At 47.4% G+C, this 56,500-nt stretch overlaps 2 long non-coding RNA genes across 2 annotated transcripts; one reads left to right on the top strand and one right to left on the bottom strand.

Annotated features, from left to right (window-relative positions):
• The first annotated feature begins 5,992 nt into the window (after nucleotides 1-5,992).
• LOC112643266 (uncharacterized) lies at nucleotides 5,993-38,050 on the top strand. The gene is made up of 3 exons (XR_003125745.3): nucleotides 5,993-6,145; nucleotides 6,402-6,527; nucleotides 37,740-38,050. It is a non-coding gene; the product is annotated as an uncharacterized LOC112643266 (long non-coding RNA).
• A 4,045-nt stretch (nucleotides 38,051-42,095) lies between these two features.
• Nucleotides 42,096-53,106, bottom strand: LOC112643267 (uncharacterized). Its single transcript, XR_003125746.3, has 4 exons — nucleotides 52,681-53,106; nucleotides 50,539-51,549; nucleotides 47,339-47,434; nucleotides 42,096-45,919 (listed from the first exon to the last, which is right to left on the bottom strand). It is a non-coding gene; the product is annotated as an uncharacterized LOC112643267 (long non-coding RNA).
• Nucleotides 53,107-56,500: the final 3,394 nt, after the last annotated feature.

Below are 56,500 nucleotides of genomic sequence, written 5' to 3'. Positions count from 1 at the left end.
CTCCCTCTCCCTCTGGCCCACTCCACTTATGTGCTCCCCATCTCCTTGTCTCTCTAAAATAAATAAATCTTAAGAAAGAAGAAAGAAAAGAAGAAGAAAGAAAGAAAGAAAGAAAGAAAGAAAGAAAGAAAGAAAGAAAGAGAAAGAAAAAGAAAGAAAGAAAGAAAGAAAGAAAGAAAGAAAGAAAGAAAGAAAGAAAGAAGAGAGAAGAAAGAAAGAAAGAAAGAAAGAAAGAAAGAAAGAAAGAAAGAAAGAAAGCCAGCTAGCCAAGGTTTACAGAGGCTAAGTAACTCACCTCAGCCTACATGGCCATTAAGAGACAGGTTGGGGTTTGAACTCAGGTCCCTCTGACTCCAGAGCCCAGGATCTTAACTCCTAGATGCTACCATTTCCTACAAAGGATGTGGAGGGATGCATGACATATAGAAAGCTGGGAGATAAGTAGACTAGTGCATGAAAAGACAGGAGGTAGAAAATCTATTTTAAAACTATAGATGGAGGGGACTTGAATGGTTCAGCAGTTGAGCATCTGCCTTTGGCTCAGGACGTGATCCCAGGGTCCTGGGATGGAGTCCTGCATGGGGCTCCCCGCAGGGAGCCTGCTTCTCCCTCTGCCTATATCCTATATCTCTCTGCCTGTCTGTGTCTCTCATGGATAAATAAATAAAATCTTAAAAAAAACAAAAAACAAAAAAGCAACTATAGATGGCATCTTTGGGGCAAGGTTGAAAATTCCATTGCTGAAAACAGTGACCCTGGGGCACCTGGGTGCTCAGTGGGTTAAGTGCCTGCCTTCAGCTCAGGTCACGATCCCAGGGTCCTGGGATGGAGTCCCACATCAGGTTCCCTGCTCAGTGAGGAGTCTGCTTCTTCCTCTCCCTTGGTTCTGCCCTCTGCTTGGGATTTCTCTATCTCTCTCTTAGATGAGAAAATCTTTAGAAAAAAAGAAAATAGTGTCTCTGTTCCTTTGTTTGGCAAATACAGACATGGAGGCCACAGCTACAAAAAGTTTGTACCTAACAGAAGTGAGAATAAATCTGTTGGAAGGTTTGGAATGCACCAACAACTTCCTCCGAATACAGGTTTCCTCCACTATTGGGAAGTAGACCCTTGCTAGAAAAATGTTTTTGTAAGCAGAAATGGCATAAAGCAAAGAAACGCTTACCATTAATTTACATGGAAAAAATTTTGAGTGTTTCCAGACCCCAAAATAACCTCTCTTAGGCTTTTCTGATACCTCAGGACTCATCTTGCTAACAGATGCACGATACAAATGGAAATAAAGCACAGATGCTTGTAGACACAGTTCAGAGCCTGGCAGCTGGAGGCTGAGGTGCTGAGTATAGTTCCGGGGGAGGAGTTAGGCAGGGGCATGCTGCCTCTGGGAAGGCTCCTGGCAAAACCAACACTGCACCTTATTTCTGCTTGTTACCTTTATTCATAAAAGCGAAGAATCCTCGCATAATTTCACTCAGCAAAAACAGGTACTAATTTAGGTCTTTCACCAAAGTAGCTCACAGGGAACTTTTGAAAAGCGGGAAATGTGTAAAGGCAGAGCGTGCTCCTTCTCCCTGTCCTAGCTCAACTCCAGGCCTTCTGTTGAACCACATTCCCCACCCCATCCAACCCCACCAAACTTCAAGCCTAACTCATTGACTTCCAGGGAAATGGCAGGGTGGGACAGAGGATGACAGCTCCAAAGGAAGCTGCCAAGCCTGCCCTGCCTCCAGAAGCCAATGGAAGGCATGATACAGAGAGGAGGAGGGCCAAGCTATTACTGGGTGGGAAGCTGGATTCTCTGTCCAGACCATCTGTGGGTACCTGTCCAAAGTTTTGTTGCTGGGACCTTCCTGAAGACTCTGAGGGACTGGGGTGGGGGTGTATGTGGGAGGTGGTCAGTAGCTCTTTGAGGGGTAGAAATTTGGGGTGAAAGATTGAGCAAGGTTAACCAGCTGCCTAGGAGACACGCCTGGCTTAAGACGGGGGCTGGATGCTGGGCTTCCAAAGAGTGTTGAGAGACCTGGCAGGAAGCTGCAAGCTTTCTTATTACAAGCTTCGAAAATTCCAGAACAAAAAAAAAAAAAAAAGAAAAGAAAATTCCAGAACATTGCTTCTGCTGTATTCTATTGGTCAAGCAAGCTACTAAGGCCAACCCAGATCTTAAAGGAGGATTAGGCATCTTTAATCTACCACACATCCCCATCTGCCAGAAAGCATAAGTGAGGCCCATAGTGGTACCTGACTGCTTCTAGATCATGCCATTATAGTATCAATTAGATAGTATATTCATTTTGTATTGCTGCTGTATAAATTATCATTAACTTAGTGGCTTATGACAACACATTTCTTCTCATAGTTTGAGAAGTCGGAAGTCTGCAATGGGTCTTATCAGTAAAAATCAAAGTTTCAGTAGACCATGTTTCTTTTGAAGCCTCTGAAGGAGAGAATTAGTTTTCTTGCCTTTGGCAACTTCTAGAGGCTGCCTGCACTCCTTGGCCCGGCCCTTCATCCTCCAACCTCTATTCTACCACCACACCTCCCCTCTGACTTTGACCCTTGTGATTAGACAGCACCCATATGGATAATGCTGAATAGTTACTCCATCTCAAGATCTTTTTCTTTCTATTGCGAAAAAATTTATATTTAGATTTAGTCAGCTGAATTCAGTTTAGATGATCTCTCTCTCTCTCTCTTATTTAGAGAGGGAGAGAGGAAGGGGAAGGGCAGAGGGACAGAAAGAATCTTTTTTTTTTTTAAAGATTTATTTATTTATGATAGACCTAGAGAGAGAGAGAGAGAGAGAGAGAGGCAGAGACACAGGAGGAGGGAGAAGCAGGCTCCATGCTGGGAGCCCGATGCAGGAATCCAGCCTGGGACTCTTGGATCACGCCCTGGGCCAAAGGCAGGCGCTAAACCGCTGAGCCACCCAGGGATTCCGAGAGAAAGAATCTTAAGCAGGCTCCATCCCTAGCACGGAGCCCTAGGTGGGGCTTGATCTGACAACCCTAAGAACATGATCTGGGCTGAAATCAAGAGTCAGATGCTTAACCAACAACAACCAGGTGCCCCAAGATGATCCCGATTTTGTTGGCAACATCCAAAGTGTCATAGTCAAGAGCCAGTCGGACATATGCCTTCTTCTCTCCATCAGGCCTGATCAGGGTGTTGACCTTGGTCGTGTCGATGTCACAGAGCTTCTTCATAGCCTGTTTGATCTGGTGCTTGTTGGTCCATCTCAAGACCCTTAATCCTATCTGTACGGGCCCTTCTACCATGTAAGGTAACATATTCACAGGTTCTGGGAATTAGGATGTGGATATTGAGGGGCTTTTATTCCATCTACTATAGATACCAAGTTTGACCTAGAACAGAGGCTCCTAGCTCATGAGGTGTTTTCCATGACAATAAGAGGATAGTGCTATATGAGTCATGTATTGCTTCAAAAATGCAGCATAACTGATCAACCCCCAAACCTGAGGCCTTAAAGCTAGATATGTTCATTTAGCTCACAAGCCTGTGGGTGATGGGTGGTTCTTCTCATCTTCCCTGCTCACATGTTTCTATGTTGGTGCTCATCAGCTGGGGAAACTGAGGCAAATCGGCTCCTTTCTGCATGTCTCATATCCCCCAGTGGGCCAACCCAGCTTATTTTCCTGCCAAAGGTCAAAGTGTAGGAACCCCAGGAGAAACATGTGAGTGCATTTAAAGGCTGACCCCCATCTGCTAACAGCCTATCAGTCAGGGCAAGTCATATTGTTGGGGCCAGAGTCAGGGTAGGGAAGACATGCTAAGACCTCATGGCAAAGAGGTAGAAAGCTAGAAGGGTGAAGAATTAGGACTCTGAATGTATTTTCCTCTTTATATCAGGCCCCCTGTGATGTCAGTATTTCAGTTTCAGGTGCCAATGGGTGCTGAACTCACCACTGAGCATTTGCTATGGGCTTGCAAGGGCTGGCAATGTTGCAACTCTGTCTTCTTCAAAGGTTGCCAGGCCTGTTTATTTATCCCATCCCTTGAGCTCTTCTTACACTGTGGCTGAACTCCTTCCACTGAGATGTAGGGTTTAATGATCCCCTTGCCTCAGTGGGAGCCTGGGATTGCTCTGACCAATAGAACACAGCAGAAGTGGTATGATGTGACTTCCAAAGGTTAGGTTATAAAACAGGATTCAGCTTCTGCCTATCTCTGTCTCTCTGTTTCAAGATGGTTTTCCTTTGGAGCCCAACAACCATGTTGTAGGGAAGCCCAAGCCACATGGAGGGTTCGTTGGGAAACAACTAAGATCTTCCACCAACAGTCAGCACCTACTTGGCAGCCGCGTAAATAGGTCACCTTTGGAAGTGGATCCTTCAGTCCCAGTCAAACCTTTTGATCAAACTGCTTGAGAACTGAGCCAGAACTTCCCAGCCAAGCCACACCCAGATTCCTGATCCACAGAAACAATGAGAAATAATAAATGATGACTGTCACTAATATTTGAGATGTTTTGTTATGCAGCATTAGCTAACTAGTATGCACCTGTTCTTGAGGCTTAACACAAAATGAAAGTAAATATAGTCTGGGACCTTGAAGAACCTATAATCCCTAGGTAACCAAGTAGACATTAATGGAATCAATAGGAATATATGTGTTATTCTGTTTGGGCTTCGATAACAGAATACCATAGATGAGGTGGCTCATGAAGAACAGAAATGTATTTCTCAAAGTTCTGGAGGCTGGGAAGTCCAACATCAAGTTACCAGAAGTTTTGGTGTCAGGAACCCACTTCCTGACTCATAGACAGCCCTCTTCTCTCTATGTCCTCACATGGCAGGAGGGGCAAGTCTGGTCCCTGGGGTTTCTTTCATAAATCTGTTCATGAGGACAGTATAAAGTGTTGGTTTACCTGTCAGAGGCCCCACATCCAAATAGCATCATGTTGGTGAGGATTTCAACATATGACTTTTAGGGTAACACAAACATTCAATCCATAGCAATAGTGGAAGTATTTAATATAATCAGGGTATATGATGTTTGCTAAGAGGGAGGATGGGTCAGTGATCTGGTGACCATATTTTCCCAGCTCCAAATTGGGACAATTGACTAATGATAGCTCATTGTAGCTTGGGTTGGGAACAGAATATCTATATCAGGACTGATGGAAATAGTTTGGTATGACCACTTTGTCCGGAAATTGTTCTGCCCTGGTGGGACCTGGCATGATTTGGAAGGGCTATCTGTGGTGTCAGCTCCTGTGCAGGGGAATAAATGATCACCGCATGAATGTTTCCAGACCTTGCCTTCTCTCCTGCCTAGGAAAGATGGGCTTTACCCAATCACCTACTTCCCAACCCTCTCTCCAGAGTCTCTGGCTTTGCCAGACTGTGTACTATGGGCTTTTGTGCTGCAGAATCAGGAGGAGAGGAGAGAGAAGAGGGATGAGAAAGGGTGTGTGTGGCTATAGCTGGAAGAGGAGCTTGGGAAGTAGGAATTTGGAAGAGAAGAGGTAGGGGATCTGATTTGGTATGTAGAGAAATAAAAGAGAGAGGTAAAACAGGATTTTAAGAGGGATAGTACTGATCCACTGCATCCTCTTCATAGTATTTGAGAATTTGCACAAACAGCTTGAGTTATTTTGAAACATGTATTGGTTGCCAGACTGAGTTGATTTGATGGCAACTGCCACGAGAATGGGCCATGTGGGTGATGGCTAAGTGTTGCACTGTGATTTCAGAGCGGAGAGGAATGGGGTGTGGTTAGTTCTATGGGTAGGAGGCAGTTGGGTCAGTGGCTGTGAGGGGAAGAGGCTGGAAGCCAAGGAAATGTTTGTTCCAGTGTGACTTATGACCTGGAGAATTTGGGCTGCCCTGGGTCCAGCTGTGTCCAGATGTGTGAGCAGAACTCAGACTCAGGGCTTTTACAGCCTGTTTGTGGCGTCACTGCCCACTCTGGCAGGAGCCACCCCCACCCCTGGGAGGGAGTGGTTTGGCCAGAGCTGCCCAACCTCTCCCAAAGGAGGGAGGGAGGGACCTGGGGCAGGAGGGAGAGGTGAAACTTTGCTGGGCCCCCATGAGGAACTCAGAAGTAAAGACAGGGAGGAAAAAGCCCTCTGGAGGGTGAGGAGGTGTCCATAAAGACCTGCCTCAGGTTTCTGGAATTTCCCAAGGTGTTGTGAATTTTCCAGGGTCAAGGGCCCGTTCCTATTTGTTTGTTCCTCAGAACTAGCATGATGCCTGACAGGTTGTAATTGCTCAGTAAACAGTGTTGGAGGGTTAGAGAGAGAGAAGGAAGGAGGGAGGAGGACAGGAGGGAAGAGGGGGAGGGGGGAAGGGAGGAGGAGGGGGCAGGGAGGGAAGGGGCAAAGCCAGAGATTCTGGTTTCAGTGCTAAGTTTCTTAAGTCCTCTTGTTCTCTCTGATCCAGCCATGCCTCCTCTCTCAGGTGAGCACTCGGCTGTTAGGAACCCACTTGGGATCCAACAGAGCTGGATTCGAATCCACACTCTACCACGTTACCCATGGGACCATAAGCAGATGACTGATGACTTGTGTAAGTTTCAGGCTCCTGTGAAAGAAGTCGGGGCTTTGCAGCAAGGGGGGGCAAAGGAAATAAGGGTATCCAAGCCCCTGGCACCACCCCAGCTCAGGGGTCTCCCTTCCTTCTGGTGAGTAAACACAGCCCTTGTCCACATCTGGCAGCCATCTGACTGTTCCTTACACTCTGACATCTGCAAGCTGCCCTCCCGTTCTCTCCTCCTTATCTCTGGCTCCGAGTCCTCTTGACATCTTCCAGGCTCGGTTACTGCTCCCTGGCCCCTTTTCCTGTAGTGTTTCTCTAGCTCTGCTTTGCTCCCGTGGTAGAACTCTGCCAATGACCCTCCAGGAAGCTCGGGCCTGGGACATGACAGGCCAACAGAGCACCCCAAGATGAGCCCTCAGGATAGGACTGTTCCCTTGGTGCCTTCAGAGGGTTACCTCTCATCTTCTTCTAGCAACTTAGCACAGTTTACTATGGGGGGGGGGATAAAATTAAAATTTAAAAAACAAAACAAAACAAGATGCTCCTACATTCCAGAGCATTCCAGGGCTGTGTCTCAGACCCAGGTCAACTCCATCCTCATCCAGCTTTCCACTGCACCCTTACATCCCCAGGCTCAATGGCCTCTGAGTTGGCATCCCTTCTGACTCTGCCCTCCTGTGCTGCCTAGAGAGACAGTCAGCTGCAGGCAGAAGCCTTGTTTTCACTCCCATCGCCCCCGCCCCAAAGACGGGAGGATTACACAGGGCGCCCCAGCCCCCATGTGGGCTTTTAGATTCAGTAGGTTTCTGTCTCTAAGATGAGCTGGAATACGCCCACCAGCAGAGAGCAGATCTGTGCCTGATTTGAAGGACAACACCAGGTCTGGGGTCCGGTGAAATTCTGACAATCCAGGTAAAAGGTTGGTGGTCATGGTGGAGAGACTTCAGGGGCCATGCCCTAGGCTGACCCCTATGCCAGGGCAGGAACAGCAGCACGCAGTGGGCAGTGGCACACAGGTTTCTGAGCCTTCTCCGTCAGTGGGACACAGAACCTCAGGAGAGAGTGAGATCAGGGCCTGCTTTCTGTCCACCATGGGGCACCAGTGCACCATCAGGAGGGCCCAGGGGCTGCCAGTGTGGCTCTGTCCAGGGTGAGCAGCGAGTGGCTTGGGGAGGAGCCGCTGCAAGATGCCCTGGCAAACCCTTGTCACATTCCAAAACGCAGAGGACCAAGAACCCCCGCTTGGCCTGAGGCATCTCGGGCTGGCATCCCGCCCAGTCACTTCCTGCCCTTAGTCCCTCCTTTCTCTGCTTTCTTTCTGCATCCTGGGGCCAAAGGTTGAACTGGAGCTTCCATCTTTCTTCCTTGCAGAGGAGCTGTGCTGGAGCTGGGGAGACTAGGGAAAGGGGTGGGTGTCAGCTAGAACTTTCCACCTTGTTTAATGGAAAGCCAGACACCTCTAAAATAGGGACTGAGCACTCCCAAGTGCCTATCCCTGAGCCAACCAGCCCCAGAATAAAGACATGAAGAAGCCTGATCTCTGCCTGCAAGAACTGTCAGTCTAGAGGGAGGGCCCTTACGGAAGGGCCCTTAAAAGCCTCGTGGGCTGGGCACCTCAGAAAGATGGACACAGGAGCTGTCATGGAGGCTTCCAACCGCTGTACTCCACAGGCTGCACAACACTGGGAACCAGAGCAGCTTGTTCTTGGCCAGAGCCTAGCACAGAGCCGGGCCCACTGGAGGAGCTTAGTGCACATTGCATCGTGGAATAAATGAATGAATGAAATGAACCAATGAAATGAGGTGGTCTAAGAAGGCTTCCTAGAGGACAGGGAATCTAAATAGTGCCAGTGAGGGTGGGCAGGATCGGACCAGGCCAAGCAGAAGGGAATTTATCCTAGGTAGCCTTGTAAAGAAAGGCAGGAACAGGGACAGTCCACAGAAGGGTGGTTCTGGACAAGGGCAGGAGGAACAGCTGCTCCGTTACCCTCAGGATAAAGTGCAGTGTCCCTCCCAAGCCCCTCTGCTGGCTTTGCTAGCCACTTTGGTACTGTCTCTGACCTCTGTCTCTGGCTGGTGTCTCTGTCTCTCCCTTCCAGCTGCAGTCCATGGAGCAAGCCTCTTGCTCTCTCTCCTCCAGGCCTGAATCTTTCTCATGCCCCCTGGCAGGAAGACTCTCACCCTGCTCCTCCTCCTCCCCGCCAGAGGCCTCCCTTCCCAAGTCAGATCAGCCAGCCCTCCTAGTGTGGCCATGCGCTTGCCCCATGCTCACACTTAACACAGACCCCCGCCCATGATCAAGTTGCCAAATCCCCCTGGAGACCGCCAGCTAAGGTCAGAGACAACTGACTAGGACTTCAGCAACACAGACTTCCCTGTCTGAGGAGCTGGTAGCCAGGGACCCCATGTGCCGCCGTCCTAACAGGCACTGTGTGTCCCAGATACTCCCAACCTTGACTCACGTGGATCTTCCCTTCTCATCTCTAAATGGCAGAGGCTGGGCTGAAGTAGCCTTGGCTTTCAAAGCTTTCCTATAAAGCAATAACGATTTCTGATCACTCCTGGCAAACAGCCTTTGTGGCGGTGGATTTCTCATTAGCCTGTAAGCTCCTCGGACCTGGAGGTCAAGGCTCTCTCTCCCTTTAAGTGTCACTCCAGACACACAGTAGGCTTAATAAATAATTGGCTATTTATTTGGTTAATTAACTGATCGCACCCTCTGAAAGAAGCTATCATCAAAATTTCCAAGCTCGGTTCTCAATTTTGAATGGGCTACAGGCAGGGTACCCATACCTAGAGTGTATGCACAGAATAGAACATACTACCACAAGTGGGAATAAGAAAGCTATTCCTGGGGCACCTGGGTGGTTCAGTCAGTTAAGTGTCTGACTCTTGTTTCAGCTCAGGTCATGATCTCATGGGGCGTGGGAACAAGTCCTGTGTCAGGCTCTGCACTCAGTGGGGAGTCTGCTTGAGGTTCTCCCTCTCCCTCTCCCTCTGTCCCTCCTCCCTCCAAAATAAATAAATAAATCTTAAAAAGAAAAAAAAGGAAAGCTATGGCATTCAATGGGACGCAGGTTCCCAACAGAATAAGCTTAGCTTTGGAGAAGGTTTTAGAGAGCACCTAGGCCAAGCCCTCACCTTATATGACTGGAAACTGAGATTAGAGTATGGAAATTATTTGTCCAAGGTCACAAGGCATCTTGCACCTTTTGCACATCAGATCCGCATGTGAGACCTTGGTCCTTGAGGAGCAGTGGTCTCTTCACTATAGCGGGCTGCCTTCTTCAACTACCACTAAGCCTCCTCCTGCTGCCTTTTCCAAATGTAGCCTGGTAGAAGGATCATGGGCATTGGTGAGCTGCTGTTTGGCCTTGTACGGCTCTCTAACTACTCTCCTGCAGAAGAGAGATCAGGCACCTGTCCAGAGGCCAGCATGTGAATTCTCAGTGAGATGATGTTGGCAGATCCAGTGGCCCTCAGTCAACATCGACTCTGTCTTCTTTCTCCCAGTTATTAGGAATTGTTCTTGCTTCTCTGCCCTTTCCCTGGTCCAAGAAAATCATGGAATACTTAGACGGGCTTCTGGGGATCTTGTGTGCCACTCTCTAAAACAGCCCGTCCACCCCCGAGCTCCTGAGGAAGGCATCTCACCGTGGAACTCATGGCAGCAGATGCAGGCAGGTGGGACTCCCCTGTGCCTGGGATCTAACCCGACACTTCTTGCTGCAGTTTAGGGATGAAGCCATCTTCCTTAGTTTGCACTCCAGAAGGAAGCAAAAAGCTCCTTTTTCCTTCCTCCTTCCTTTTCCTATTCTGTGTGTGTATTCTTCTTTCCGTGTCCTAATTTATCCTCCTTTTCCCCTCCTGTTCCCCCAGGGCTACAGGAGCTACCCCCACCACCTTCTCTGGCCTCCCTAGCCCTGTCCTTTGTCTTTAGATGGCCCCACATGACGTGTCCCATGCACAGCCCCCATCTGCAACATCCCACCCGGACCCAGGCATCTCGGCCACCCTCGGTGCCTGCTTCTGGCAGAGCTTATCTCTGTCCTCACACACAGCTCCTGTGGCAGGCGGTGTGGGCAGAGGGACACAGAACGACTCAGGTGAGTCTGCAGATGGAGTCACCCCAGCCCCCTCACCCAGCTGCCTGCTCCAGGAGAAGTGGAATCAAGGCCACCCTCTCGACGCCTAGGGCCTCTGTGCATTGCACAAGACGGGTGCTACTACCTTGCCTTGCCCAGGCCTTCTCCCTGGGCTGCACTGGCCACTTTGCCAGAAAATTCCAGGGCAGGCCAAGGCAATCTGCCTGGAAAACAAACCCTATGCCGAGCCACCACAGGATGGGCCAAGGCGTTTTGGTTTAATCCCAAAACTCTGACACAGACAAAACCTCATAAATCAGGGGGGAATTTTTGGTTGCTCTTTTAGAGCAGCCCGTCTTCTCTTGTGCTGGATGCCTCCCTGCTCCCTTTATCCTCCCCCTCTCCGCTCCCCTTCCTGGAGGTTGGGAGGGCAGGCGGAAGGGCCAGCAGGGAAGAGATGGGGTGATTTAGCAGGAGCCATGCCCCTGCTGGCTGTACCCCTTGATTTGCAGACTGACTAGAAGGCCTCACTGCTAATTCCAGTACTGACCATTGTGGGGAACAGCACGACCTTGGATTCTGGGAATGCGTTCCACCTTTGCCAAAGCGACTTCATTTCTGTGAGCCTGCACTCTCCCCCTGATAGCCCTGGGTGGTGGTTGGGGGAGGGGGAGTATTAGATCAGAGAGACTGGTGTCAGAGGTCACAGAGGTCAGCTGTGTCCAGGCTTGACTTCTTCCAAGCATGTGGACTCAGGAGGCCTCTGGCATTTGCCCTTTGCACCTGGGACCACCTCCCTGGAAAGCATGCCTTCTGTGGATATATAGGGCATTTCCAGAAGCTTCTACACACTGACCTCATATTGAGGTGCTTGGGAGCATGGGCTCCAGGTTCAAAAATCTGCCTCTGCCCCTTATGACTGGAGCCTTTGGCAAGTTATTTGGCTTCTCTGGGCCTGAGTTTCCTTGTGTGTGAAATAGAGGTAATGCTAGCACCACCTCACAGGGGGATTGATTATCATGTAAAACGTGCTAGGAGTGGCTTGTGGTGGGAAGTAAGTGCCATATCAGTATTTGCTAAACAAGTGGGTCGCAATTCTGAAATACGGGATCATACAAATGACAGTCCTCTCTCAGGTATGAAGCCCTCCAGACCTGGAATGCTTCTTCTCTGAGCCCTTCATCTGCTCAACAAATATTTATTGCACACTCACCATGTGTCTCTGTGTTTGGCCTAGAGTTTGCTGTGTGAATAAAACAAAATGGCCTCATGTTCATGGACTTTACAGTAAATGCACAAATGGATAAATCATCTCAGACCATGCTGTGGACTATGCAGGTAGCTGGGGACAAGAGTGTTGGGCCAGGGAACAGCAGGGCAAACCCACGCAGGAGCTGGCAAGCATGAGTCCCTCTACCAGGACCTGGCATTGACCCCTGCCCTGAAGGAAGAAAGGAGCAGCCACAAGAGTTGGACGGTGGGGAAGAGCGTTCTAGGCAGAGGGAATAGCATGCACAAGGGCCCTGGAGAATTTTGGGACCAGTTAGGGTTGAGGCCGTGCTCCACGTATGGCATGAGGTGTGGAGGGGCTTTAACTGGCAGGACGGCAGGGGCCTGTTTCGATTGTCAGAGCCCACTCTGGCTGTCCTGTGGAGAGTGACTTGGTGGTGCAGGAATGAAGACAGGATCAGTTAGCAGAGGGTCTGCAGTGATCAATGGAGGTAAGAGATGCTGGTGTCTTTGGCTGAAAAGTGGCTGTGAATGGGAGAAGGGGCCAAGGCAAGATGGGTTTTGGAGGGAGAAGGCGGATCTGAGAAGTGGCATGTGTGGAAAGCCTTCAGGGCTTTAGGAGCCTGCTAAGCTTGCTGTGACTCAGGGCTGGTGCTGGGAGGATGTGGGAGAATGGCTTTGAGGGTGGTATTGCAGGTGACTCCCCACACTGCGGCTAGAGCACTAGGTAGATGAAGAGGAGGAAGGTAACATCCCCAAACATCCCTTTCTGCAACATTCCTAAGCTCCCTCTTCTGAACATGCTCCGTCTTACCTACCTCTAAGGAAGACTTGGAGTGTTGGTCCTAGAACAAAATAGAAGACTCTGGAAAAAGGTTTCTTTTCAGCACAGAGCAGAAAATGACTACCTCCCCGAGCTAAATTCCATGCTTCCAACCCAGAGCACTCAGGATCTGGATCCAGAGGACTCCTGGCTCTACTACTTACTAGCTATGCGTTCTTGGGTAAGCTACTGAAATTTCTGTACTTCCACTTCCTCTTCTGCAAAATGGGCATAATAGAGTAGTGCCCACACCATTGGGTATTTCAAGGCTGGCAAGAGATTGTGCTGAGTGCACTGTAAACACTGCCATCCTATATCCAAGGGGCAAATTCTTGTTTTTACTGGCAACTTAAGTCACAACAAGCTCATCATCCCCTAAAACTTAAAAGCTTTCCTATACGTGCCACTCCTAAGCCCTGCCGCTACCGTTCTGTGCTCACGCACTTGGATTTTTATTTTATTTATTTATTTATTTTTTTTTTTTTTTACTTGGATTTTTAAACTCAAGTTCAGGGCCTGACATTTATCCCTGTTAAATTTCATTTTATTAAACGGAGCCTGTGGCGCCAGTCTGTCAGCTTCCTTTGTATTCTGATGAACGGAAGGCCCCACGGTGCATGCTAAACCCATTTTTGCAGGCCACAGAGGCATCGATGGATCCTGCTTCTGCCACTCTTGTCTCCTGGGGAGTGGTCCCTGGCCTTGAAAGTTGGAGGCAGGAGCAGCTTGGGGCTGAGATGGAGCTGGGGAGATAGCCAAACAATGCCTTGGCTTGAGGATGGTCCCGCACAGCTGTCCTGGTTCCTTCTCCCAAGTCAAGTGCTGGCTTTGAGTTTTGAGGTATAGGGCCAGAAAGACAAAATCATATCGTGGGTTGGCCAGTGACATGGACCTAGAGCTTGGGCCATAGCTCACCTCTCTGTCCCATTTATTTCCAAACCACTATGCCACATTCTCTGACCTTGGATCAGAGAAGAATGTGGGCCAGAGGGAAAGAGATGTCCAGCCCAGTAGCCCTCTTTTCTCACTTTATTAGCATAGTGTGGGGGTGGGGGAGATGTTCAAATGCATTTGAGTTTAGCCATGCACTTGCCCCCGATACACACGTACTGTTTCTGTACTAGTCAGAACTATCTCTTCCATATTGGTTGGGGGAATTGTGCCCTGTCCAACTCATATCCTATCTCTCCTCTGAGCCTTTCCAAAGCCCCCGTCCCCAGCTTGGAGCTGATCTCCTCATAGCAGAGGTGGCTACCTTTTTAAAAAAGATTTTATTTATTTATTCATGAGAGACACAGAGAAAGAGAGGCAGAGACACAGGCAGAGGGAGAAGCAGACTCCTTGCAGGGAGACTGATGTGGGACTTGATCCCGGACCCCGGGACCACACTCTGAGCCAAAGGCAGATGCCCAGCCGCTGAGCCTCCCAGTCATCCCCAGAGGCAGCTGACTCTGATGCTCTGGCTCAGCTGCATGCATTATGGAGCCTTCTGGGGGAACCTCTCTTCCCTAACTTCCTGAGGGCAGGAGGCTCTCCTGTCAGGACAGAGCCGAGTGTCTCAGGAGCTCTCTTCCTATTCTTCAGACACCTACTGGGCCCTGCTCACAGAGAGAGCTGAACCTGAATGTGACCTGGTGCTCAGCAGAGGCCTGCAAAGAGAGCCAACCCTAGAAGCCCAGTAAGACAATGGCCCATTGATTTCATGGTATATTCAGACTCCAGGGGAGCAATGAGTGAGGGACCCATTCAGACACCAGGCATGTGTGGCTGTTTTCTGGGCCAGACACACATGCCTTTGGTACAACTGGAAGACTTAACCAGATTTCAGACCTGATGGCCCACCATCAGTCTCCCTCCTCTGTTAATGCACTCCTTGTTCACCGTGTGTGCAGTGAGGCATATTTCCAGGTGGTAGGTTCTAGGGAGAATCAAATTTCCCCTGAGGAGCAGGCTTGCAAATAACTAGGAGGGCAGGGAGAGAGGGGACATGGCTCCTGTTAAAATCTAACACTGGCAACCACATATTAACCCCTGCTGAAGCAACAGTGGGGATTATGGGGAAAAGTTCTAGAAGGTATCCTCTTTTTCAAGTTTTCCATTCCTCAAATAAACCCTTGATTAATTTTCTCTGCCAGTCTGCTAGTCTGCCTTGGAGATGACTCTGGGACAGGGCCTGCGATGGAGGACAGAGAAGAAAAATATAACCCCCTTATATTTCACAACACTTTATATCTTTGCAAAGCACGATCCCCTCCATAAGCCTATGTGCTATTATTAGACACCATCCACCTGTACGGCTTCTGGTGCAAGCCTACTGTGTGCATGAGGCAAATTAGAAGTAGAGGTGGGGCGGGGTGCCTGGGTGGCTCAATTGATTAAGCATCTGCCTTCAGCTCAGATTATGATCTTGGGGCCTGGGATCAAGCTCCACATCAGGCTCCCTGTTTAGCAAGGAGCCTGCTTCTCCTTCTCCCTTACGCCTATTCTCCTGTTTTTCTCTCTCTCAAATAAATAAATAAAATCTTAAAAAAAAAAAAAAGTAGAGATAGGGACACCTGGGTGGCTCAGTGGTTGAGCATCTGCCTTTGGCTCAGGTGGTGATCCTGGGGTTCAGGGATAGAGTCCCACATCGGGCTCCCTGCATCAGCCTCCCGGCGGTGAGCCTGCTTCTCCCTCTGCCTATGTCTCTGCCTCTCTCTGTCTCTCATAAATAAATAAATAAATAAATAAATAAATAAATAAATAAATAAAATCTAAAAAAAAATTAGAAGTAGAGGAGATAAAAGCCCAGGTGGAGGGAGACAGAATAAACATACAATGAGGATTTAGGGTAGAAAAAAGGGCAATGAAGGCTGAAGGAAGAGGCATCTGGGCTTCTCAAAGGAAAAGATGGCTGATGCGGGCTGCTCCTGATAACGGAGTCAAGGAGAAGAAGGAAGGAAGGAAGGAAGGAAGGAAGGAAGGAAGGGAGGGAGGGAGGGAGGGAGGGAGGGAGGGAGGGAGGGAGGGAGGAAGTTCCTCATTTTATCTAACCAAGTCTCCTTACAGCTGATGCTCAGCAGCAGAGAACTGCCAGCATGGCAAAAAGCCTAGAAACCACAGTGTATCAGGAAAAGGAGGAGCTTTGGAGTCTGCCCTGGAGAGGGGGTTTGGAGATAAGGAAGCATGTCATCGTTATTTGGACTGATGGGTGATATAAAGACAGAGTGGTTGCTCTGTGTGACTGCAGCAGGGAGAACCAGGCCAGTGGGTGGAAGGGAAATAGTTGAGCCCAGCAGAGAGACAATAGGTGAAGCAGTGCAGACAGATCAACCACAGGTGCTGCCCCTTCCCCCAGGAGAACATTTGGCAACGTCTGGAGATGATTTCAGTTGTCATGACTGGAGGAGGAGGTGTTAACTGGCATCCAGTGGGTGGAGGTCAGGGATGCTGCTACATATAACCTACAATGTTCAGGAAGGCCCCTCGACAAAGAATTCTCCATCCCCAAATCCTAATAGTTTAGATCAATGTAGTGGAAAGAACACAGGCTTGGATTTTAATTTCAAATGCCAGGCTTGAGACCGTGGGCAAGGGATTCACGCTATCTTGTTGGCAGTACCCTCATCTGTGAAATGGGGTAATAAAGCTGAATTTGCTGGCCAGAGTGCCATTCAGTGGGGTCTTTCTGTACAGTACCTGCTATAGAGAAGGTGCCTTGGGATCCTGTTGTTTTTTTTTTTAAGATTTTATTTATTTACTGATGAGAGACACAGAGAGAGAGAGGCAGAGACACAGGCAGAGGGAGAAACAGGCTCCACACAGGGAGCCCAATGTGGGACTTGATCCTGGGACTCCAGGATCATGCTCTGGGCTGAAGGTGGCACCAAACCACTGAGCCACCCAGGCTGCCCCGGATCCCTGTTATTATAACATGAGGGAGATGCTTCCTTTAACCAGTAGGACTGCCCACTACTGGATCAGAGCCCCAGAGAGGCCTGAGTTGTAAAGAATTTTCTGTCCCTGGGAATGCCCAACTTCTAGCAGGGGTATTGTCAAGGGTTTTCTCAAAAAGAGGGGGAATTAGGCTACATCATGTGGCAATGGCTTGGTCCTTCCATTCTGGCATTTCTCTGGAGGGGAATCCTGACATCTGCCCTATAGTCCAACACACCCAGGGATCAGAGAGATGTACTGTTCTGGAAACCAAAGAACTGATGTATAAGTCTGGTAAAAGTCTTTATCAGAGCCTTGCTCCCCACATCCTCAACAATGCCTCTCCCCAACCCTAGCCCACCCCCTGAGTTCTGGTATTTATTTATTTATTTATTTATTTATTTATTTATTTATTTATTTATTTTTAGATTTTTATTTGTTTATTCATGAGAGACACACAGAGAGAGGCAGAGACATAGGCAGAGGGAGAAGCAGGCTCCCTGCAGGGAGCCCAATGAAGGACTTGATCCCAGGACCCTGCAATCACCACCTGAGCCAAAGGCAGATGCTCAACCGCTGAGCCACCCAGGCGCCCTGGTTCTGGCCTTTAATAGAAGGTGGAAAATTGAACAGGGTTCCCAAAACGGAATGCAAAGGATGCAAAGTTCAGAAGAGGATCCAGGAAGATGGGGAAGAGCTCTCTTTGGGAAGAGGGAGGTCGAGGGGAGCATGGGGAGTCTCAGTTGAGGCAATTGAGGCATCAAGTGGGATATTAGCCACTGTTCTCTGCCTCCTCAGAGGCCAGAAGGAGGAAAGAGCTTCCCCTGTAATAAGAGGAAGGTGAGACTCAAGTGCCTCCTTGTCAAAAAAAGCCAGGATCTATGACCTTGGTACACAAAAGACGGCTGCATCTGGCCACACCCTGCACTGTGCAGGGATACTGTCTCACTGTCTCGCTGTCTCAGGAACCTCTAGGGAAAGTCCAGCAAATGGCTAAACCATCTCCTAGAGCTGGTGTCAGCATCCCCATGCTGATCCCTCCATGCAGGCTGGGAGGGCCAGACTGGGAGGAGGGATGGGGAGAGAAAGAGTGGCAGAAATCCACAGACCTTAGGCAGGAGGCTGATGCATTTAATTGTACAGTTTATTCAGGGAGCAATGAGAGCTATAGAATTTTCTTACCTGAAGGCCAGAGACTGCACCGGATGACCCCTTGTGTTCCTTGAGTCTATAGTCTAGAGAGGATCAAATGAAGCCTCTAAAGCCACCCTTCCCTCACACAGCAGTCTTGTGAGGGCTCACAAGGAGGAGACTCCCAGGAGGCCATCTGCTCTCCTAATCCTGCTCCGTAGAAGGGGTGTTTTGGGTGGACCTCTCCCTCCCCACCCTTGCCTCACTTCCCTGGAGGAGTCCTGGCCTGGAGATAAGCTGAAGGCCACGTTCAGGGGGCATGGGCAGTTAGTGGAGAGGCCCTATAGCTTCCAGAGCAGAGACGATGCAAGGTATCTCTTCAAGCAAGACAGGCAGACACTAGCCTATAAGAGGGGCCTGGGGTTAAGAGTGGTTGAGGTGGCTCTGAGGCTTGGTGGCATGCTGCCCAATGTCATGAGGGGTCCGGTCAGATTCTGGTCTGGAGTTTAAAGGATGTCACCTTGAAGGTACTTCCCCTCCTATGGGACTAGAAGCTAGAACAAATCTTACATGTTTGTCTCCCTACTAATCCTCAAGCTCCTTCAAGACAGGGCACATCTTAGTCCTATTTGGTTTCTACCACCTAACAGGGTACTTGGTACAAATAAGATGCCTGATAAATACTGGTGGGGGGAAGGGAGGGAAGGGAGAAAGGGAAAGTGGAGGGGAAGGGAAGAATGCCTTAGGTGAAGTCATCATGAGTAGCTGACCAGCATGCAAGCCTTCCCTTCCCCATCTGTGCCCAACCTTCCTTTGTGGTGCTTGTCTTCAGATGTTGCCCTGATTCTTCCTCTATTCCTCATGCCCTGGCCCATGTAGAACCTCCTTTCCCTGAGCTGCCCCCCATCCATCCTGTGCTCCAACAGCATGTTGGATACTACACTACAGCATTTAACCCACTGAACTGGGAGTCTCTGCTCTTCCTCTCTAGCCATGGATGGAGCTCTCTGGGGTTAAGGATGAGGGCCTGTCCCTCAGGCTGGCTGAGAGAGGGTGTCCAAGTCCCTCAGGTCAAAAGGCAGCACAGCAGGGCAGCTAAGACGAAGATTTAGGTGAGACAGCTCCCTCCTAGGATGAGGAGGGACATGTGATGGGGTGGAAGAAGGCTGCCTTGGAGGAGGTTCTGGCAGCAGCATTTGTACATGAAGGGCCCTCAGGCCAGCAGGACTGTGCCATTTGGATAGGCTTGTGTTTCATAAAGGAAATGAGGTAGTTTCTGGTATTGGAAATTAGAACCTGGCCTGGGAGCAGGATGGAAAAAACAGCTCCACTGGTTGCTAAGGGGTATCATGGAAGACAGGATTGGACCCTGGTCATCTCCTAGCCAGTGGCTCTTACAGGGAATCCCTGGATTGCTACGTGCCCTCAAAGATAATGTAAATCTCTTCGTTTCGTTTCTTCAAATCTTCCCAAGTTGGCCACCCAACAAAAGCCTTGTGAGTGTTTCTACCACAGTCTCCATCTGTAGGGAGGTGGTGGGGAGCACGGATAGTCATGAGGAATGGTCAGGGGACCCTGGACTGAATGATTCACCCAAAGCAGGAGCACCCTCTGGAAGTTTGCAGAAAGCTTGAAATGGTCATTAGGCTTTGCAAGATCCAAGGCATTGTAATGGTTCACATGGCACTTGCTCTGATCTTCAAGGTCAGTATGACTGTCTGGTCTCCATGAACAAGTTCATGTGTGTTTCAGTTGCAGTATTCCTAAAAGAAGTGTGAGCTTTCCTTGCAGAGTTGATGGCTGTGTTTGCAGCTATAATGAAGGTGTGTGTGTTTATGCACTTATTTTATTTTTTATTTTTTTAAAGATTATTTATTTATTTATTCATGAGAGACCCAGAGAGAGGGGCAGAGACATACATAGGCAGAAGGAGAAGCAGACTCCTCGCAGGGAGCCCAATGTGGGGCTCAATCCTGGAACCCCACGATCACACCATGAGCCAAAGGCAGATGCTCAACCACTGAGCCACCCAGGCGTCCCTATGCACTTCTTTGAGATTTATGTATGGATATGATTGCATGTTGTACCTTTTTGGGAGATGCTGTTAAATTTCATGTAATCATACTTGTTAAAAATTTTGAGTACAGTTGACACACAATGTTACATTAATTTCAGGTGTACAACATAATGATTCGATAAGTTTATGCTATGCTCACCACAAGTGTAGCCACCATCTCATGAGATCATACTTTTCTTCCTCATTGAATCTTCGCACAGGGGAACAGAGTTCCCTCACACCCTATGAGGAGCAGAGGCCTTCCCAGGATCCATCCATCTGTCTCTGAGCCCAGCCAACTAACATGCATTCCGGGTCCCCATCTTCCCTTCTCCTGCCCCTGCCCCATTTCCCTGACTTCTGTTTCCAGCCCTAAGCACAGCCAAGGTCCTTAACCAAGAATAGGAAAACAAAAATCAGGTCACCAGATGTTTCCATTCCATTCTCTCCCTCCCCCTCCCTTCTTACCACAGGGCAGTAAATTCTGACTATATATATAGCAAGCACCTGGCATCTCCCAAACCCAGTTGTGGCTGCCTGGTGACAGACCCAACAGATGGAGCCCGGGGGTGACCACATGAGCCACCACACGGCCCACCCATGTCTCTAGCACCATGGTGCAGCTCATCTGCTTTGTCTAGGCAGCTCAAGCCGACCCCAGAATGATTTTCCTGTCTGACCGAAGGGTGGTACATCTGAGGCGCCAGGTCTCCTTCTCCCTGTGTAGACACTGCCCATCAGTGCAGAAGGACACTGAGGTCTCCCAGGCAAGAGCCCTGTCTGGATCCTGGAGGAATGAGAGACAAGCAGCACAGGGGAACTTGTGCACAGGGCTCCCTGGAGCTGGCCCCACCTGGAGGCCATAATGAGTGTCTGGGTCTCTGGAATGAACCAAGCATCTGGGATTCTCATTGGAGACTGTTTACTTGTCTATTTGCATGGCTAACAGCCCACAGCTGCCCCCTTCCTGCCAGGGACTTTTAGGAACAATGTCTCCAAGCCAGCGTGGCCTAGCCTGGGCATGAGCCCTTCCCACCTCTCTCTCCCTCCCTCTCCACACCAGCCACGTGGATGTGACTCACACAGGCTCTTGGAGCCTCTGCCAATAGCAGACAGAAGATTGCTCGGATAAAGTTGGATGGGTTACTTCAGGAGCAGGGACTAGTCCAGAGTGCCTTTGGAATCCCGTGGGCCTCTGTATCATCCTCCCATCGCGGTTCCTCAAGCAGCCCTCCACCCCAAATCTACCACTCTGGAGTAAGATCACCCACCCCATCTGGTTCTCTCCTCCAATAGCATGCAAGACAATCAGGGATCACTGCAGGAGGGCTCTTTGCCTTTCACTGGAATATTACATAAATAACACACCTAAAGCAAAATACTCATATAAAGTATCTCATTTTGTCCTCACAATCTCCCCATGAGACAGTTATTTCTCTCATTTCAAAGAAGAAATTGAGGATAAGAAGATTAGATGAAGACAGAAGGCAGAGCACAAAGGATTTTTTATTATTTTTTAAAGATTTATGTATGTATGAATGTATGTATTTGAGAGAGAGAGAGAATGGAGAGTGGGGAGCAGAGGGAGAGGGAGAGAGAAGTCCCAGATTCCATGTTGGGCAGAGAGCCCTATACAGGGCTCGATCTCACAACCCTGAGATCATGACCTGACCCAAAATCAAGAGTCAGATGCTTAACAGACTGCGTCACCCAGGTGCCCCCAGAGGATTTTTAGGGTAGTGAAACTATTCTGAATGATATTGTGATGATAGATACAGGTCATTAAATATTTATCAAAACCCATGGAATGTACATTACTGAGAGTGAACCTGAAGGTAAACTATGGACTTTGGCTCGTAGTGACATGCCAGTGTAGGGTTGAGGACCATAGGAAATGGACTGCACTGGTGCAGAACGTTGATGGTCGGCGAGGCTGTGCATGTTAGGGGTGGGAGGGATGGGGGAGCTCTTTGTACTTTCTGTTCAATTTTGCCGTGAACCTAAAAGTGCTCTTCAAAAAGGTCTATTTTATAAGTAACCAATAATAATAAAACAGTTACATGACTTGTTGTGATCACACAGAAAAGAGTAGACCAGGGATCTGAGGATGGGCAGCCTGCTCCCACAGTCTGTGTTCTCTCCCACTGAGATACTCTCCCTCAGTTGGGACAGGAGAGGTTATGAGTGAGGCTGCCCTGGAGGTTGTCTAAGGCTAATCTCCTCGGTCCCACGTCCTAGACATGCTGCCTGCACCACTAAAGGTACTTGGAGACTTACCAGTTAACTCTTTGCCAATTGTCACTCCTCACCCCAGCCTGTCATCTGTGCACAACCCTCTCCACGAGCCCTAGACTATAGGAGCCTCAAGCTTGACTTTGTCTCTGTGTTCTTAGCTTGTAGCACAGCGTTGGACACACGGCAGCTGCTAAAGCAGCGGCTGCTGAAAAATTGCATGAATGCAGGAGCAAAGAGGAAGGAGAGGGAGAGGAGATGAAAGGCAAGAAAGAGAGGGAAGGAGTAAGGTGCAGGCTGGAGTAGAGAGGAGAAGAGGCTTGGCCTCCCTGGTTTGATCTTACGCCCTCTGTCCTCTGGGGGGCTAGAGAGCCCTCTGATGTTGTTCCTCCTCCCAACAGGAGAAGGACTTGGCTGAGCCCCATCCATCCCTCCCTCCCCCCACTCACGTGTTCCTTATAAAGTCTTTAACCCTTGGAAGGAGGACTGCCCCGTCCCCTTGCCACAGAATGAACGTGTCATTTGGGCAAAAGAGAAAAGGAGAGAAGTTGAAGTGGAAAAAGCTCTGATTTGGAAATTCAGCTGACTGCCCTCCTTTGAAATAAAAGCTCCTGCAGGCTCTGGCTGCAGGGCAGGCGGGCCGAGCCAACAGTAACAGTGGCTGCCGGGACACTGGGAGGAGGCCTGGGGCTCTGCGGAGCGGCCCCAGAGCAGTATGAGCTCTGAGGCCACGAAGACCATGAGGGGCTCTGCTCTGGAGGCCGAACCTCCACCCTCTGCCTCAGGAGGGCTGGTGGCCAGTCGTCCTGAGGGACCAGTGGAGTGCTGTGCTGGGGGCAGGAAAAGGAGCAGAAGAGGCAGACAGTGAGGGAGGGCAGGGAATGGGTCTGCCTTGCATCCTCGGTACCTACCTCAGCCCCTGATACATAGAAGTTGCCCCAAACGTACCAGCTGGGGAGATAAAAAGTAACCTTTGTCCAGAGGTTGACAGGATACCCAGCCCATCCTTTCAGGTTGCTCCCAGCCTAATGGTGGAGGAAGAACACATATAAAGAAAACATGGGATCCAAAGTTTGGATACGTAGAAACCAGGGTCTTATTTTCAGAGCAGTACGTGGACTGTCTGGCCTGGAGCCTGGCGATGTTAACTGAGAGCCTCCTTAGAGCCGATCTTAAATAACCTTCAAAGGAGCAGATGGAAATTCTTTGGCTGTAACAAACAGGATAGGTGTCTAAGTGGAGGTGGGGGGACTATCCAGAGGCAAACTGGGGGAAGGAGAATAGGAGGCTGAGGAGGAGGGGCGGGGTGGTGCTCCCTGGCTGGGGTAGGTATCTGACAGGTATCTGCGGGTTGGCCATGAGCAAACAGGGCTGGCGTTACACTGGCTCGATTGTAACCTGGGCAGCAGGGGACATAGTAGAAGACAATTTATACACCTTAATGTCATTCTCCAGATTCTTTGTTTTCAGTCTTGGTTGTGCTTAGAGGGGAGATATATGGAGGCCTAGATGTGTGAAAGCCCAGGGCTCAATCTGACTTCCACAAGAAGGGCACATGAATGAATGAGGGAAAGCACGGAAACACATGAGAGGAGGTCGGGAGGCTGAGGCCAGGCTGTGCTTGGTCTTTTTGTTGTTGTTGTTTTGTTTTTGCAAAAGAGGGATATTGGGACAGCTGTTGAGAGGAGGCAGAGGAAAGTATAAAGAGACTTGTAAAAAAAGGTTGGCTGGACAACGTGTGCTGTACTCCATCACACACATGAACAGCCCCCGTCAGTAAAGGGCTGCCATTGAGGCTTCTGGAGCTGGGCCAATTGTCCTGTCATGTGGGAGCCTGCTTTGGAGCAAGGGGGAACCAAAAAGGCTCTAGTCGATTCTGGTTATACCTTTCTGGTAGACAATGGTTTCTATCCAATATCCATTCTTTTCTTCCTTATTAATGAAACCTCACTTTGCCTCCCAGACACAAGATGACACCTCCCAGCCTCCCTTGCAGCTAGGAGCAGCCATGTGACACAACGAGTTGTCTGTAGAAGCTGCTGGAGGGTTTGCCGGAAAGTTTAGATTTCCTCCTAGAGACCACTCCCACTTTGAGTATCATTTTCTTTTTCCTTCTTCCTGCCTGGAGTGTGTGATCAGAAAGCAAAGGTGAGATTGGAAATCACGTGTGACAGGTGGCGGAGCAGGTAGGGGGAGGAACCTGGCTCAGGCAGCTGATTCCTGCTTGGTGAAGTCATTAAGCAGCCACAGGAATGTGGGGCTGTTTAGTGGCCATGGAGTACAATCCTACCTGATTCAGGGGCCTCCCTCGAGGCCGCGTCAGAAGAGAGGAGCAGCCCCCAGGCCACAGCAGCCAAAAGACGCATCAAAGCATTGGGGCATTCATTATTCCAGCCTTGGCCACTGCTGAGTGGTGACAGGGAGGGCAGGACCTCACCCAATGGACTCTGCATCCAGAGGCGGCCCAGCCACCAGGTGGACAGGAGGCAGGACAGGGACTCAATGGGGCCAGTGTGGGGAGGGGAGTGTCCCATGGCTGGACCAAAGGCAGGAGGAAGGGGTGCAAAGTGCTTTGCTACTTCCCCACTCCCTTCCCACATGGGGACTCCCATGCCATTCCCCTAGCCCCAGGCTGTAACCTACTCATTTTCATCTTCTCCCTGGTTGAAGGACAAAGGGGAGCCCTAGAGGCCAGATTCCCTGGTCATCATGCCCTGCTACAGTGTGGGCTCTTGCCCTCCCACGGAAACGACCTGCACACTTGCCCACAGATTCCGGCCCCACCCCCAGCCCTTGGCTACCTTCATGGAGAAGAGGGTTGCTCTACTGGTGGCTCCCAAGGACCAGTTTATGAAGGCTTTGCTAGTCCCTGCCTATATGATAACAACGGCTATCACTTACTGGCTGGTTCCTGTGTGATAAGCGTTTTTCACATATCAGCTCATTTAATCCTCACAACTACTTAGGGAAAGTATGTACTACTATTATGACCTTCACTTCATAGATGATAAAACCAAGGCTGAGAAGTTAAGTGACTTATCTGAGGTTCTTCAGATTGTAAGTGGCAGAGCCCAGATTTGAACTCACTATTGTGGTCCAAAGTCCATGCACCAAATCGCTCCACTACAACTGCCTGTACGATATGGAAAAGCCAAGGAGAAGGAGGATAAACATATGTGCATATTTATACACGTGCATGCACACACATATTTTTAAAAATCTTATAATGTTGGTATAAATTTAACACCAGCTTGCTGGGGAAGGACTGGGATATAAATTCTTTACGTTTAGAGTGAGAGAATAAATCTTTTTTTTAAGATTTTATTTATTCATTCATGAGAGACGCAGAGACAGAGAGAGAGGCAGAGACACAGGCAGAGGGAGAAGCAGGCTCCATGCAGGGAGCTCGATGTGGAGCTCGATGCCGGGTCTCCAGGATCACACCCTGGGCTGAAGGCGGCACTAAACTGCTGAGCCACCCAGGCTGCTTGAGAATAAGTCTTTCATATTTTGTACGTTAAAATGTCCTTTTTCTGAGATGACAGAAGAGGAATATTTTATTTGGTCAACTGGCAAAATGATGACTGACAGCTTGCTATTTTTTAAAGTTATTTCTCCGCCCTGAGTTGTGATAGACCATGGAATTAAAAGTCTGGGGGTTCCTGGATTATAGGAACTCAAAGTCCTTTCTAGGTTGAATTGTCCCAGGTCTTCAGCTTCCAGATGATGTGATTTAGGCCATATACTGCCCCACCCCGCTGGTTTGGGGCCACACCAGCCTGGTGCCCTGGATAGCTTAGCAGGCGAGCAATCGCCCAGAGGGGCCTGTTGTACCATGCCTGTTGGAGGCTCAGCAAATATTTTGATCTGAAAAGAAAGTGTACTTTCCTGTCCTGGCCTCAACTTCAGCTCCAGCTCCTCTGCACTTGTCCACCTCTCGGGACAGATGCCACGGAAAGTGTTAAATTACTCTTTAGCTAGGTGGAAATATTTTATTTGAGGTCAGGCCTTAGACATAACCTCCCTGCACCAGATCCTGAATACCAATGTACCACAGAAGACCTTGCTCGAACCTGAGTGCTGTAGGAGAGGAAGCAAAAGGCAAAATTATGGATTATCTTGGGACTGTCTGTTCAAAGTACCTTTTCTCCATGTCTATGGATTCTGTCAAAGCCAGAAGTAGAACAAGCAGTACTGGGGGCAGTCCACTGGTGCTTTCTTGAAAAGAAAGCTGGCAAACATTGGTGGGTTTTATTTTTATTTTATTTATTTTTTAAAGATTTTATTTATTTGAGAGTGAGAGAGAGCATGAGTGGGGAGGAGGGGATAGAAGAGCAGAGGGAGAAGGAGAAGTTCTGCAGGGAGTAGGACACAGGGCTCCCTCCCAGGACCCCAGGATCGTGACCTGAGCCCAAGGCAGACGCTTACCCGACTGAGCTACCCAGGTGCCCCAGTATACACCTGTTTTGAAGCTAATATACAACAATTTGGGAGAAAGGGAGTTGGGACAGCCCTGTGCTGTCATCTTTTTCTTACTAAAAGTTTCACTGTCCCTTATGAAGGAAGGAAGACATTCGCTAATGTCTATATAGCAGCTGGAGACATTCCTAGGAGGGGCAGCTGAAGCCACAGAACTGCTTCTGCTGTGGGGTCTACATAACTATAACCCAGTAAAGAATTAGACGGAGTGAATTGGACTCTGTCACAAACAAACTAAAACAAAACAGATTTAGAGTATTTGTGGAAAGTGGAGGGGGTCTTTTTCTTTCTGTAACACAAACACAGCCAACAGAAGATTGACGAAGGCTACCAGTCTGGCAGAAATCTCAGGAATTAGAGGAACAGGATATCTGCATTCCAGTTTTCAAACCAGATGTGAACTGGAATTGGGTGTAATGAGGAAGAGAAACAGTTGTTGATGATGCCATGTGGTGCACCCAATGATAGCATTCTTCCATCATCCAAAGAGCTTTGACAGCTTCACTACTCACTGTGAGATTAAAATACAGAAAGAGGAAAGAGCGGCTGGATCACAGCACTCATCTGATTTATTTGCTTTGAAAGATCCAGGCTGAGGGCCCAAATCTCAGCCATGGAAACTAGCTATTAAAACTGGTTCTCTTGGGATGCCTGGGTGGCTCAGCAGTTGAGCGTCTGCCTTTGGCTCAGGTCATGATACTGGGGTCCTGGGATGGAGTCCCACATTGGGCTCCCTGCAGGGAGCCTGCTTCTTCCTCTGCCTGTGTCTCTCTGTCTCTATGTCTCTCATGAATGAATAAATAAAATCTTAAAAAAAAACAAAAACAAAAACAAAAAAACTGGTTCTCTCTGGAGGTAGCGTTTTAAGAAATGGAGAAGTTGGCAAAGTAGATTGGTCTATTTAGAGAATGTTTGCAGCTATGGTGGTCCATTAGAATACCATGAAAAAGAACAAAAGAGAAAACATTTACTGGCAGGAGAGCTCTTAGGAAATCCACAATCCCAGTGTCAGGGGAGCAGCAACCAACTTGTAAATTGAAATTGGCAATTTGAGTTTTCTGAGCTTTTTGTGGGATGGAAGGTCAGGGAGGGGCTGTCTGCTTTTTATGGGTGGGCCCAAGGAAATGATTTCTGGTCTGGCTAGAAGCCCAGAGTTTAAATAGTCAACTACTCCCCAACGGTGCCTAGCCTCGGCCACTATAGGCTTTTCCCTTCAGCCTCACAGAGGCGACAGAAAGCAATGCCATGTGCTCTGCATGCTCGGTTGATCCCAGCTTAGACACAACTTTTTTTGACCCAGGTGCCCTTCCAGCAATGGCTCTTAGCACTCATCTTTTCTTCCCACCTGTGCTTGAAAGAGAAGTCCACGTGTTATGCTGTCAGGACTGTCCCCTAAGATATAGGACACCAAGTTAAACTGAATTGCAGATAAGCAATGAATAAATGAGACATGCTTATTTAAAACTTTTGTTTATCAGGGGGCCCCTGGGTGGCTTAGCCAGTTAAGCATCTGACTCTTGATTTTGGCTCAGGTCACGATCTCAGGGTGGTGAGATCAAGCCCCTCTATGATGGGCATGGAGCCTGCCTGAGATTCTCCCTCTTCCCCTGCTCCTCCTCCCACCCCCACACTCTCTCCCTCAATAAACAAACAAACAAACAAACATTTTTAATCTAAAATTTCGAATGAATTCAGGTTTAACAGGACATCCTATATTTTCATCTGCTACATCTGGCAATCCCACTGACCTCAGATCCTCTTCCTTACTTTCCATTTGTGGCCCAGCCCATTGAAACCTGGATTCTGCTGCCTCCTCTCCACTGCTCTTCCCAGCTTCCCCAAGGATCCCCTCATGGCCAAATCCAAAGGAGGTGTTTCCCAGGTGTTACAGCAGGGACCTCTCTGGAGCAGTCAGCTATCACTGTTGGTGTTCCCTCTCTTATGGCGAAGCTGTCCTCTCTCTTGGCTTCTTGTTTTCTCCAGCTTTCACAGACAGCCCTTCTTTGCTTTCTTCATGCATCCCCCTTGTTAAGCCATCTCTTACGTGCTTAGTGCTCCACAGGGTTCTGTCCTTTGACCTTCAGCGCTCTCTACACACAGAGCTGTGTTTGCTCCCATATTTCTCTCTCTGCTCAGGCTGCCTTGAACAGCCCTCGCCTGCTCATCCATCATCTTGGCTACAGGGCATCTTGGCAGAAACCTTCCTGCCCTAGGTCTCCAAGGAGATGGGTTCAGCTGTCAGAGAAGAGAGGTGTTTCTGAAAAGGTCAGAGCACCAGACCCTGCAGGACTGATAGGCTATGAATTATGGATGTCACATCCCACTGGGTCCTAGTGCTCTAGAGCCAGAGAGGGATTATTATTATTTCTACGCCACCACCACCCCCACATCTGACTGGGAGCTCCTTGAGCTGAGCTCTCTTCCCCCATCAGACTGTGCCCTCCTAGAGATTAAGGACTGACAATGCCTCATGGGGAATGGTTAGCACATAGGTATAACTGTGTGATTATAAGGATTGAAAGGTGGGAAGGATGACATAGGGTTTTTTTGAGGGAAGAACTGGGAGACCGTGAGGGAGAGGATGTACTCAATCTACTGTAATATGACATCTCCACCCAACAACCTGAAAAGCTGCTCTCCAGGTTGCCAGTTCTCTCAATTGCCCACTCTAATAGACTAGTTTGGACATCTCTAATGCATTGGATTCTGTTGGTCATTCTCTTATGCTACTTTTTTTTTCTTTTAAAAATAATTTTATTGCATAACCAATGGCAACAGTTCTTAGTCATGCTTCCATGACACATTCTAGTAGAGATAGGAGGTGTGGATGAAGGAATGAAACAATAACATGGTAAATGGTTATAAATGTTTAAAAATGAATAGAATGAGAAAAGTGATATAATCTCTTCTATAAGTTGACATTTCTAAGGTGACTCAAATGAAGAGAGGGAAGAAATCATGGGGCTAGCCAGGGGAAGGGTGCTCCAGAAAGAAGAAACAGCAGGTGCAAATGAATGAGGAAGGAGTGTGCAAGGGGCCAGGGTGGTAGAATCAGAGATGGGATAGGGGAGTAGGTAATGATGACAAAGAATCAGTAGGAGTGACTGATCATGAATGGCCTCATGAGCCATGGCAAAGACTGCTCTGTGTGAGCTAAGAAGCTGTTGGAGAATTCGGTGGTGGCTCTGCCAGGCGTGTACTGGTAGAGATGGTGACAAATGGTTAGACTTGAATATATAGCTGACAGGATTTGCTGATGGGCTGCATGTGAAATGTAACAAAAGGAAAGACTAACTCCAAAATTTTTTTGACCTGCATGATTGGCAGGCGAGGTGGAGATGCCATTTGTGGAGAAAGAAAAGACTACAGGGTACTTAGATTTGAGAGGGAAGACCAAGTTTAGTTTGAGACTTCAGTTCATAATACCCATTGAAAATCCAGTGGAGATATGTGATAAATTGACAGTTGAGTTAAATGCAGGACAGGGGTTGGAGATGGGGAGGTAGATTTGGAAGTCATCAACATATAAATGATATCTAGAGGCATGGACTTGGTGTATCTAAGGGGCTAAGTGTAGATAGAAAAGAGGTCAGAAAGAGGAGGAGGAACTAGGGAAAGAGATGGAGAAGGAGCTTCCAGAGAGATAGCAGGAGAGTGATGAGAGTGACTTCCAGAAGCCAAGGGAAAAGAAGGTTCCTAAAGGAGGGCATGATCAGTCATGTCACGTCTTAAGGAGCTACATAACATGAGGAATGGCTGTGGGGCCCAACAGCGTGGAGGACACTGGGGCCCCTGAAAAGAACTGTTTCAGTGAAATGGTGAAGTGCGAGCCCAACCAGACAGGAGTAAATGAGGGGGAAGATGAGATCAAGTTGAGGTAACTCTTAGTAGTTCAGGTGTACAGAACAGAGCCATGGAGCAATAGTTCAAAGTGGAATATGAAACCAAGGGAGAGATTTTGTGTTTTGTTTTTTAAATGGGAAATATTATAGGGTTTGGGACCATCTCAAGACTGCCTCAGTGATACCATTACAACACTCAATTACTTATATAGTCAGGTAGGATCTTCCAAGTAGAAAGAAGGCAGGAGGGATCCCTGGGTGGCGCAGCGGTTTAGCGCCTGCCTTCGGCCGAGGGCGCGATCCTGGAGACCCGGGATCGAATCCCACGTCGGGCTCCCGGTGCATGGAGCCTGCTTCTCCCTCTGCCTGTGTCTCTGCCTCTCTCTCTGTGTGTGACTATCATAAATAAATAAAAATTAAAAAAAAAGAAAGAAAGAAAGAAAGAAAGAAGGCAGGAGTTTCTCCCTCACTGTAGCTTATCCCGTGTGCTGCATACCTTATCTGGTCCTCTCCATAGGAGGCGCCATCCCCAAGAACTTAGTCAATAGAGTGGGTCACAGAAGTAATATTAGCTCATATATTAATGGATTAGAATTTTGTCACATCTACTTCTGCAAATACACATTGTGTTATCTTAAAATATTTCCCAAGTAGTTGGGGTTTTAGACATGCAGGGAAGAAAAGAGAGCAAAGACTTCCATTTCTGTCTATAAAGGAGTAATGGGGACTAGATTTATCCTCTTGTCTTAAACAAATTAAAAAAAAAAAAACACCACAGACAGAATATATGAAATACATGATTTTCAGACTTTGGAAAAGGACTTCTAAAAGAAGGGAAACAAAGTGATCTCTGAATTAAGGACCAGAGTTCAGAGTTTTAAGTCCATGTTGGCCAGGCTCTGCAGGGCAGAGTGCTGCATCAACAGACAGCTTCTGAGCCTTCACCTGTCTTCAGCCGAGACTGATTAGCGAATGCATGTGAGGAAACAACCAGGCAGGACTATCCCTGGCGTTCACACAGCTCAAGGAAGCAGTTCCTGCTGTCACCAGCCAGAAGCGAAAGATCTCTTTTGCCATCCTCAGAGGGGCGTCACCTCAGTAGTAGGGCCAAATTAGCCTTAGACTAAGGGATGTTCTGGACTGGCTCGGAGCTTGAAAGCAAGTCAAAGAATCAAGCTATTTCCATGCAACTTAACTGTATCTTAGAACAAAGCTCAGAATTATTTAAATACAGTTTTCTTTTTAAATCCAGCAACCAACAGTCTAAAGTTTACAACGTCTGGCAGCCAAACAAACCTTAGCAGGCATGCAAAGAGGCAGGAAAATACAACCCTTAATGAAAAGAAAAATAACTGAAACAGACTCAGAAATGACAGAGTTGATAGAATCAAGTAGACAAGAACCAAGCTACCACAGGGCTACTACAAGCAAAGCCGCTTCTAAATGTTCATGTTCAAGGGGTACCTGGGTGGGTCAGTGGCTGAGCGTCTGTCTTTGACTCAAGTTGTGATCCCTGGGTCCTGGTATCCAGTTCCACATCGGGCTCCCCATGGGAAGCCTTCTTCTCCCTCTGCTTGTGTCTCTGCCTGTCTCTGTGTGTCTGTCTTGAATAAAATAAAATCTTTTTAAAAAATAAATAAAAGTAAATGTTCATGTTCAAGTCTTCATGAGAGGGAGTTCTCAGAGCCTCTTTTATCAGGGTACAAATCTCATTCCTGAGGACTCCACCCTTATCACCTATTCACATCTCAAAGATTCCATCTTATTTATTTATTTATTTATTTATTTATTTATTTATTTATTTATTTATGAGAGATACAGAGAGAGGCAGAGACACAGGCAGAAAGAGAAGCAGGCTCCCTGCAGGGAGCGGATGTGGGACTCAATCTCAGGAGTTCAGGATCATGCCCTGAAGCTGAAGGCAGACACTCAATCGCCGAGCCACCCAGGCGTCCTTCAAAGTTTCCATCTTCTGGAAAGCGGGACCAAAAGCGCTTGCCTTTGGTCCCAGGGCACAATCCTGGAGACCCGCGATCCTGGAGTCCCGAGATGGAGTCCCGGGATCGAGTCCCGCGTCGGGCTCCCGGTGTGGAGCCTGCTTCTCCCTCCTGTGTCTCTGCCTCTCTCTCTCTCTCTCTCTCTATGGCTATCATAAATGAATGAATGAATGAATGAATGAATGAATGAATGAATGAATGAATAAATCTTTTTAGAAAAAAGGTTCCATCTTCTAACACCATTACTTTGGTCATTAAGATTTCAGCAGGTGAATTGGGGGCAGCAGGGGTGGGGAGTACAGAGCAGGGTTACATGAGGGCTGACAGGAGGCAGGGACAATCCAGGGCCATCTCAGAGTCTGTCTGCTACAAGAAGTTTGCTTGATTGTGCTGAGGACTTATGGGTATATACATATTTTGAAACTCACCAAATTTTACATGTTAAAAATGTGTAGTTTTTGTACATCAACTATACTTCAATAAAGTTGCAAAAAGCTAACAAACAAAAAACTTGACAAGCCAATTATAAAATTAATATGAAAAGGCAAAGAGCCGAGTTCAGCCCCAGCAGAAGGAAAGTCTTCCTCCAACAGATATGAGGATTTGTTTAAAAAAAAAAAAACTACCATAATTAAGACAGTATTGCTAGAGACAAACAGTCTAGTGGAACAGATTAGAGAATCCAAAAACAGACACACACATGTGGGAGCTTGATGAACAACAGAGATAGCATTATAAATCAACAGGGACAAGATGGACTTCTATATAAATGACGCAGAGATAACTGGGTATCCATATGGAAAAAATAAAATTAAATATTCACTTCATAATCAGTCACAAAAATCAATTTCAGGTGGAGTAAATATCTAGATGTTTCAAGAGCAAAACTTTAAAACTTTGAAAGGAAAATATAGGTATATATCTCTATGCCTTTTGTGTAGAGAAGACTTTTGAAACAATAGAAACACTGGAAAATGTAATCATTTTGATTGCCTGATAATTATAATCTTTTATATAACAAAAATGCAATCTGTTAAATGAAAAACAAGCCACACAATAGGAGAAATTATTTTCAATATATATAACTGAACAAAGGATTTGTTCCCATATTATATATATTTTTTAAAATGTCTGAGAATCAGTAAGAAAATTATAAACCCAATAGACAAATAATATGAACAGATAATTCACCAAAGAGAAAACCTCAAATTCTGTATGTTTGTGAAAATATTCTCAACTTCCACTAGTAATCAGGCAATGTAAATTAGAATTTTCTTTTTTTTTTTTTTTTAATTCATGAGGGACACATAGAAGCAAAGACATAGGCAGAGGGAGAAGCAGGCTTCCTCTGGGGAGCCCAATGTGGGACTCGATGCCAGGACCCCAGGATCACAGCCTAAGCCAAAGGCAGACACTCAACCATTGAGCCGACCAGGTGTCCCGCAAATTGGAAAATTAATAAGGATATTCACACCCATCGGACTAGAAAAATGTAAAAGTCTCACAACACCGGGCACTGCCAAAGAAATGAAAAAATATGAACTTGTATTCTCCTAGTTGGAATGTAAACTGGTAAAACCATTTTGGAAAAATATTTTGGCAAAGTTGAAGATGCACATCACTTATTTCACTGCTATGAACATACCCTAAGGAAACTTGCACAATTGCATAAAAAAATAAAATGTTTATTATAGCAATGATTTTCCTTCCTATGAAGCATAGTTGTATCTGTTGAGTTTTGTTTGCAATATGCATACGATACAGCACGGTGTTTAACAGCACAGACTCTAGAAACTGATTTGCCCTAGTCCTGGTTCCATCACTTATGAGCTGTGTGACCTCAGACAAGTTACTAAACCGTTCAGTGCTCAATTTCCTCTTCTCTAAACTAAAGATTATAATTATACAACCTCCTATAGAAACCCTGAGGATTACATGGGTTTCATGCACAGTGTTTAGAACACCTAGCCCTTAGTAAGCACTATGAGCGTTAGTTATCGTGTTTTTTTTTTTAATCTGAATAACTTTGTAAAGCATTTTGAAAGCAACCTTACTCCTTCCCCTTCCTGCACAATTCAGTCTTAAAGCAATTAGGTAAAGTAGAGCAAGGTAGGCATCCATGGAGAGGGGCGACCTAGCATGAGGTGTCGGAGCCAGAACAGAGTGAGGAAAGGATTCACCTGTGCTATGTGAAGGCCCAGCACTGGGTGTCTGAGCCCAAACAAGGTAAGGAGGGCATTCGCATAGCAGGGGAGGACTGGCATGGAGTGTTTGAGCCTGAGCAGAGCAGGAAGGTGTCCACGTTAGTAGGAGGAACAGTGGTGTGGGGAGTTAGCACCCAAGTAGGGTATGCAGCGTATGCATGTGAGAACAGCCCAAAAAAGTCTGGGGAGGAGGGCATGAAGAGTGCAGGGGAGCGGGCATTTGTGAGTAGAGGGTGGTATCTATCATGAGGTGTCTGTCCAAACAGGGAAAGTAGAAGTACCATGTAAAAGAGCAGCTTGCATGGAGAGTCGGAGCCCATGCATGGTGACCAGATGTCCACACACAAGGATGGCCCAGAAAAGAACATCAGAGCCCAAGCAGGATGAATGAGTGTCACTAAGGGGCAGGGTTGGCAACAGGGATGGGAAATTGGTTACAGGGGTAATTGATGGAATGAAATAGTCTTTTAATTATAGTGAGAGCCAGGGTTTTCTTCTTTGGAAAAAGGAGTTACAAATACAGGGAAGGAGAAGAGTGGAAACTGTCCTGCAGTATTTGATTAGAATCAAGGGCATTGTAAACACACACATATGTTCTAGCTCTGTCCATTGAGAGGGTCTGGGAAGAGCAACACTCCAGCAGCTACAAGTACATGTGGCACTCAGATCCCAGCTTCTGAATATCACTCTCCACTGAAAGACATGAGGGCTCTTGGAAGAAATGTCTGCTTTCAAGGCTGGAACAGAGACAGTACAAAATGAGCCTGGAACAAGAAAGAGTTCAAAGAATGATGGAAGTCAAAGGGCACAAAAGCTGGCTTGAAGGGGCTTGTACAGTTGAATCAGGGATAATCTGAATATCCAAATACATGCTAGTAGCAGATTACAACCCACTGCATAAAGGCGAATCTATGAGTCAGCAGACTATGGCCTATGGGCCAAATCCAGCCCACTGTCTGTTATGTATAGCCCACAAGAGTGGTTTTTAGGGGGGACACTTGCAATCAGTTCAATAATAAGGAATGCTAATTTTGAGCCCCAATTAAGTCTAATCTTCTCCTAACCAAAAACAGAATTCCATCCTTATTAGGAGAACTGCATTATTTTAAAAAAATGTACTCAAGGGATCCCTGGGTGGCTCAGTGGTTTAGCACCTGCCTTCAGCCCAGGGTGTGATCCTGGAGTCCCAGGATCAAGTCTCACATCAGGCTCCCTGCATGGAGCCTGCTTCTCCCTCTGCCTGTGTCTTTGCCTCTGTGTGTGTGTGTGTGTGTGTGTGTGTGTGTGTGTGTGTCTCATGAATAAATAAATAAAATCTTTTAAGAAAATGTACTCAATAATTATATTTTTAATTTTGTCACTGAAAATCTGTGGAGAATTTTTTCCCTTCTTGTTATAATAGTACCTATATAAGAGGATTTAGTTTTTGGTGAAAGCTGTAGGAGTGTTGCAAAGGAGGGAAAGAGAAGCTTGCCTCTCAAACCAAGTGATGAGGACATTAAGTGACCATATGGAGAATATAATGGGATAACAGAGTGGTGCAGTACCCATGCCTATAATAAATGCAAGATACTGTGTGTGGCTGGCTAGTGCTTTGGCATTGGGGAGCAGAGAGAGCTGTGTCGGGAAGTTTCTGTTCTCCATGATGATAGGACCAATATCTTGATAGGAGCCTGGAATAGGGATGGTGGCCTGGGGGCTCTCTATAATGGGACCCTGCCCAAGAAGACTGCTTGAAGGAACTTTAGGGCCCCCCAACAAGAATCTGTGTGGTTTGGACCCCAGGACACCCATGAGCTAAGGAAGGAATGGTAAGTGTGCAGCTAGAGGAAAGGCATGGTCTGTATCAAGGAAGCTGTCATCAGAGGACCACAACAGGAGCATCACCAAGAAACATGTGATCCAAGAGAAGAATGTCTGTTTTTAATATGCACCAAGGCTAGAAAATACCTACATGCTTACAGCTCACTACAATGGTCAAGTGAGACCTTTCTGTTTCTTAAATCTTTCCCCTATCTAAGCAATGGTCTTGAGTAGACAGGAGGAGAAGGGATCAGCCCAATGTTTCAGGGAAGGGACCTGTCTCAATAGAATAGAGGCTGTTCATCTTGTAGCTGGGGATGGTGGGGGTGGGGTGGGGGATCAACTAGGAAAGTGTAGCTGGATTTCCCAGCAGTACTGAGCCTCATTTAGAGATGAGTCATCTCACATTTAGAAGACCAGGCCATGCAAGGGTGGCTTTCTTCTGACCATGTCTGCTTGCTTGGAAATGGTACAGAACAGAAAGCTGGATTGACCAAGGTTTGGGTTTTGCTGGGTAAATAGACTGGAGGAAGACAAGTATGTGCTGTGTGAGTACCCTGAAGGGCCATGATATCTACCATGGGGCAGGAGGGAGGTGAAGACAAGAGGGGGATGAAGGGCACTAAATCACAGGGCCAGCATCACAAAGTGCTCATGAGTATGAAGAATTGTGGGGTTGGTTGTGTCTATCAGCAGCCATCACAGACAACCCTAAAATGGAAGACATAAACCTGTTAACACCACTCATACCCACCTCTCTGCCCTTTCAACCTTTCAGAGGCTTCCCACTGTCTGTCATCTGACCCTCCTGTCCTTGGTGTGCTCTGTATATCCTTCAAAAAAATGCAGGAGCTGTGAATCTAGCTCAGTTCTTAGCCCTGCAAAGCCACTAAAAGGATTTTTCCCCCAAGTTTCAGTCCCTATACTCTGTTTTTCTGCACACTGCTATTTCTGGATCTGCATACTTTGGATAAAGTTCAGTCATTTTTCAGAAAGAAAAATCTACTCAGAGCTGGAGTAGATGCCCAGGGCCCCCTCCACCCCAGCTGGGTGAAATGCCCTCCCTTTCATCTACAAATGTTTCCCATAAGAGAGCTTTGGGAAAGAAGTGGTATTCCAACTCCTTTAAGTGGGGTCTAAGAAATAATAGGGAGACACAATAGCCACAGACCTTCCAGGACCCTCCAGGTAAAATGGCAAGGGCCGGAGACCCAGATAACGTCAGGGAACTCCAGCCAGAGAACTGTCCTTTGAGCACAAGGCGCTCAAGAAGCTGTCACATCATCTTGACTCTATAAGCTGAAGTGTGTACAATTTGGAGCTGGCTGGGGAAGGTAGAAACTCCTGACCTGTGTGTTGAGCTGTTCTGGTCAAGTACACGTGGTAAGTAGACCACCATCCCACTCCCCACCAAAAATTGTTTTTCAACCTCTTTTCTCTCCCAGGCTGTTTCACCTTGGGAACACAGAATCTCCTTAAAGAAATGGAGCCCACGCTGAACCTCCCTTGGTGACGTGGCCATGGCTTCTAATGAGAGCAGTTCTAACACCAATGCATTTATTATCCTCAGACTCTAAGTAAAAGAGGAACTCCCACAGCATGCTCAGGAGCCAGCCCTCACTGGCTCACAAGAATGAACTGTCCAACTTTCCAGAACCTTGTGAGCTGCTCGTTAAAGTCATACAACATTCGGAATTCACTTATATAAACTGACAACGTCACATTAAAGACAAAGATAATAGATATTGAAAACTCATCACGTGCTAATTGTTCTACTGTATTTTATTATTATCCATGCTCTTGATGTTATGTACCTCTGTTGTATCTAATGGCAGAAATATTGTAAAATGAAGCTCTGATGAGCATCTCTTCCTAACTCTGTGTTCAGTGACTTTAGTTTTGGTAGCTCCAAATAGCCTGTGGGGATCAGCAACCACACTCCTACTTCCCAGAGAGTGGGGCACACTGCTGGACCCTGGGGACCCAAGGGAGTGCAGTTAGAATGCCTGCAGCATCACCCTGCCATGTTCTCTGGCCTCCCCCCACAACCTCCTCTCTGTGGGGAGGGCACAATGCTGCATTTACTTGAAGGGTATCTTGGCCAGATGGTCTCCCTCAGACAGCGGTGCTGAGGAGCTGGCTGAGGAAATATTTTCCCAGCTCTGCCTGGTTTCCTTTCAAATGGGAACAAAATCAGTTCTAAGGAATGCAGCTGGTAGGTAAGTAAATAGGGCAGCTGTGATGTGAGTTCCAGCTGAAGTAAAGCAAACTTATGAGTCTGGTTTGTATAAAACGCAAGCTTATAGATTCAGATTTTCCTCCTATCCTGCCCTCTCGTCTCTCTCCTATAACAGGACTTAGTCTGTGGCTGCACTGCCCTCCCCCTTCCCCAGGGATACAATCGGCACCTGGCTGTTCCTTGGCTCTAGGACAGGATAAACTTGCTGTTTTCTGGACACTTGTTTCCAGTGGTGGAGCTATTTATTTCTCCTTTCATAGTGGACATTGCTTAGGCACCATGGGATTCTTTCAAGGGCCCACATTCAAGGATCCGCTGTTCTGAATTAGAATAACCCTCCAGCCCCAATTCCCTTGGGGAATTTCACTGGAGCTCAGTCATTTCACTCCAGGGCCAAGTACAGGACAGGGAGGAATGGGGGAACCTAGCAGCTTTGGGAATTCAGCTAGATTTCTGATCCTCCCTAAAAATACACAATTTTCTTTTTTATGAAACCTGTTGGTGAATTAGCCACTCTAAAGATGCACTGTGGACATGTATTCCATGCTAGTATGTGCCAATGCTGCTCCAGAAATGGCTCCATCTACCAGCTTCTACTTGTTCATATGTATGTGTTAGTATGTAGTGGAATCATCTATCATGAATCCAAATGTCTAGAGACGTATATGTGTGTAGACAAGCTTATGTGGGTGCCATATTGTAGATATCTGGCGTTTGAATGTGTACAGGAGGACGTATGCAGCTGTGTGTGTTCCCTCTGCCTGCACCTTTGTGTATGCAGACATGACAATGTGTGTGCAGGAGGAAGCCCAGTGACTTCCACAAAACTGATTCAAATGCTTGGAGAATGTCACAATCTTCTAAAAATAGAAGAACTGAAATATTTTGAAGAAAGGATTTCTTTTAATAGAAACACACCCAAACATATTTCTTTTTAAAGACTCCCCATGTGTAATGAGAAAATACCAAATATTTACATTTTTCTATCCTGATAAGGATTGTTGATTTTCTCCAGGGACATATTTCATCATTCAATTTAGGCTAAAAGTTCTTTAGAGGGAAGGTCCTAAGGGGAAGGGGGAGAGGTCACAGGCCCTGAAGGGATAGGTTTGAATGTATCAAGCTTCCCTTGTTTCTTTCCAGCTGCTACCATCTGCCTCTAAAACATCTTGGCCCTCTTCCCACTGTTCAAAGGGAAGGAGCTTGTCTCTAGCTGTGGATTCATTTGGTACATGGGCAAGGGCCTAGGGGGCCATGACCTTCTTTCCTTTGAGGACAAGAAGACACAAAGATGACATAAAATTGTGTTGTAGCAGAATGAGATTAGAACCAGAGAGGAAATGTCTACTTCTTTATGGGCCAAGGATTTTCTGTGATGTTCGTGGAGTCTCCTCCAAAAGATTCTAAGAAGAGACTCATTGCTCTCTGATGTAGATTGAAAGTAGGGTCATGGAGAGGCATACAATTAGCAGGATGACCTCTGGAAGTTTTGACAGTACAATAACTTATATCTATTGGGCCTTTGTTATGGTGGCATGGATTGAAGGTTTTGTGTGTATCAACTCAATCTCCACAATTGTGTAAGGAGACCTCTATTTCACACATGAGGAAAATGAGACACAAAGAGGTAGGCACTTGGCCAAGGTCATGGAGTTGATAATAGATTATACGATGGGTCCAGGGTTCACACTCAGGTGGTCTGGCTCCAGAGTCCATGCTGTTAGCCATTGGGCCACCCAAGTCCTGCCAATTTGGCTTCATGTTTCTGTGTTGCTTCAGAGAAGTCAATGTCTCTTCTTTAGGGCTCACATACAGAAGTTTAAGGTTAAAACAGGTAGACATCAAAGGTTCCCAACCACCAGGAGTGCTTTTAGATGTGTGTGTTCATGCCATGAAAACCCTAAGCTGGAAGGGAATCTCAGGAGGTCACCTGTCCTCACGGGTCAAGGATGAAAAGTTTCTGCAGGAAGGAAGCTAACATTCATTGAGCACCTAGTATCTAACAGCTGCTGAGCTCCTTGCCTGTCTCAATGACTAGCATTTCTCAAGTCACCAGGTCTCGACACAAACCCTTTGTAACAAACCCTTTGCTCTGTATTTTCCCTGACAGTTGTAAAGTGTATCTTAAGTAAAAGCCTGCCAAGCACACAAACTTCTAAGGAAAATTTCCTTGCTTACAGCCCCTGTAACCTTGTGATTCTGTCTCTCTGGATACAGTTGCCTGGAGGCAAAGAACCCAATGGCAGCCAATTCACAGGCTGGCCAGTCCAGGCTAACAGTCAGGCTAATTAGACTGAGATAATCCTATATGGTTGCTCTCAGGAATCTAAGCTAGGAACTATTGGAAAAAGGAGATAGATAACAGTGGAAGTTAAAGTGAAAAGATATACAAAGAAGAGAACGGCTATGATGGTCATGCGCAAAATGAGGTTATGAGGGAGCAGAACTGGGAGTGAACAGAGGCTATGAGGAGAGAGAGAGAGAGAGAGAGAGAGAGAAATATGGAAAGAGAGATGAAGAGACAGACAGAGACAGAGAGAATGTGGCTGAATCCCAATGACCTTCTGGTTTCAGAACAACCACAAGGCCCTGTACACCCTAAAGCAGCTTGAGTGAGCTCCTTGCAACCAAAAGGCCTGCTTAGAATTCCAACGTTTTCAAATCATTTATTTTTTTATATTGTTAGAATTCAGACTTGATGTTATCCCATAATCAGTCTTTTGTTGATTTGTGTGTGTGTGTGTTTTAAGATTTCATTTATTTATTCATGAGAGACACAGAGAGAAAGGCAGAGACACAGGCTCCTCACAGAGAGCCCGATGCCCGACTCAGTCCTGGATCCCGGGATCATGCCCTGAGCCAAAGGCAGACACTCAACCTCTGAGCCACCCAGGAGTCCCTAATTTGTGTTTTAAAATGCCATTTTGATGGGCAGCCCTGGTGGCTCAGCGTTTTAGCGCCGCCTTCGGCCCAGGGTGTGATCCTGGAGACCTGGCATAGAGTCCCACATTGGGCTCCCCACAAGGAGCCTGCTTCTCCCTCTACCTGTGTCTCTGTGCCTCTCTCTCTCTCTCTCTCTCTCTCTCATGAATAAGTAAATAAAATATTAAAAAAATAAAAATAAAAAATAAAAGGCCTTAAAAACCATGAATTAAAACCAGTACTGGGAACAGTGAGCAGAAGTTAAAGACGAAGGTTGTCCAGAGGACAAATGCTCATATCAGGGCTGCCCTTAAGAGACCAAACCTTGGTCCATCAGCAAAGTGGGGAGCTGAATCCAATACTCTGAGGTTAAGCCAAGGACACATGGGGATAAAGCAGTCCCTGCTCAGGACTGCCCCTTGCTTCCAGCAGAAACTAATGCTAATTCTCACTGAGGAAACATTTTCACGTTCATTCTCCAGGTTTTTCAGAAATTCAATCAACCGACTAGGAGATCACAATCACAGATCACCAGATACTCAAGAGATAAACCACCACAGCACACGTAGCCCCCTGTTTCCTCATAAGGGCTTCAGATATCGAAATGATCAGATACAGAATAGAAAGTCATGATATATAAAATGTTTAAAGAAATTTTTTTTTAATTTTATTTATTTATGATAGTCACAGAGAGAGAGAGAGAGAGAGAGGCAGAGACATAGGCAGAGGGAGAAGCAGGCTCCATGCACCGGGAGCCCGACGTGGGATTCGATCCCGGGTCTCCAGGATCGCGCCCTGGGCCAAAGGCAGGCGCCAAACCGCTGCGCCACCCAGGGATCCCATGTTTAAAGAAATTTGAAACAAGGTGACAAATATGAGCAGGGAACTACATATCACCAGAAGTGACCAGGCATGTTTGAGGAAAGAACCAAAAAGACATTTCACAGATAAAATATCATATTTTGGGGGGAAAGTTTTTATTTTTAATAATCTCTCCTCTCAACATGGGGCTCGAACCCACATCCCCAAGATAAAAAGTCATACACTCTACTGACTGGAGCCAGCCAGGCACCCCTTGGTGAAACACCATAAGAAGCTTAGACAGAAGATGAGTCATAGCTCAGGAGAGAATAAGCAAAGTATAAAATAAGGCAAAGAGAGAGAACATATGAAAAGCATTAAGCAAGAATGGAGGATAGAATAAAAAAACTGAATAAACATCTAATGAGAATCCCAGGAGACAAGAGAGTGAATGGAGGAGAGATAATATTTGAAGAGAATTTTCCAGAACTGAGGAAAGACATGAATCTAGAGAGGAATACAACATATACCATGAGGAATGAACACACAGAAATTCACACCTAGACACATCTCGAGGAATGTGAAGAATAATAAAGTCAAGGAGAGGATCTTGCCATCAGTGAAAGAGTAAAGCAAAATCACCAGCAAAGGCATGAAATGTAGACAACCGCAGACTTCCCAACAGCAGTGATGGAAACCAGAAGTTGTGGAATCATATTGAGGGGAAAAGAAACCTCTCATCTGGCAATTGCATAAACAGAAATGTTATTATTCCTAATAGAGGGTGAAATAAAGACATCTTCAGAACTCAGACTCTGGAGTTCATGCTTCCTCCTCTGTCTCATTATGCAGCTACTGACAGTTCCCAGCTATGTCTAGATCTGCCATTATATTACAAGAACTCCCTTCAAAGAAATTGTTCTGGATTCTTCTATGTCTTCCTGCCTTAGCTATTTCTCCTAAGGTCAGAGCACATTGGTGAAGAAAACATGCTGTTTGCTTATTTTTGAGAGAGTTCCAGGCCTAAATCCTGGGAAGTTCTCTGTCAGGTTAAGGCCCTGAGGAAGTCAAGGCTTCCCCTGCTATGCCCTAGGGACAGTCTGAGCCAAGGGAGGTAATCACAGAACATACCATGAAGGCCCCCAAGTCCTTCTAGAAACCTTCCGGGCTCCCTTGGAGGCCACAGCTTGGTAAACCCTGAACCTTTAAATACCATCTTATTGAGTAAACAGACCCTGCAGGCATTGCAATAATCAGTTCAGTGTTCTCTGTAATCCTGGGGGCTGGTTTGCCTTCTATTTTCCCAAGGTCAGAAATTACTTCGTAGTTCACTTGGCTCAATTTCCTTTCGGATCAGCACTAGGCTTTTAACTAAAAGTCTTCTCCCCCTTGAAATGCTCTGGACCCTCAGCTAAAACTCCTGTCCCTAGATCACAAATCCCCTCCTGCCTGTCCCCTGAGGAGCAACCCCAAGGGTGATTAATGTGCTTAACATTAGTTGGTGCAAATATTTGAATCAGCTAACATTTGAATCCAGTATATTATTTGCTTTCTAGGAGCTGGCATTTCTTGAAGGTCTTCTCTGGCTCTCACAGAAGAGGCAAGACCTTCCTCTAGCAGAAAATGGGAGGAAATGCAGGAGCCAAACAAGGGGGACAAATGGAGAGGTTGCAGAGGCAAAGGAGATCAGAGGAGTTAGTGGAAGGGCTGCTCTGTCCCTCTCACAACCTGTATCTTGGCTTACCCAGGTGTGTTTGCTCTCTCTGTCTTCTTCCTGCTTGCTCCCCTGACCTGCCCTGAGCTGGCCTAACCCCTACTCCGTTCCTGCCCTAACATTCCCACTCCTCCCCTTCTTCCAGGATGCATGGATCAGGAAGAACTTTTCTCCTGTAACCTAGACCTTGCTGCACCTTCTTTTTACCCTTAAGTCTCTCGGATGTGGGCTCCTGGAATCCTACCCTCACTCCCTCTATTTGGTAAGTTAATACTAACTGCTATAACAAATAAGCCTAAAAATACAAACAGCTCAAATTTGATGGAAATATTCTTCTTATTCATGAAAAGTTCAAAATTGGTCTTACTTGCCTAGCAGGCAACCCTCCCTCCTCTGAGCTGTGGCTGGCATCGAGGGTCTTTCCCTCCTAAGGCTCCACCACCTCCACGCCTGCCACCCAGGGTGCTAGGATGGAGAGAGTCACACAGGCCTAGGTACCAGAGACCTTTATAGGCCAGGCCCCTAAATAGCGCTTAGCTCCTCCTCATTGCATTGGCTGGAACCCAGTCACATGGCCATGGGGCCTCCCCAGAGAGGCTGGCATTGGTAGGGTAGCTGATTCCCACCCCTGACCCTCTCAGTCTACTATTTTGCCTGCCACATCTTCACTGGGTACTAGTTAAGGCAGGGTCTACTGTTCAGAGAAGCTCAGATGCTTCACTCACTGTTCTAGACAGGGATGGTCACTAGATGTACTCTCCATGTTGTGTTTCTGAGCACATGGGCATGCCCCCCCCCCCCCCCCCACTCCCTTGAGAAGCATTCTGAGGCCTCACTGGCTCTTGAGGGCTGGGATTGATTCACACAGCGCAGGTGTGGTGGCACTGGTTCCATTTATTCACTGTCCCCGCCCCCATAGCATCATTTTATGTTTATTTCCCCAGTGGCTGTGCATCTCACTGGCTGCTGCCATCACCCTCAAATGCCACTCCCCCTTCCTGATCCACTTTACCCCTCTGTACTCAGCCTCAACCTACCTAGCTGATATCGGTTGAGTTGCAGAGCAGAGCCATCCTATGTAATAGATCAGGGACAAGGAACAGACCATGAAAAGCTTTAAAAGGCAGCCCTGTGATCTAGGCAATGCTGAGCAGTGGAGGGTACATGGGAGACAGCTGAGTTTTAGGAAGCAGCCTGGTGGGATGCCTGGTTGGCTCAGGTTGTGATCCCAGGGTCTTGGGATCGAGTCCAACATTAGACTTCCCTCAGGGAGCCTGCTTCTCCCTCTGCCTGTTTCTCTGCCCCTCTCTGTGTATCTCTCATGAATAAATAAATAAAATCTTAATTTTAAAAAAAAGAAGGAAGGAAAGAGAAAGGCCTATGTCCTCCAAGTTTGGAAGACGAGGCGGGAGCCAGGGAGGAGGTGCTGGTAAGATCACTTCCCAGCTGCACTGCAGTAGGGTAGGTGGTGGTGAGAAAATTTGACAGGGCCCTGAGCCCCTGGTGAAGAAATGAAGAGCTTCTCAGGGAACCAGTTTGGGAAGAGGCAATGCTCCCATTGGGTGATTTTCATGTGTGGGTGGAGGTCCAAGGCCACTCTCCATAGCCTATTTGCAGAGGACGGGGTGAGGGGGTTGCTGTGAATGGAAGGGGCTGCCTTCCTACTGCCGCCTCTCCCCAGCCAGCTCCACTCAGAGCCCAGGAGCCCTGAGACCAGATGTGTCCTCCAGGCTGCCACACGCTATTCATTTGGGTCCTCCATGCTGACTGGCTCCACGCTGAAGCTCTAGGACTAAACTGTGGGCCCATCACGACCCCTTCTGTCCTCAGATAGGAATGTGCATGCGCCTATAGCAGCAGCCAGCGTTGCGCAGGAACCAGATGCCTCAGAGTGGCATGGATGGGAGGTCTCAGTGTTGAGCTTCGCCTGAACGGAGGCACACCGTCTTCTAAAGGATGAGATGAGGCAACAAGGTCAGGAGGCCTAGCCAGGGCCACAGAGGTCAAGAAGGAGGCAGAGGCATGGCATTAAATTTCCTCTATGGAAAAACTGATTTCAGGACGCAGAGTGGAAAAGTTAATGTATCTCCCAGATCCTGGCTATTTTATTTTTCTTCTGCTCTCAGGCTCTTCCCAAATGACTTGGCCAGACCTGGCCAGGCCCTCAGCAGAGCCTAAGCAGATGAGGTTAGGGCCCAGAGGTCAGCACTGCCAGCAGGACTCGGAAACCCTGAGGAACCCATTTGTCTTCTTTCTGGAATGAGTCAGTCCAGGTTGGCCCAGCAGGTGGCCTTGCCTAGTTCCCACTCCAGCAGGGGCCACGGCACAGTCTTGTGTCCCAGGCCTGGTTCTGGTCATGAGGGATTAAAGCTGCTGGAGCCCAGTGCCTGGATCTGTGCGTCAAGCCCCTGGTCATTAGTCCCCCTCTGACTGCAGGCTGGAGTTGTGACAACCAGCTTTCTACCTTTTTTTTTTTTTTAAGGATTTTGTTTATTTACTTGAGAGAGATAACACAAGTGGGGGCGGGGGGAGCAGTGGAGGGAGGAGAAGCAGACTCCTCACTGAGCAAGGAGCCCAATGTGGGGCTCAATCCCAGCACCCTGGGATCATGACCTGAGCTGAAGTCAGATGCCCAATCAACTGAGCCACCCAGGTGCCCCTCTACCTTGCTCTTGAGACCCCCTTTCTTCTACCCTGAGGACCTAGGTCTCTCCACCAGTCTTCTGGTGAATTCCTTCCTCTGGGAGCTGTGTGTTCTTGCCCAGGGATCACAAATCTTCCCCAGGGTCCTCCATGGTAGCTGTTGTTAATCAATAACATGACTCTTGCCTACTTTTTCTGCAGAAGCCAGACTCCAGACAGCCCCTACCAGTCCATTAGAGCAGATATCAATATATCCTCTCTGCTTTTTCCATTTCCTCCTCATGACCTGGAGCCCTAACGGTGGTGAAGACCCCTAACAGACTGGTTCCACACCAACAATGGACCCACCTGTGTATCCTATGACTCCTGTGCTGTGCCCTACTTGCAGGGGCAACCTAGCCATTTTGCTTTGGGACCCCCAGCTCTAAGGGTTCCCTGGGCCATCACCTGCTGTATCCCCTCTCCCACACTGTACTCTGGGCTCCTGCTGGCCCCTGCAGCTGGCTCCCCTAACAAGTGCCTGAGCCGCCCCAGGGGCAGACCCCAGTTCATTTCTGTCCCCTCTACCCTACAGAATTTCACCAGGCCAGGTAGGGTAAGAAGCTCAAAGCTGATAACTAAGAGTCCAGCTCCTTTTCCCTCCTAATCTCAGAGGGAAGTTGACATTATCCATTATAGGAAGAGGGGAATTGGGGAGGGGGAGAAGGAAGATACTAGAGTCTTACCTGGTTCTGACCTCAAAGCAGGAAAACATCCCTTAATCAAGCTGAGTGACATCCCCACATGGAACCAGGGCCCCCAGCTCTATCCCATGTCAGCCCCTGTTAAAAAAACAAAGCACCTGGTTGCCACTTATCTCAGGGGGCCCCTGAGCAATAAACTCTTATTTCACAACTCTTTTGTACACTTGCTGTCAAATACAGAGATATCTCTCCCTACACCACTGTCCTTGCCCTAAGTGCCTTAAAGCCCATCTCCTCAGCGTCCCCTGAGTGTGTTCTTAGAGGTCCTAGGGCCCCAACTTAACAATGCATATCTGAGGTGTAGGTTTCCCAAATTTTGAGCTTCAGCATCAACTGTAAGCCTGTTAAACAAGCAGAGTTGGGCCCCACTCTATTCTGATTAAGAATCCCCTGGATGGGGGCCTGAGACTCTGGCCCTAGGCCTGTGTCCCTAACATGTGGTTTGCAGACCACCAAGTTTCCATTAGCACCTGGAAACTTCTTATTAATGCAAATTCTCCCTCTACCCCAGACTCACTCAATTAGAGATGCTGGAATGGGACCATGCAATCTTGTTGGGTTTTTTGTCCCAAAGATTTAGTCATTTATTTGAGAGAGAGAGAGAGAGAGAGAGAGAGAGAGAGAGGAGGGGCAGAGGGAGACAAGCAGACTCTCTGCTCAGCCTGGAGCATGACATGGGGCTCGATCTCACAACCCTGAGATCACTACCTGAGCCAAAATCAAGTCTGACACTTAACCGACTGAGCTCCCCCAGGCGCCCCCATGCAATCTTATTTTAACAACCTTCCAGGTGATACTGAAGCACATAGAAGTGGGCCCTGCCCTAGGTGATTCTGAGACAGATTTAAGTTTGGGAGTCATTGATCCATGAAGGCCTCTGCAATTCTGATTCCAGCTGTGGCTCCTTTGGGCACATCCAGGGCAGCCCAAGCAGGGGGAGCAAAGACCAGGACCTCTAGTCTTCCCTTGGAGAACGAGCTATTAAAAGGGAGAGGGAGCTGCCATGGACAACTTCTCCAAGGTTGTTGATATACCTGGCAGTGGTTTCTACTGGCTGGCTGGCCAAAGGCCCTTCTGAAAGGTTCTATTCAGAGCTGGTGGATGAGTAAACATCACCACTTTTTTCCTTTCTCCGGAACCTGGGGCTGTGACCAGAACTCTTGGCAACTAACTATAGCTGTGGCCCTAGGAAAGGGTCAGGGTAAGAGAAGATCAATTCTCACCTGCTGTGGAGCTGGGCCCCAGGGAAGGAGCTGGCCAGTGGGTTGGGAAGAGGAAATGTCTCCCGGAAATAGAGAGTGGGAAAACCAATCTCTTCTACATCCCTAGCACAGTGCTTACATTTAGAAAGTGCCAGAAAAGTGAGCTGTGCTGAATGCTCACCAGATGGTCTCTGAGGGTCTCTCAGTCTGAGGGGGGACACCTGGACAGGCTGACCACCCACAGATAATCCAACGGCAACATTAAAAACCAGGATGGGAACCGATGTCATAGACCTCAAGGGTCAGAGCACTTTGGGGCTGGAGTTGAGGACCTCTATAGTTGGTGACAGAGTAGAGATTTGACTCTGTCCTGTTCTTGGTGTCCATGTCACATAACCAAGCAGGGTTCCGAGCTGAACTGGCCACTGCACAGAGGACAGTACATCACTGGGCATCCTGTCTCAGGGTTTAGCACACTTCATTATTTCCAGAAGGCAGTATGCGTCCTGGTTTCTGGTTTCAACTGCAGTGTATTTTTTTTTAACCTCCTATCCTTTCATTCCCTAGGGAATAGGAATCAACTCTCCAGTATTTTATGAAATGATAAGACTTTAACTGTATTGAACTTGAATTCTCCATCACCTCTCATATTCCTGGAAACCATTCTTATTAGAGTGGGATTGGGTAACCATCATGTCTTTTCCCAGCCTCAATCTCCTTTCCTGCAAAGTAAGGATGACACCAACAACCTCACCATGCCCTTATATCATGTCACAGGCATTCAACAAATTCTGATTTCTTACTGACACTCTCTCTTGAGAAGCCAGCCCTCATGGCCACAACATGGTAGATTCTCTGTCTCTCCACTCAGAATACTCATTAGAGTCAGCTGAATTGTGTTCCCTAAAAATAGATGTTGAAGTCCTAACCCCTAGTGCCTGTGAATGTGACCTTATTTGGAAATCATATCTTTGCACCTATAACTAAGTTAAAATGAAGTCATTGGACCAGAGTGGGTCTTAAAGCCAATGACTTATGTCTTTATTTTTTATTATTATTTTTTTGCTTTATCTTTTTTAAAAAATATTTTCTTTTAATTCAATTTGCGAACATATAGTATAACACCCAGTGCTCATCTCATCAAGTGCCCTCTGACTCATGTCTTTATGTAAAGAAAGGAGAAGATTTGGATTTAGAGAAACACAAAAAAGAAGCCATGGGAAATGGAGGCAAAGATGGGAGTGATGAAACTGTAAGCCAAGGAGTGCCAAGGAATGCTGAGGGACATCCGAAAGGAGGCAAAGGTTTTAAAAAAGAGAAAGATATAGAAAGGAAGCAGAGGCAAGGAAAAATCCTTCTCTGAAGCCTGCAGAGAAAGTGTGGCCCCACTGATACCCTGATTTCAGACTTCCAGCCTCTAGCACTGTGGAAGAAGAAATCTCTGTTGTTTTAAGCCACCCAGTTTTTGGTCATTTGTACATGCAGCCTTGAGAAACTAGTACCCCATCCCCCCTAAATCCAGAGCATGGCCATTAACCTTTCCTTGGTCCTGTTCCCATTAGCAGCCCCAGCTTTCCAGGGACATCCACCTTTATACAGCTCTCTCTAAAACAAAATAATATTTTACTTGGAAATCATGATTTACAGCCTATAAGGCACCAACAACATCCAAGTTTTCACTCTATCCTCCCAGCCTTCCTGGGAGAGTTTTGGTCTGTTGACCCCATTTTGTAGATGTGGAGACTGAAGACCAGAGAGATTAGTTTAATCTGATCATCCTGTGATGTCATGACAAACAAGTAGAAGAGCCAAGACTGAACCAGATATTCTGACTCTTAGGCCAGGATTCTTTTTCTTTAAACTTTTTTTACTGTAAAGTGTTATACATATATAAAAATGCACAAAACACAAATGTGAAAGCTTGAGGAAAGCAACACCCACATAACCACCATCCAGCTCAAGGACTAGAGCATTGCCCACCTCCCAGGAGCCGCCTGCCAACTTCTCTTCCTTCCTTCCTCCCCAAGGTAGTCACTGGCTGTCGTTAGGCCACTGCTGTTTTCACCAGACCACACATTCCATTCCGATGACATTCATGTCCTTCAAGATCAGTGGAGCTGTAGTAAAAAGTTAGAAGCCTCTGTCCTTGGGAAGTCCTCTAGACTTCTTCCCTAAGGGTCAGGATTTCCTGAAGCTATGCCTCTCTGGGGCTCTTCTCCATCCTTCTCTTCAGGAGAAAAAAAAAATAAAAAAACAAAAAAACAACTCCCAACTGGTCTTGACATTTTCAGAACCTAAAATCTGGGAGTAGCTGCCACTTTTTTGAAGCAGTTAAACCACAGACTTTTTAACTAGAGGGGAAGGAGGAAGGAGGGCAGAAGGATAGGCCCAGCGCTGGAATCAAGGATAGGTTAAAGAAACAAAACAATTACCAAGTTACCCAAGACAGGCTGTCTGCCACTTCTCTCTCCCTTCCTCCCTCCGGTCAGAGATGTCTGCTAGAGTGGCAGGAGTCAGCCTGATCCTCGGGATTTGGGCCTAATCTTGCCCCAGGCACTGGTAAACCACATGGCTCCTTGGATCCTTCCGGCCTGAGTTTGTGACCTCTCTCTTCTCCAAGAGCTTGTGTTCCTGTTCTTGGTATCTCAGAGCAGGGCAGGATCAGGCGAATGTAAGAGAATGGGGTCCAGTCAGAAACCTTCAGCCAGGAAATTGAGCTGTTGTTCCCTTACCTGACTTCTGGAAAGTCACAGAAGTCCTCTGAGTTGCAGATCCAGCCCTCTGAAGCAAAGGCACCGGAAAAGGCTCTTCGGGATGGTAGTGAGTTAACACCGATGCAGATATGAGGTGTTCACTTGAACTCCCAGATGAGAAGAGACAAGCAGTTGGATCTTTCTGTTGTGGACAAGCCTCTGGGTTGCACATTCCCCTGGAGGAGGCTCAACGCAGCTACTTTTGCAGATGGGCCAGGAGGCAGGAGAATGAGGGGCTCTGTAGAGACAGCAAGAGCTCAGGGGAAATGACAGCTCAGCCAGCTGTGGGTTACAATCATTGCCACTCCCCACTGCTGTCCGGGCTGGCACCGTGTGGCCGAAGCCCAAGGAGAAGGCAGGACAGTGTGGTAGGCTGGTGGGTTTGGAGAGCTAACTACAACTGTCCTGTCTCTTCTTGGGTCGGGGGGAGGGGGCAGGACCCTGAGCCCATGGGGGCAATTCATACTCCTGGGGTTGTTTTCTGGGCAAAAGTTCTGGCCTGAGTTCCTGAAATCTGCTCTAAGAAGATGGGCTCTATAGACTAGAGACCAGAAGGCCTCAGTTTTGTTCTGATTCTACTACCTTTAGTGTGCTTGAGCAAGTCATGTCCACTCTCTGAGAAGTTTCCACATCTGATAATAATATTTTTAAATTTACCAAGCACATATTATGTGCAGGGTAATAAGAAGGATGCTTAATATACATCCTCTCTGATATCTACCCTGTGGAGCATGCAGGGATGCTGTGAGGGCCAAATAAAACGCATTTCCTTAAAAAGTGAAACATAGATTTACCACATGACCCAGCAATTCCACCCCTAGGGATATACTCCGAAGAATTGAAAACAGGCACTCAAACAAATACTCATTCACAGATGTTCACAGCTATTCACAATAGCTAAAAGGTGGAAACAACCCAAAGTCCCCCACTGGATGGGTGGATAAACAAAATGCGGTCCATCCATACAATGTAATATTACTCAGCCTTAAAAAGAAATGAAGTCTTGATGTTGCTACAACACAGATGCACCATGAGGACACGATGCTAAGTGAAAGCCAGACACAGAATCATATATTGTATCATGTCTTCTATATGAAATATTCAGAATAGGCAGATCCACAGAGCTAGAAAGCAGATTTGTGGTTGCCAGGGAATGGGAGGAGGGGAGAGGGGGAAGAGATTGCTTAATGGGTAAAGGGTATTCTTCTGCAGGGAAAAAGTCTTCTTGAGACTAGGGTGTGGAGCTGCACAATACTTGAAATGGGCCAATGACCCTGAAATGTACATGTTAAAATGGCTAATTGCGTATCATGTGACTTTCATCTAATAAAACATACATACATACATACATACATACATACATACATACATATGGAAGTGGTTGCCATGTGTAAAGTTACTCCTCTAAAATGAGAAGGGATAAAAGCAGCTTGCCTTGGCTCTCTTCTAACGCATGACGCAGCCACCCTCCTCGGCATGTGGTTGAATTCAGCCTCCCGGGCTAGTGGTGCTGCCAAACTGCACGGGCTTATGGTATCCACGCGTGGCCTGATGTATCCGAGGGCGGTGTTGCTCCTCAGGGTATACAGTTCCCACACAAAGCATCCATCCCTCTGCAGGGAGTGAATGTGCCCAGAGCTTCCCCACGTACCCATCTCATCAGGTGGCAGGGAATTATCAGCAAATACAATGGGTCCCTATTAGCACGGAGCCTCCTCCTATACAACAGTGTCCTTCAAGGTTCACTGAAAGGTGAGACAGGCTCCAGCTTCAGAGACAGTAGCAAGTGGCAGGCCAGTGGGCTGTGGGAGGCTGCGGGGGGAGGAGGGTGCGTAGCAGCCAGAATGCATTGCTTTTAGCTAATGAGCAAAGCACCACACTCCCTTAGTGCCTCCTCCCCCTCTGATCTCCAAGCACTTAAAGGGCACTGCTTTCCTTGGGGAAAGTCCACAGAGAGGCAGGGGCTAGGAGGGGAGGTGGGGCTGCACAAGCACCATAGGGAAGGAGGGGGCAGCATTCCAGATTGGTATCCAGACCACCTCTGCTAATTGCCCTGGGTTTATCACTTTGTATGGAGATCCCAGAAGGGCTGTGTGGACAGAGCAGTATGTGTGGTGGGAAGAGAAGAGTCTCAGGTGCTGTGAGCTCAACAGGAAAAGGACAACTTTCTTAGACTGCCAAGCAGGAGGGACACCGGCTCTCCTCCATCCATGCCCTGCTCTGACCTCCAGAGGATGTCAAGGTCCCACAGGCCCCAAATCACCAACCTCTGGATGAGCCACCTGCTGCCCCTGAGGCCACTCTCCTAAGGACCCTAGATGACTGGAGCCAGGTGACCTCTCTGAGCCACAAAACCTTAAGTGGAAGTGGGTTCAAGCCGCTGGGCTCCTTGGCCCCAGGTTGGTGCTGCAGTTACCATGGGAGTTGCCAGGGGCCCTACCAGCAGTGCTTAAGTCCCTGATGGACTTAGGTAATGGCTCCTTAGCATTCCCTTGCATTTCCCCCAGGCCTGCCTGGTGCTGGCACTTCAGGAGGAAATGCTGGCTGCCCCGAGGACTGTGCCCAACCTGAGGACGCCAGGTGGTTGGCTCTCTGCAGGGGTGCAGACAGCAATCTGAATAAGGTTTCATGGGAAGGGAAAGGGGGTCAGCGCATGTGCCCATCGCACCATCTGCGCCCACCCCCCTCCTCAGCCCCATGCACACACGCTCACACCACGGGTGGCAAACTCTGGTGCTCAACAAAGGAGGGACAATAATGCAGAAGGGGGTAAGGGCTTTTTTTAATAATTAATTAATTAATTAATTAATTTTTTATTGGCGTTCAATTTGCCAACATATAGCATAACACCCAGTGTTTATCCAGCCAAGTGCCCCCCTCAGTGCCCATCACCAAGTCACCCCAACCCCCCACCCACCTCCTTTTCCACTACCCCTTGTTTCTTTCCCAGAGTTAGGTGTCTCTCATGTTTTGTCACCCTCACTGATATTTTCACTCATTTTCTCTCCTTTCCCTTTATTCCCTTTCATTAATTTCTATATTCCCCAAATAAATGAGACCATATAATGCTTGTCCTTCTCCAATTGACTTATTTCACTTAGCTATATGCCAATAAATTAGGCAATCTAGAAGAAATAAACGCACTTTTGGAAAACCACAAACTACCAAAACTGGAACAGAAGGAAATAGAGAACCTGAACAAGCCGATAACCAGGGAGGAAATTGAAGCAGTCATCAAAAACCTCCCAAGACACAAAAGTCCAGGGCCAGATGCCTTCCCAGGGGAATTCTATCAAACATTTAAAGAAGAAACCATACCTATTCTACTAAAGCTGTTCAGAAAGATAGAAAGAGATGGAGTACTTCCAAACTCGATCTATGAGGCCAGCATCACCTTAATTCCAAAACCAGACAAAGACCCCACCAAAAAGGAGAATTATAGACCAATATCCCTGATGAACAGATGCAAAAATTCTCAACAAGACACTAGCCAATAGGATCCAACAATACTTTTTTCTTTTTAAGATTTTATTTATTTATTCATAGAGACAGAGAGAGAGAGGCAGAGACACAAGCAGGCATCATACAGAGAGCCTGATGTGGGACTCTATCCAGGGTCTCCAGAATCACACCCTGGGCTGCAGGCGGCGCTAAACCGCTGCGCCACTGGGGCTGCCCAGGATCCAACAATACATTAAGAAGATTATTCACCAGGACCAAGTGGGATTTTTCCCCGGGATGCAAGTCTGGTTCAACATTCATAAAACAATCAATGTGATTCATCATATCAGCAAGAGAAAAAACAAGAACCATATGATCCTCTCAATAGATGCAGAGAAAGCATTTGACAAAATACAGCATCCATTCCTGATCAAAACTCTTCAGAGTGTAGGGACAGAGGGAACATTCCTCGACATCTTAAAAGCCATCTACGAAAAGCCCACAGCAAATATCATTCTCAATGGGGAAGCACTGGGAGCCTTTCCCCTAAGATCAGGAACAAGACAGGGATGTCCACTCTCACCACTGCTATTCAACATAGTACTAGAAGTCCTAGCCTCAGCAATCAGGCAACAAAAAGAAATAAAAGGCATTCAAATTGGCAAAGAAGTCAAACTCTCCCTTTTCACAGATGACATGATACTATACATAGAAAACCCAAAAGACTCCACCCCAAGATTGCTAGAACTCATACAGCAATTCGACAGTGTGGCAGGATACAAAATCAATGCCCAGAAGTCAGTGGCATTTCTATACACTAACAATGAGACTGAAGAAAGAGAAATTAAGGAGTCAATCCCATTTACAATTGCACCCAAAAGCATAAGATACCTAGGAATATACCTAACCAAAGGGGGTGAGGGCTTTTTAGAAGTGGGCCTCTAGCTGGCAGAACAACAGAATCTGAATCTCCTTGATCTACAGCCAGCAGTCACTCTCCCCCATCCCTCCTGCTACAGTTGATTAGCAGAGAGCCTCACACCACAGAGGAGAGGACTCTAATTAAAGTATCAACCTTGGGCCTGAACCCAAGTTGCTTTTCCCATTCACTTTAAATGACACCCAATGACACCCCACACACAGCTCTGAGCCTCCAAGGGGCTCTCAGGCCGGGGTTGCTGACATGGGGTCTGAGAACAAACAGCAAGTCTAGACAAGAATATCTCCGAGCTCCTGAGCTTTCCGTTCTTTCCCTGCCAAGGAATAGCACTTTTTCACATCAAATCCCAGTAATTGGGGGCAGCCCAGGTGGCTCAGTGGTTTAGCGCCTGCCTTCAGCCCAGGGCGTGATCCTGGAGACCCCGGATCAAGTTCCACGTTAGGCTCCCTGCATGGAGCCTGCTTCTCCCTCTGCCTGTGTCTCTGCCTCTCTCTCTCTCTCTCTCTCTCTCTCTATCTATCTCTCATGAATAAATAAATAAAATATTAAAAAAAAATCCCAGTAATTGGTGATGCTGGTACCTCTCCCTTGACTAACCCACAGCAGCCAACTAAAGACCAAGCCTTGGGTGGCTCAGCGGGTGAGCATCTGCCTTTGGCTCAGGGTGTGATCCCAGGATCCAGAATTGCGTCCCACATCGGGCTCCCTATGAGGAGCCTGCTTCTCCCTCTGCCTGTGTCTCTGCCTCTCTCTGTGTCTCTCAGGAATAAATAAAATCTTTTTTAAAGATTAAAAAAAAAAAAAAGAC

Source organism: Canis lupus, chromosome 38 (assembly GCF_003254725.2).
Source record: "Canis lupus dingo isolate Sandy chromosome 38, ASM325472v2, whole genome shotgun sequence".
In the NCBI taxonomy this organism is placed as follows: Eukaryota; Metazoa; Chordata; class Mammalia; order Carnivora; family Canidae; genus Canis; species Canis lupus.
This window is presented reverse-complemented; position numbering and strand designations above follow the sequence as displayed.